The sequence below is a fragment of the Lagopus leucura genome, unplaced genomic scaffold, assembly GCF_019238085.1.
Source record: "Lagopus leucura isolate 7727_CA_CO unplaced genomic scaffold, USGS_WTPT01 Super-Scaffold_54, whole genome shotgun sequence".
Taxonomy (NCBI): Eukaryota; Metazoa; Chordata; class Aves; order Galliformes; family Phasianidae; genus Lagopus; species Lagopus leucura.
Window position 1 is genome coordinate 63,726 of NW_024962251.1, and position 72,089 is coordinate 135,814.

The window sequence follows — 72,089 nt, forward strand, 5'->3', positions numbered from 1 at the left end:
GGAAGTTTATACAGATGCCTATCAGTGTGATGCTCCTCCATGACGAGGCTGAAGATAAAGGAGGCTTTATGATAATGGTATGGTAAGCAGTACAAAGGCTGGGTTCAAAATTAAAATGTAACTTTGTTGAAGGAGCCTTATTTTGTAAGGTATGGTCATAATTCAAAAAAAGTTGCTAAATGAAGACTCATGGAAGTTTAACACCAAATAAATACAGCTCTTTGCTTAGGAAGATCTCCAAATTACCCTAAAGTAGGAAATTTCAACAGCATTTCAGTATATTTAGCTTCCCAGGCAGTATAACTACCATTCCCACTTCGCACTGAGGTAACAAAAATAAAAGATGTGCCTTGCCTTCAAGGCATTTTCCTTTCAAGTTGTGCTTTTGTGGATTCCTTGTAAAATGATAAGGATACTCTCTCACAGGGGCAGAGTCTGTGTAACACATGCTGCTGGATGGAAACTCAGCAAAGGCTCTTACAGAAATATCTGCACGAAGGCCTCCAGGCTGTCTTATAAGGGTATTTTAACCCTGGCACTGCTAGCTCACTGCTGTTCTAACCTGAGAGTAGCCTCCTGGTCCCAACACCCACACTCTGGTTATCACTGCTGTAAGAGTTCACAAGGAAGCCACCTTCACACACACACATACACAACCACAACTGACAAAACACAAGACTCTGCATACTGCTCCTTTCTCCTGCGTGGGCATTTGAACAGCCAGGTTTAGCAAATGCTCTTTCTTTGCCACAAACCTTTCCCCTCCCATGCTTTTGGAATTCTCAAAAATTGGAGGCTGAAGACTGCTCTTACACAGATTTTCTCTTCCTTGAAAAAATTCCTGCTTATTAAGACACGCCTTTTAATTCCTTGGGATCACACTCATTCTTCAGTTACCTACAATTACCACTTTTTGTCCTCTGATGAACTTTTAAAGGCTGGTCTAGCACTGCAGTTACCAAAGAAGGCATTTCACCACTGCTTCAGAAACCAAGCAGTAGTGTGGGATTTTTGTTGCCTTTGGGGAGTGCAACGGGAGGATTTCATGCTCTGTGCTCTTTGATGCTGTTGCTGTGTTGACAGTTCTTCAGCCAGGACATGTGACAGGCTTGCAAAAAAACCCCCAAAACCAAAACACTAATGTTGAGATCTACAGCTCAGTAGAAAAAATAGTTTTCTTGCTTCACAAGGCAGCAGGTCCTTGACATTTAATAAATTCAGAAATGAATTAGACAAATAGAGACCAAGAAGACAAAAACTCAGCAACTATAGCTCATGCCCTGTATCAATACAGCACGCTCTCACCAATATCCCATGAAGACAGAATTTCAAATGAAGACATCTGAGCTAACAATCCATCGCATCCATGCAGCAGGCACTCAGGAGACTTGTAAAACTCATTTAGTAAGGCCACACAACTTTAGAAGTCCAGAATATTGAATAAAATAATTTTATTTGTACTTATTTTTTTTTTTTAACAAAGTTTATGGAATCTGAAAGTAGACAGTAAAAGGTAACTTTTAACTGAGATTTAATATGGGAGATTCTCTACCCAAAAATATGTAAGACATTAAAATCAAAAAGATCCCCAAGGTTTTGTGCTATACTGTATGATATGTAAACAGATTTTGAAAATATTTTGCTATTATATACTTTGACACAGTATGCACAAGTTTTAAAAAATAAAATAAAAATGAATTTCAATTGCCTCAAGGAATTTCTTAGACATAAAGCCATTTGAAGAGCCATTTACAGTCTGCAGTGACAAACTCCTATGTAATCAGAGTATCTCCTTTTTTCCCACAATGCAGAGTAACCTGCTGAAGGTAATCCCCTATCAAAGCAATGCCAGCAACACAGATCTGATTGCATGACTCCAGCACTTAAAAGAGCACATTGGTTATACATGGCTTTTAACCTTGGGCTACAATTATGCTACCAGAACTAAACTTGAGTCTAAATCAGTCGCGTAGCGATGTGCATGTTGTCTGAACACTGCTTAGAGTCCTTGTTTTCCACACCTGGTGAAGGTGGTGAAGGCGCTCAGAGGTTCTTGTGCTTACATTCAGGGCAGGATGAACTTTACAGATACCAGCTTCTCCAATTAGCGACAAGCCACAGATCCCAAAGTAGGCATGCAAAGCATCTGAAAGCAGGACAGAAAGTGAAATATGAAGTCAGGCGCCTTTTTGGTTGTAGCAGACAAGTGCTCCTGGAATCCAGCACCCTGAATAATCCAACCAGGAAAACATCTACGTGCTATGTTCGACGTGTGAGATTTGACATAAACAATTTCTGCTCAAAACCTCCAGCATGAACTCATGCTATACAATCTCTAAGACAGAGATGTTTTATGTTAGAGCAATTTTTGCCCACTACTTAATTTCTTCCTATTGCTCAAACCAAAAAACAAAAGAATTTGAAGAGCTAGAAATTATTTCCTTCAACAGAGCAAATGTTTTTTTCCCCAAACACAGCAGAGCTTTTTGACTGACTATGGAGTGGACTGTTGATTAAAAAAAAAAAAAAAATCAAAGGCAGCAAAAGCTGTCAAACAGCAAGACTCAGAAATATAAAACACAGAATATTTAAATATATGTACCTATACATATCTTGAATATATATACCATCATTTTACCTGTCTTCTCTTCATGAGCAAATACCCTTAAAACAGAAATTAATGAAGTGGCTTGATAACTGACCATGCAGTTGAATATGTTAGACAGGGAGAACTTGGCTTCAGGAGGTGCAGTATATTAACATCTGCAGACAGCTGCACTTGATGTGCACTAAAAACCATATACAAAGCTAACAGTTGTATATGGCTGTTTGGTGGGTTTAATCAAAAGTTCAAGGGATGTGCAAATCCATTACAACTTAATACTTGATAGTCCTACCAAAAACACCTTTAGGAAGTCTGCGTACTCATCTGTTTCACAGTATCACAGAATGGCCTGGGTTGGAAGGGACCTCAAAGATCACGAAGCTCCAACCTCCCTGCCACAAGCAGGGCCACCAACCTCCTCATTCAAACTAGACCAGGCTGTAACTTCTTATCATTTACAGAAAACAAATGACATGCACAAGAGTTGCTGCCCAACTGCCCAGGGTCATGCAACAGTATATGTATTAACAGAAAAGTTTATTAAATCTAGTCATGATTTACATCTAAGTCTGAAATAGTAAAAATAAAATCAAATGTTTTAGGTATGTGTTCTAGCACTTTGATCTGGGTAAGCAGCTAAACACCACACAGCTGCTTTCTCTCTTTTTCTCCTCCACCACCAGTGTGATAGTGGATGAAGTGAGAAAACTACTCAACTGAGATAAAGGTATCAACAGGCAAAGCAAAAGCAGCATGTGCCAGCAGAGCAAAACATGGTCTTCATTTGCTATTTCCCATTGCTAGGCAGATGCCCAGCCAGTCTCCTGAGAGCAGGGGTCATTACACATAAAGGTTATATGGAAGACAAATGGTGCAACTCACAGTTTCCCCTTCCTCTTTTATGTCTGAACATGACACTGTACTGCATGGCACACTATCCCAACACAGGCATGATCAGCCAAGTTCATCAGTAAACAAAGAACTTAATAAAACACTGTTAAGTGCTCAGTTCTGTTTTGAAGAATGAATGACAAAGCCAACACCCATGCCACCTCTACAAAACAGCAATAATACTATGCTACCACTGTGATATTCCAAAGGTTTATCAGACAGAAACCATTCCTACGTTTGACAAACGCAGAGATCATTATAAAGAAAACAGTGGTGTTTTGATTCACATTGCTTTTTTCTGACAACAGAGCTTTGGACAACAGCGATGCTGCACAACACAAATGCTTGTGTTAGTGAAGTCTGAAATCTTGGTTGTGGAAAACATACCAACATTGAAACAGACAGCTTGCTTTTCAGTTACTGGGCTGTAGGAAAATCAGTTGTGTACATGACATTGAAATTACGGATACATAGAAAGAAAGACATTTTGTAAAGTTGCATTTATACTCATTCTTCAGATTAGAGATGCACTAACATTCCTTTCCTTCTCCCAAAACATGCACACAGACTTCTGACACCATCTGCCTGATGAAGGAATCTCGCAGTAAACATGCTTCTTTTCTTCCCTTGGAAAAAATCCTAGAGCTTTTAAATTCAGTAGTACCAAACTGATTTTTATATCACTGATAAATAAGTAAATAACAAAAATTTCCTGAAGGTGCACAATTTTTTATAAGGCACACATTGTATAGGTTGTCATAGCTACAAAAAAACTGGAATGCCAGCAAAACTTGTGTACATTCAAAGAACAACCTGGTAACTTCTTAGTACCCTAGTTCAGCCCTCCTGTTCCCTTTCTGTTGGGCAGTCACGACATTCAAGTTCGAAAGCAGATTACTCTTGTGAGTAAAGGTAAGAGAAGCAAAAGCTTGTTGTATGGGAAACAGCAGGTGTTCAGGCAGGAATGTCACATTAATGAATGACAAACAGAATTATTTTCTCCAAGTGATTCTGACTGTTCTACATACTACAGAGCTTTAAAAATAGCTAGACCTCAGAAACCCAAGGTGGCATTCAAGGGAACAGAGGGCATCTATCCATCCATTTACCCCCTGTAAAGCAGGTTCCCTATGACAGGTCATACTTTGAGTAGATTATTTTATAGATTATTTTAAAATATAGCAGCTTCTGAATGAACTTCAAAAGGATTACCTTATCAAGGAAATAAGCAGTCTGAAATAGTTTGCTTAAACTATTCATGAATTTATCCACTGAATGTTATTTAATTGAACAGTTAAATACACACAGAAAAGCTTGTCCAGCTCTAAGCAGATAGTAACACTCCTTCAGAAACTAGAAAACCACCACCTGCTTTCCCTTTAAACCATGAAAATCTCATTATAATTCTTATTTTCTTTTTTTTTTTTTTTTTCAATATAGTTTTTGAAGTAGAATGGAGAAAAATCTTTCCTTACATCCCTCAGATGTCTGACTGCTGGAATGTACTTTCAGCTTTAAGTATGCTCATAATGATTTTGAAAAGGAATTTTACCTGGATGGCTATCTGGCCACTTGGCAAATCCACCAACGAGGCGATCTTGAGTTGAGAGGATGTAGTTTCTGTTTTTCTCAAAATTTGTGTATTGGAATAAGTTCAAGAGCTGAAAAGAAGTTAGACAGTAAGATACCAAATCTTAGTGTATTATTAACATTAAAATACAGTACTTATGTAAGAAGATACATAGGGCAATTTAGCATTAACTTGGTAAGACTGTTTGCAAGACAAAAGACCTTTACAGATCTATGCACATTTCTGTACGCATGCCAAAGATAAAACTCCTCCTTGCAAAGAAAAAATATCATGTTTAAGGATAAGGAACTGGAGATGCTTGTCAACAGCTAGTGGAACATGAGCCAGCAGTGTGCCTAAGTGGCCAAGAAGCCAAGAGCATCACAAAGCCATCACAGAATTGTTTGAGTTGGAAGGGACCTTTGAAGACCATCTAGTCCAACTCCCCTCCAATGAACAAGGACATCTACAGGAAGACCAGGTTGCTCCATACAACCTGACTGTCTTCAAGGATGGGGCATCCAGCACATCTCTATGCAACCTGTTCCAATCCTTCACTACCATTACTGTAAAATTCTTTTTTTCTTATATCCAATCTTTTATCTCCTTCATTTAGCTTGAAATCATTTCTCCTTGTCTTATGACAACAGATTCTGCTAAAGAGTTTGTCCCCTTCTTTCTTACAGCCCCCCCTTTAGATACTGAAAGGCCACTCTCATGTCACCTCAGGGCCTTCTCTTCCCTCTGCACAGTCCCAGCTCTCTCAGCCTGTCTTCAGAGGGGAGGTATTCCATCCCTTGGATCATTTTTATGACCCTTCTTCTGGACATGCTCTAATAGGTTCATGTCTCTACCACACTGAGGATTCCATATCTGGATGCAGAGCACACAGCCAGGATCACCTCATTTGTCCTGCTGGCCATACAGCCCAGGATACAGCTGGCTTTCTGGGCTGCGAGGGCACATCGCTGACTCATGTCCAGCTTCCCATCCACAGTATCCCCAGGTCCTTTTTGGCAGGTCTGTACTCTATCCTTTAGTCTCCCACCTTGTATTGATAGTAGGAATTGCATAAAACCAGGTGCAAGACGTTGAATTTGGCTTTATTAAGCCTCATATGTTCTCCTGGGCTCACTGCTTAACCCTATCTAGCTGTCTCTCTGGATGGCATCCTTTCCTTCATGGGGATGAACAGGCACTAGCACCTTTCTTCCAGTTACCATGGGCTTCTCCTGACTACTGTGACTTTTCAAATATCATTAAGAGTGGCTTGATGACTGTATCAGCCAATTCTCTCAGGATTCTGAGATGCATCTTGCTGGGATACCCAAACTCTTCAATGTTCAGGTTCCTCAGGTGGTCATGAACCTGACTTTTGCTTTCAATGGGAGGGACGTTGCTCCCCAGTGCTCCCCTTCCAACCTATGTGCTCAAGGGGTATATGAAGAGTAGCTGCCAAAAAAGCTGTTGAATTCATTAGCCTTCTCCTTGTCTATTGTTGCCAGCCTGCCTATCGCTCACTGCTGGTGAAATGCCTTCTTGGACTTTTCTTTTCTGCTTGCCTACAGAAACCTCTCATTTCCGTTCTGTTCTTCATTGCACTCCTTGTTAAGTCCAGTTCTAGCTGGGCCTTGGCCTTCCTGACCCCATCCCTACAGTCTAGCAGAAAGAAGGAGTATTGGAACAAGCTGCTCAGGGAAAGAGTGGCATTACCATTCCTTGAGGTGCCATGTAGATGTAGCATTTATGGACATATTTTAGTGGGCATGGAGGTTTTGGGTTGATATTTGGACTTCATGATCTCAGAATCATTAAGGTTGGAAAAGACTTCTATGAAATGAAAACAATTTCATAATGGTCCTTTATTTGTTTTGTACACTACCTTCAATGTTGCTCCCACCCAAAAGGAATAGCAAGTGTCTACAGGTTTGTTGGGTCGTCCATGGTAGCCATTTTGTTGTCTCATTACACACCACCTTCCTATTCTACTTAGTTCTTTTTCTGAAAAAACTTCCTCCAGTTTACCCATCAAGCACAGCGATGCAATACCACAAAATGTAGACCCACCTGTGAAGAAACAGATGTTGCAATGTTTAGATGTACAGATTTTCACAGAAGCCTGTATAATCTCAAGCAGAATGAAGTAGTGTTTAGTAGAACTTGTAGAGCTACAATCAGTAGTAAAAATTAAATCAATGGATTCTAAAAGTATGAAAGTCTAAAAGAGCATGAAAGTCTAAAACCTAACAAATAAATGCACTTTACTTCATCATACATACCGAATGAAAAAGAAACACCAGAGGAAAAAAATACTGCTCACATAAGCCTGAATCAATTTTCTTAAAGCCAGAGGGACTCTCAGTGCTGTGCAATTTGGATTACACAGCAGTTCAAGAACAAATAAATGGTAATGCAATAGAAAACATTTTTTTAATATTAAACTTACAGAAGAAAAGCTACTGGGAAGTTAGCAATCAGACTGAAGCAGAGACGTCAAAAGCAGTGTCAGAATACAATCCCTAAGAGAAGAAAAACAGAACTGCCTGATGAAGAGCAGAAAGCCCCATATATATATTGAAAAAAGAAAAAAGAAATTGGAAAAAGAAAAGCACTGTTAGTATACTATTAGTACAGCTGGTAGCAACCAATGCAAGTTATGTTTCTAAGTAAGAAATTAGAAAAGAAACTCATGTTGTTTGTGTATCACTGTCCTCTGAGTCTGTTATCTGTAATGACAAAATTACAGCCTGGGAAGTAACACACACAAACTGCTGATGTAAGATTTGGGGGCCAATGTTGCTCACACTGCTTTGGTGTCAGAAAATCCCATTCACTCTACAGTTCCTTTCATTCTGATGCTGAAACACCATAACTGAAGCAATGCTATCACTAAATTCTACTGTAATTCAGTTCAACAACTAGGGGAATAACTTCAGTTTTTCAACTTTATCCTCTCTGATTGAAGAACACAGTTTGAATACTACAAAAGTTCAGTTCCAAGGATAAATCTAGAAAACACTGGATAGACTTAATGTCACATAAAAATAAAAAGCTTCTTTATCAGGAAGAGATAACTATTTCACCACACACACAGCTACTTTACTTAGAAACATCTTGGAAATTCCTATCTTCACAGCTACTATCTGTGTACAAAACTTAAATGTCACTTCAAGATTTGGAACCACAGTCTGTCAAAGGAAATGTTTCTGGGTCTTACTAATAGCTGCTGAAATTGGAGATTATCAGGTGCAATGCATAAAATCTCTTGCTGATAAATCCACAGAGTCACAACAGTACACGCAGAAAAGGTTTGCTCTGTCAGCAAGACAGAGAACACAGGCAACATCTTTCAAGGTTCTTCAAGCGAAAAATAACGGAGCTGATATAGGAAGAGTCCATCTGCTCTGATACTAAGCAGAAATTAAGGGAAGAAGGACAGTATTCTGAGGCATGTTTTTATTTGCGCCTCTTCATCCCACTTCTTCAAAAGCAGAAAAGAAATAAAGGCATGACATAACCTGAATTTCTTACAGCATTTCTCAATTATAGTTTTAAAAAGAGGTGCAGAACATTCTGACATTCTTACCATGAGATTCGAGTCCTGCTCCTTGTGCCAGGCCATTATCGTAAGACTGAAGAAAAAATTGTAATGAACCAGTTACTTTAGAGACAAATTACTTTTAAGGACATTGCAATTTCTCAGTTTAACAGCAAAATCATCATCAGACTACAACTATCATTTAAAATTAGCTAAATTCTGAGCCTACGCCTCAAAACGCTCTCAGCACAAGACAGTTAACAAATGTTTCAGTTCAGTGAAGACAGATTTAAGACTGTAATTGAGCTCATTTTAGTTACAATATATGGTAAAGGTCTGAAATGAACAAACATTTCTTTGTCAAAAGAGGTAGAGCATGTCATTAAATAAAAAACAAACAAGCAAATATCTTTTTGTCTTTATATAAAGGGAGAATTGAGAGGTATTTCCAATCAAAATGGAATGCATAAATGAAATCTTGTCTTTAACTGAAAAGCTTTTAAAGCCTTTTTATTTAAGAAGTGTTCATACAATATTTAATAACCAATAAACTGTCACTGGACAAATACCAAACTTTTTAGAGGAAACACAAATTATGGAACATTTTATGTTTAACTTTCAAAGTTAAATTAGAGTGCTCCTACTGGCCAACTAATGATTGGTTCATGTTCTCATTAAACAGATAGCCTTTTTTTCTTTCTTTTTTGCCAAGTTCCAACTATAAATTTCTCATGCTTTCTTCACAATGTTTAGCAGAGGCTACGAGATACAGAGCATCTTGACAGAGCACTGCTGACTCCTATAGTCATAGCTGAAGAACATTTAGCACTCTTTAGGTTTAACCTAAAATTATTTTACAGATCTGTTGTCAAAGATCCCTTTGGGAAGGAAAGAAGAAACAGAAGTAGATGCAGAAGCTGCACACATTTAAACACAGTTCTTAGTTTTTGAGTAGCTGTTGTCAGTTTAATGAGCTAGAAAGACTAAAACATAACAGACAACCTCTAACTGCAACCTCACCTTGCAGAGTATGAACTAGTCAATTTTAAATAATAACCACCAACATCTGAATGTTAAAATACAGCATAAAGTTACTTCAAACTCTTTGCAGTGCCTGTTGCAATGGCAATCCAAATATGCTTTCTTACCCCAGTGGCTCACTACTTGCTGAACAAAGGCAACCTCAACAGCAAAACTGTACTGCTAAAGCTAACTAATACTACAAACAGTGACTGTAAGAGGAGGCCATTTGCTTAATGCATACCAAAGTAAATAGCTCTGGAGAAAAAAAACAAGACAGTGGCTGTAGGTTACTGTAGCATGAAACCTGCATAATAAAATATATATATTTTTATATATATATATGAAGCATATATATATAATAATAAAAATACTGCTCTCAGAAAGTGCATAAGCCCGGTTAAGAACAGTTCTTACTCCACACTCTAAACTTTCACTCTAACAGCTACACAAATAGCTATTAAATCATAATTAAATTATATCTACAGATTTATACACATGCATTTTCAGATGACACTATTATGTAAGAAAAGAAAGACCAAATGTTACACATAAAAATTCTTTCAATATCTCTACCAAATTTGAGGTAAAACAAGAAACTTTAAGAACTGGAGCATTTTAAGAGTCCATTTTTGCTGAAGTCATTCAAAATTTCAGCATATGAATATCCATTCTTTTTGAACTGGTGATAAATCTGACTTTTGAATATTAAAGCCAAAACTGAAGCAAACTAATAGAGATTATGTGAATAAAGCCTGACAATTCCAATGACAATAGATTTTTCTTTTTCTCTCCTCTGTTATCAGAACTGCATTAACGTGGAAGATCTTAAACAAGACTGGGCCCAGTACTGACCCCTGGAGAACTCCACTAGCTACAGGTCTCCAACCAGACTGCGCTGTTGATCACAACCCTCTGAAATTGCTGTGACCTTCAGCTGTACTGGACTGCATCTCAGAGTTTTGACACTGTACCACTAAAGAGAATAAGATAGCGAAAAAAATAATCTAAGGAATTAAAAAACTTTGTATGAAGATTACCTTGTCTGAACAGCCATGTTATTCTTCATCCAAATAAGCATATGTGTGAATTGGAAAAAGTCTGTGAACTATGCTGGCTCCATCTATTTGCCAGTGATGACATATGGCAGTAAAACAAAACCACACATCTAGCAGCTTATTGAAACAGAGCTAGTAACTTTCAAATTCTGTACGAAAGAACACTTCTGAGAATACTCACCATGCTTCTTCTAATATAGTCTATAGCTTTTTTCATATCCATGCCTGACCAGTTATCAAGCATGTAGCAGATGCAGGAAGCACAGTACACAAACCTCATATCATTCTCACTTCCTTCTAGCACTGCACAGAAACTGTAAAGAAAGATTTTTCTTATTAGTGCTGTGTAGGTTTTTATATCAGAGATTACAGAAAGCATTTTGGAATTGAATAGTTTTTCCTTTCAAACAGTTCTTCCATTCAAACACTTCAAACAAATATTACCTACACCTGCTTACAGCATACAAACAACTACAATAAAAAAATACACCTGATTTTCTTTCCAGAAGATGAATTTTTAGCTAAGCTGAACAAAAGGAAGAGAACATTTAGAACATTAACATTCAGAGGCTTGCACAACTCTACTTCTAGCAGTGACACTGCTCTTTATTTAATCAGAGACGTCAACACTTAACATTCTTCCACTTATTACACACATACTGATGCGTAAGTTTCTATCCTAACACTTACTGTCCTTGGCAGAATTCTTTACGTTCCTTGAAATCTTCATAGCCTACATGACTTTTCTGACCTTAATTTCAGCATCAGATATCCTTGCATGTGCAAATGTAACTCCATCACCATTTCTAGCAGAAGTACTTAGAGCTACACGCAATACCCCTTTCAATTTCTTGTGGCTACGTTCCATCTCTGAGAAAAGTTTTGTTTCATGTAACGCTGCCCTGCGCAATTTACTGCATAATCTCTGCTTCCTGAGATTCTTATAAAGAAGACAGGTGCTGTGATTTGCTACCTGCCAAGACTCTGTTTTGCTCAAAGAACCAGATATTTTAACCAGTATTTCAGATATTTTAAAAGTTAAACCGCAGCAAGAAGCCAGCACAACAAATCTATATTTTAATAAGTCCACTGTCTGATCTATTAAAATAATAATAAAGGTACTTCCGACCCTGGAGACAGTCTTTCAAGGACCACTAGGACACTCCTCCTTTGGCCCCAGGATTCAATTCTGTAGTCTATCATCCTGTTGCATACAGAAACTTCCAATATATTAGGATATACATTTTCCTCTACTAACAGCTCAAATCGGGATAAATGCTGTTGCTTTTTGGATATGGCAAAGATTTGGGGAACTAGGACACTTCTGAAGATGTGCAAGTGTTGTGGCATAACTTCATCCTGTACTTTGGTAACAAAGGCACTGAAGGTTATCCAAATACTTCAAATCACTTTCAGCAAAGGCCCATTCTTTTCTTAATAAAATAAACTAAACCTGGCCCTAGAATACTTACAATGGACTAACGTCCAGAAAATTTTTTTCCTTCATTCAGCTTATTTGATATTTCTATCTGGGCAACATAACCAGCGCCTTTGCACATCCTTTCTCTTTGGTACTTTAAAAGTGTTTTTCATAGATATCAAAGTGTGCATGACGCTAGAAGTTGACGCCTACCCAACACTTCTACGCCAGAAATAGCAAAGAACTCTTGATTCTTCTGGGGTCAAGTTGGCCTTCTTTAGCAAGGAGAATGAAAAATGGCATCAAATGTAAGAGTTATCAGTCTGCACATTAAAACTATATGTGTTACAAATACGTAGGAGTTAATTGCATGCAGCTTATTACTGTAGTCAGGCAAGATTACAAGCAATTGCTTCAGGACACTAGTGTGCTAGGAGCACCTCATCCATTACTCTGTCTTTTGGACATACTTCAACAGCAACAGTGATCCAATATCTGTAACAGGAATGTTCAGAGCAATGGAACAGGCACCTCCAGGTGTTTGAAGAAACTGCTGGCCAAGACAGACCAAAATAAATGTGTATACATATAAAGCTATATAGCTATATCTGTAAATAAACGAGAGCTGCTCTGGAAGTAGTGGTTTCATTGTGAAGTAAAACAGTTCCATGGCAAACAACATTTCCACAATTCCGCACTTCTTAAGTATTCTTTCAAAAAAAGATATTGAGTAAAATTTCTCAACAGGAACAGACGTCTCCAAGAAGTTTTCATCTACTTTAGTCTGCATTTACACCTGCTACTGTTTAAAATAAAAAAGGAACCAGATGTAGATTAAGCAGTATATCTGCTCTATTAAAAAAATGCATGTAAAAAGGATGTATCTCAAATTAAAATTTAGTAATATTATACTCACATTTATAATTAAAGTTTAGGCTAATTCATCCTGTATATTGTTATACTGAATCTCTCAAAACTGAATCAAGTTTACTGCTTCAGAAAGCAGAGCAAACATCATCTTAACACTGCTCCATGTTATTGCAAAAAAAAAAAAAAACCCAACCAGAGAATATGAATACTGAAAACCTCACCTACATGAAAGATACAGCACAAAATACCCTATTCCTAAGATCAATTAACTTTTCAATAATAAATATGCATGGTTGTAAGCAAGCCTCACAACACTAAGAATGAAAAGCAAAGACACAAAATATTGTTTGGTCTTGTACCCTATAGGTGTTCTTACTGACCTCCACCAAAATGCCTACTAACGGAGAGAAAATACTGTAATTTTGCAAGAATTATGTTTTTCATGCCTCACTCTACACCAAGGTTTTATATTCACCTTACAAAGAATTATAAGATATGTCTTTTACCTTCCATCCTCTAGCTGGAGAGCTCTCAGTCCTGCCAGTAAGGCATCTTTATTTACTCGGCTTAAATCATCTCCAAGAATAAGCAGACACGACAGACCTGTGTAAGTCATTGCTATGTGCCCACTATCATAAGGATGAGATACATCTGAGCCCTAGAAGAAAAAAAAAAAAAAAGCAAGAAATAAAAGACTGAAACATTGCCACATCTTTTGTCAGATATCCAACTGAAAAGGAAAAAAAAAGGAAAAAGAGGTAAACAGTTAATTTCTCTTCACTGATTAGGCTTAAACTGAAGACATTCCATTCAACTCTTCTGAGTTAAATCAAGTACTTCACAGTTCTGCCACCTTTATCAGTAGGTCAGTATGAAAGTTCAGAAAAGATCTTCTGTGAAGCCTGATATCTATGCAACAGTTAAGCATATAAACTAGATGAAAGTTTATCTTGGGACATCACTGGACATTAGCTTCCTTGCAGTAGGGTAAGCTGACTATTAAAGAGCCTGGAGATCCTCCCCACAGGTTTTAGAATCTAATCTACAAGAAGAAAGCAGTGCAGGGCATTATTATCAGTCTCTGTCATCTGAAGCAATAAAAGATTACCATGTCACTTATTTTCATTTCTACTTTAAAACAATAATCAGAGCTTAAACAAAGTATTTAAAGAGCAAATAAAATCAACTGAGAAGCTTAAATGAAAGTTAAACAACGACAGCATAAATCATAAAACGAGGGACAGAAGACAATAACACACCTGGGTTTTTATTTTTGCCTGCGATGTAAGCAATCCAGGATTGCACCACTGGATGACAACACAAACCACAAATAACAAGATGGTTTGGGGTACTTAGGCTTGTTCATTCTGCAATATTTTTTTTTGTTTGTTTTTAAACACGATAAAAGCTATTTCTATACTGAGCAGCCACAACAAGCAAATTTTCAAATTACAATTTGTCTCAACAGAGCCCATTTCTGCCCCTGAGGTACCAGTGCTCCCATCACTCTCTAATGACGCTCACATCCACAGTCACAACTGATGTTTGCAGGGACTTCAGTATGTATCTGATCCAAGCACTGCTCAAGCAAGGACACCTAAAACAGAGTGTTCAGGAACATGTCTAGCTGGCTTTTGGAGATCTCCAAGGAAGAGGCTGCACAGCCTCTCTGAGCAAACTGTGCCAGGGCTCTGTCACTGCACAGCACTGAAGTGCTTCCTGCTGGTCAGAAAGAACCTCCTCTTTCAGTTTGTCACCACTGCCTCTTATTGTGGCACCGGACACCACTGAAAAGAATCTGGCTCTGCCCTCTTTTGTACCCAGGAGGAGCAAGTTGGCCAGCCATACCAATACAGGCATTCTAACAGTACCCAAAATCTTCTTTTCAAAATATCTTCCCCATAAGATGCGCATTGTTAGGGGCCCAATACTTGTGATGCATTAGCTTATTCCAACTACAATAAGTCCTGCTGCAAAAATCCAGATGTACAGGATAATACAAACTTGCTTTGACACAAAACAAGTTTTCAGTTTAAAGCAGCTGATAAATTTACTTCTAAGCAAAGGAGGTGTCTAATCGAAAAACCCACACCTGGACCAGTTCTGAAAAATCCCAATAATTGCATCTAATATTACAGTAAATTTGAATTAAAAAACAGATGACTCAGAATCATGAACAGAATTACTAAAAGGCATACTGGCAAAAGCCAAGATAGAGTTTCATATGTATAATCATGGTAGGATCTTAGGAGCTCTTGATAGTCTAACAGGTGACTGTTCTCAATATATGTTGTATATCTGTAAAATATACAACAAATATAGATATTCACCAGAAAATGAATGCAACCTGTTCCTTAATCACAATTACTCAATTTTTAAATGTATTGAAATTCACTTTATCTTCTAGAATCCATGTAATTGTTTCAAGTTCACTGTGATACTACTCATCACATTTGGTTTTGTACCTATACATACCAATGCATGCTTTACACACTAATGAGACAGACACAACTGAGTAAGAATAAAAGATGCCTTTGATAGGACATCAATCAGAAGAACTGGAAATTATAAGAGGAGAAAGAAGTAAAACCAAACAAACAAACAACTCCCTTCTTTCCAATAAAACTGTATTTTTTTTTTCCAGTTAAAGAGGAAGTTGAGAATTCATAGGAGTTGAAGGAACCAGACCTGAGACAACTTGCTATCACAAAGTAGGACTGCAGTGGCTCCTCTAAAGAAAGGCTACAGTGTGTCTCAAAGGTTTTATGAGATGACTGCTAGTAACTCTAAAATTTCCATGGATGGGAGGAAGTGCTACTCTACTGTCTTTGCTATGAAGAATAAAGTCAGCCAGACCTTTTGTAAAAGCCTGGCCTATGTTTAAGAAAGATGCTGTAGTCAAAGCAATTGATATTTAATGGGTTCCTTGAGATTTGATGAGAAGTTCTTCTTAAGATCTACAAATGAAACTAGAAATGGAACTATTTCGGCTTTGTAGACATTATAAGTCAATGCAATAGGAGCAGCAGCAGCTAAGCAAGCTACCATTCTCAACACAATAGGAACACTGCTGTCACCACTGGAAACTGTGAGCTTCATAGGCCAAGGACAAAGACAAACAAAATGAAATTGTTTTAAGAATCATAACAGTTACTGCTCAAAAAACAGCACCAGCAAAAACACAAGTAGCCCACTAAGGCTATAGCTACATTACAGAACAATGCAGATCAGTACAGCCAATGTTGCTATCCCAGCGCCCACATCACATATGCTGCAGAATTGAGGCCAGCTGTAGTATGGCTCCTTGGAGTACAAAGTGCATTTGGGATGTGTTTGCAAGTCAACTTTCATTCTAAGGAGCTCAGTTAGCGTGTATTACTCCTGTGGAGCAAGCACACTGAAGCGTAGTTATGAAGTTCTCTGCTGATCTGAATTAAAATGTCGTGTAGACACACTGTGAGAAGACAACCACAGGAATACAACCTAGTTATCCACGCAACTCAGGTTTTGTGATAACTGCAGTTTTCAGGTCACACTGGAAACATTAACTTGGTTCTTGTGCAGAGAAAAACAGTCCTACTCTATGTGATTTAACATCATGGTCTCCACAATATGAGGTCTCCCTTAAAATTAACACTTAAAGATGCAAAGTGATGCAAAGCTTTCAAAGATTCAGGTCTTGTTCACTGCCATGATAAAATTCCACAGCACATTAGCCAGAACAGCTATAAGCTTAACTCATGGCAACCAGCAGTATTTAAGACTCACTTTCTGCTTTGAAAACACAGGCAAGATCTTTCTGAAAAGCTAAGAAGTGCTACAAAACATTCCTACAGAGGCAGTCTGACTTTGAGATTTTTTTCTCTCTTGGCATTGGTGTTACAAATATGGATCATTTCGGCCTAGGGAAAACGCAAGCCTGTGTCAAGAAGGCAAAACAGATCTTTTTCGTTTTTCTCCAAGTGAAAGCATATGCTATTTACCTCAATGTTATAAATAGCTCCAGGTACTGGCTTTCAATCTAGCTCCTAAAACACATTTTAACAGTTTGAAAATATCTAGACCCATCTGAAACTGTAAGGAGATTGATAGCCCCAATTTTCAAAAGTTTGTGTAATTTCAGTAACTTCAAAACTGAGAGAACACAGAACCCAGAGCCACCTCAGAAAAAAAAAAATCTAATTTAAATGGTTCATGTTTAAGAATGTCTTTCTTAAAAGTGGCTTTCTGAATTAAGATTTTCAAGGATTTTTAAGACTGTGCTGTGACTTGGTCAAGTTTTTATTTTATTTTTTCTTACCAATGCAAAGAGTTGCAGAGAGACCACCATCAAACACTAAAAGAATAACAGCTGAAAACAGAAAGTAAAAAACAAACAAACAACAACAACCAAAAGAGCTACCCTGAAAACATCAAGCAAAGTTGAGAGAATCCAATGTATGCCTTGATTCTTCCGTATTATCTTGTAAGGTTCATAGTTTCAAGAGAGATTTGGCTACCTCCATCATGGCAGCTTCCCAGAGCTCAAAAATGAAACCACTATAGGGGTATGCAATAAATAAACAACTGCCAATGCAAGTCCAAAATGCTTACCAGCATTTAAAATAATGAATAAAGAAAAATGACAAGGCCTTAAACAGTACTGAAAGTCACTCAACTTGTTTAATCTCTAAGTCATTTCAGAACATTTTCAGCCAATAGTACTGAAAATCCTTCAAACCTTTGTATGCCTACACGTCAACCAAATGTGCTTCCTTTAATGTAGAAGCAATAACAAGGTATTATGAATAGAAATCCCAATGCTTTAATAAAAAAGCACAATTATCTGGAAATACTTTTCTGGAGATAATGAATGGACAAACTTGTAAATGATTTCCACAGGTTACATGATTCCATTCCTTTGTTCCTTCTGTGGACTGGTTGACACATTATGAGGTAAGGATGGCCTGCAATACATTTCCTGAAAGGATAATATTTAAGTCTGAGACATGCACGTTCTATCACGTTCTATTACTGAGCATTAAATTAAAATACTAAAAAAATACCAGCCACATAATGGGCTAACGATAATGTCATTTGCCATTTCTGTGTTTTTGTCTTAAGAAAGCTATACAAGATGTCAGAATTATATGCAGAACTCACCCATTCAGCTTTATTCAGCAAGCAATAGGGAGGACTTGAAAAAGGTTACAAAATACATGTTCAAGAACTACATTGCATGACGCTGACTCAAACCTTTGGCAAAATGTGACTGAGCATTTTTATGACCTCGGTCTGGTCTGCATAAAGTTACGTCTTTATTCAGTTTGCTATGCCACTATACCACAGTAAAAGCACAACATAAAACAATATGATGGACAAAATGTCTATCATACAGATAGACAAATTAATAAAGTGATAGGCTTACAACTGGCTGGCAGATCAGGCACAGAGGGGCTATGGCGGGGGTAAATGTGCTATCAGGCTGGCAGCTAGTCACCACTGTAGTTCCACAGGTCTAGTGCCAATTCTTTTAAGTATTTTCACCAGTGACTTGGGATACAGGACTTGAACATCTACTAAATCAGTTTATGGATGACGCTAAACTGGGAGGAGCTGTTGATTCTCTGAGGGCCTTGCAGAGGACTTGCAGAGATCTGCAAGAGAGATTTGCCTTGCAGACAAACTAGAGAGCTGGGCAATCACCAGCCATGCGCAGTTTAACAAGAGCTAGTGTGGACTCTGCACCTGGGACAGGACAACTTGGCTATATGTAGACTGGAAAGCAGCCTTGCAGAAAGGAATCTGGGTGTTCTGGTTGACAGCAAGCTGAGTCTGAGACAGAAGTGTGTCCTGGGAGCCAAAATATCCAACTATACCCTGGGGTGCATCAGGCCTTGCACTGCCAGTGGGCAAGAGAAAAGACTGTTCCATTCCGCTCTCTGCTGATGCAGTGGCCTCATGTTGAGCACTACATGCAGATTTGGGCACCACAGTATAAAAAGATAAAACTATTTATCTATTTAACTATATATAAGAGTGTTTGTAGAAGGCTATCAGGATGGAGAAGAGTCTAAAGGGGAAGATGTATGAGGAGGGGCTGAAGTCCTTTGATTTGTTCAGCACAGAGCAGAGGAGCTGAGGGGAGGTTTCGTGGTGGCTGCGGCTTTCACAGGGAGTGAAGGGGCAGTGCTGAGCTCTGCTCTCCACTGGCAGCAACAAGGCCCAAGGAAATGGCATGGAGCTGCCTCAGGGGAGGTTCATGATGGGTTTGAGAAAAAGGTTCTTCACTGGAGATTGGTCTGGCACTGAAACAGTGTCCTTAAGGTAATGGCCATGGCCCCAAGCTGATGGAGTTCAAGAAGCATCCAGACAATACTCTAAGATATAGGGTTTGAGCTGTGGGTGAAGGCAGCAGCAGTAGCAGTAGTAGCAGCAGCAGTAGTAGCAGCAGTGATCCTTCTGAGGATCAATACCCTGACTTGGGATATTCTGTGACTGTGTGGATTTATTTAGCTGAATGATTAACTGGTTCTGTTCTGACTAAATCAGTCATTTTTAAATATACAAATATACTGACATGACTGTCTACTATTTTCTCTTTAAACTTCAATTATCAGTAGAAATCCTACAATATTTAGGCTGTAAGCAGTTTTGCTTCCTTCCCTTCAACTGATCGCTACTGAGATTAATTCCAATTAAAACAGAGGATTAATTCATTTTACTATAGAGCTCACTGCAGACACCATCTGTAGTATAAAAACAAATAAATATCAAAGCAAATCAAGGGTCAGAAGACCTTGCCTATCGCATGCTGCTGTATTACCTGGTGTTGAGATGTAAAAACTCTCTTCATAATTTTTTTTCCTTGTTAGAAAGCATAACTTACAAAAATCGCTGCTATATGTATCTGATGGACTTACAATGCAAAATAAGAGTTATAAGCAACTGGTGGGCCAGAATAGATGAATGACTGATTTAGTCCTACGGGCTACTCAGAAACATAAAGTTATGCTGCTAACAGTGAGTAAAAATGAGGTCAGAACACACCTCACACTTAAGTCAATTCAAGCATTTTTACACAACAATAGCCATATGAATGCATCTGCCTTTGCTCTCAATTTCATGCTGCAGGATAAATTCAGCGGGATTTTAAATGTGGCTATTTTAAATAGCAGTACAACAAAATATTTATAATTTAGTGCTCTTTCAGGCTTTTCTTTAGAGAAGTTTGATTCTTCATCCTCAAGCACACTAAAAAAACAGCCCATTTCTTTCAAGCCCTTCCTGCACAATGGCACATACATCCTCTTCCAGCCAGATCAGATCTGTTGTATTACTGTTAGCAGCCTCTGCTTGCCTCTTCTCTTCCTCACAGCAAAGGCACTTTCGTTTCATATACAAATTTCAGTGCACTTGAAGCATTTAAGCACTTGAATTTCACTTCCATGGGCAGCAAAGGATCCTTCCCTTGTCACTGACAAGCTGTCATGAGCAGAGGCTTCCTAAAGTTTGAGTGGATCCCAGGGGCAATTAAATATCCATGCATAATGATAGGAAAAAAACTGAAGAACAGCACATCCCGCACCATTTAATGTTGACTTTTTCTGCCCTTCTCTTCCTGATAGCTAATATTTAGAGAAGTTTTCCAATGCATTACAGGTCAGAAAAGCAGAAAATGCAAAAAAGCATTCTCTGCTCTTCTGACCAAACCACAACTTCTACTTTAGTTTCTCCACTGCCTCTGAAATAAAAGCACCACCATTTCAGAAGTGCTGCATGATTCTTAATAGCGCTGCAAACGTTTCAATGTGTTAACAGCAGTTAAACCCCTACTTTCAAGATATTGCACAATTCTTCAGATATTGTTATAAAAAAGACACCAGATAACTTACAGCCCAATTGATAAAGCACCTCTCCAAACACAAATAACTGACCTTGGAGGGATTGAACGGCATCCCTAAATATGAAGAGCCTCTGAATCCACAGCGATTCAAGTTTGATTCTGGAAAAGACAAAAAATAAAGATTCAACCAGTTTGCTTTGCTGAAACATTCACTGTTAACCATAATTCTCTATTCAAAATCAAGATCTGTTAGTGCAACATCATTCACAGTACTATCAGAATTTGCACGTGTGCTACGTATGTTCCCAACTTCAGTCTATTATCATTCTGATTAGTACAAACAATAACAAACATGAAACAACATACCAACCAAACATAAAAAAAAACCAAAAGTTAAATCAATTCTTCTGGCATAACAAAACAACAGATTTTTCTTTTTCTTTCCCCACTTGGTGGAGACAGCTGTTCACATTAGCAGAGAAGTTTCCACCAGCCTCCCACAAGTCAAAGAAAAACAAAAAGATTACTTCCCTGTATGAGAGCCCCAAGTTAATAGAATATTTTCTTCTCTGATTTCCTGACTGCCAATACCCTCTGTTCCCACATAGAATTGTTTTATGATACTTAGCAGCATGTACAAGAACAAATAGACTATCTGCTGTTTCAAGCTACCACTGACTTTACTGTTTGAGAGATAAAGTTAAATCAAGGTGAACAGCAATTTTTAAATTTGAGCCATTCCTCCCCCTCATTCAAAACACAGGTGAAGAATATTTTCACTACCAAACACCACTACTAGTGATTCTGTTATGACGTTTTAAACATGTCAGAATACCTAGGCATGTATTATAGAAGTGCATTAGGCATGCAGAAGTGCATGAGAAGTACTTTTTAGAGCCGATCATTATACAGCTTCTGCAGCAAATACTCTTATTTCTTTACTCCTCAGAATCTGAAAGTAAAGTCTAGTAACTACTGTAGTTCCACAGTGCTCAGGTGTTCTTAAGTTATCTCTCCATGGTTGCTTTTTTTTCCTTCAGTCTTAGATCCAAAAACCTTCATTGAGATTAGGGAAATTTGCACTCTGCTACAATGGCTGCTCCAAAAGTAATACCTTCTATTTCTGTTGGCCCACAGCTTCAGAAGTGGATATTGGTGGTTGAACTTTCCCACCAATACTGTTACAGTCTGTTGCTGTGACAGGCAGCAGTGCAGGAATGGCGTTACCAAATGCCATCTGACATGGAAGCACATATAAAGGTATCTAAACAAGCTCCTTCTTGGGAAAAAGCGTCATGCACTGACTCTCACAGGCACTTGCTGAATGTTTGTGGAGACCAAACAGTGTTTGTCAGATGGTAAAGTAGTGAGTGGTGCACTTCAGCAGCGCGGATGGCAACAGTGGGTCAACTCTGCTGGCGCACATTTTTATAAGTGTGGCATGCAGGCTCTTGTCCATCAATGGTGAAAATGCATAGCTAATGGTGGTAACTATGTTGAAAAGTAGTGTTTAGTAGTTGAGATTTTGCTCTATCACTCAGTGTTCTTTTCATCTGTTGTATTTTCCATGGAAATAAACAGGAAGCATTACTTTCAGAGTGACCTACATAACTGGACAACAACAGACATAATGCGGTCTACCAATTACGTGCAGTTTATCACACACAGAGGAACAATCAGTTCCCCCGTCCTCTGCCACCCCAATGTCAATGCAGCCCAAGATACTGTTGGCCTTCTGGGCTACAAGCACACACTGCTGGCTCACGCCCAGCTTTCCACCCACCAGAAACCAAAGCCCTGCTCTGCAGGGCTGTTCTCAATGAGTTCTTTTCCCAGTCTGTACACAGATATGGAATTGACTCAACCCTAGTACAACAACTTGCACTTGGCCTTACTGAATTTCCTTAGGTTCCCATGGACTCACTTTTCAAGCCTACCCAGCTCCTTCTGTATGCTCTTCCCTCCTTCTATTGTATCAGGTTGGTGTCATCAGCAAACTTGCTGACGGTGCCCTCAATCTGTTCCATGTTGCAAAAGATTCTGAAGCACACAATAAATAGTAATCTGAAGGAGCAATTTAAGGTCCCAAAGCCTGGTTCTCAAAAATCATCGCAGTTCGGAAAATAATACAACATGAAAAACTCTGGAAGGGGACAACTAGAATTCCTATTTCTTAACTAAGAGACTTCCTAGGCAAGAGTGGAAGAAATTGTTATTCACATGTCCCCTTTTCAGTAAAATATAACCCAGGTCAAATATGCTTAAGTAAACTATAAAATATACTTTCAATTAGCACAAATACGGAAAACCTTAATCCAGAAGGCAGTTTTTACCCTGCTGACATGTAACTAGTCTGGGCTGCTGCAAAGAAAGTGGTACTACAATTAGGACAGCTTTGCAGTCAAATAGAACTCAGATTCTAATTGCTAGGTGAAAGAACTCAGCCTGGAAAAGCTGATCCTTATCATGAATGATATTACATCATGAACATAGAATGGCAATATGAAATCCAGGCACAGTTGCTGTTGGTGAGTTACCTTGACTGGCTTTTTACATGACAGTCAGAGACAGTTACAAGGCATAATCAAAAATGAACTACTTGAAGGAAATCAGAAGCCATTATTCCATTTAGCTGTTCAGCTTCTCTGCAGTGTTTTAAAACTTATATTACACCACCAAACTGCTAACAACTGGAAACCACTAGGGGTAATACTCAAATGCTGTCAGTGATCTAAAATTCTGTTTCAACAGTTGCTTTTGGTTTCCAATCCCAGGCTTTACACACTGGCTCCTAGAAACACAGTGGTTTGACTTTTCAGCACCCTCTCTACTATGTAATCTCAAAAGTGAAATTTTATCTCCTCTTCCAAAAAAAAAATTAATAAAAAAAAATAATTGTCATGAATGTGGTCACAACAGATTATTCTCAGAGCTTCAAGACTACAAATGAATGCTTAATTTACAGTTGCAATTCTTGAACTAAAATACAGTGCTGAGCTAATAAAAGGAACTGTTAAACAGAAAGTGAAAACAGATAATTTTTAACCAGATAACTGCCATACTGACCTCATGTGTCAAGTTTTTTAGCTTCCTCTTGCACACACAAGTTCTGAACCAAGTGGGAATCAAAGGAAAATTATGGAAAAAAACAGTCTTTCAGTTTAAGCACAACATCTCACTTTCTGCAAAGCTGGTTTTACAACTTTAGTAAAAGCTATCTGCATTTCTGATCTTATGAAATAGATTAGAGTTTGACTAGCATTACTTTCTTGAGCTGCAAATAGCCAGTCAGTAACAGAATTATAAAAAAAAACATACTCTAATTAATAAAAATGAATCATAATTTATGTGCCTTGTAAAAAATTGCTGGATCCATCAGTTCAGGCCCCAGCCATCAGGTGAAGTACTGAGTCTAACTTCTATTAAGAATTGGTACCACCTGATGTTCACTTTCAGAGTTAAGCATACTTCAATACTTCCAGAAAAAGCCAAAGATAAACAGCTTAATAAACTTTACATCAGTCAATGCACATGTTACAAGCTAAGCAAAAAAAAAAAAAACACATGGAAGAAGGCTTCATATGTGACAACACAAATAAATTTAATCATTTCTCAAACCAAAAGACTCCACATTTACATAAGGAGCTGAGATTTTACCTTGAGGAAAACCACATCATTTAAGTATTTCCAGGCCAGAAAGTCCTTATGACATCAGAACTCCAAGTGATAACCAGGAGTGACTTATTCTAAGAGCTAGGAGCTTTCTTTTTACAGAAAGGACACTTTTGTTATTTATCTTCTATGATCAGCCTCAGATGGAAAGAATGGCACATTTTACTGTTAGTTCTTCCCATTCACATTACCCATCTTAGAAACCTTTAAAATCTTAAAATGCAAACCAAGAAATTACAGCTTCAGATAGTCAAAGACAGTCAGCATACCCAGCTAAAGCAGGTTACAACTTCTCATGTTGAGAGGAAGTTCAAAATTTGAAATTCTGCCCAGATCCTGCTTTAGGAGAAAGAAAATAAGCTCTGACAGAACAAAAATCTGATGAATCCTTTGGAAATTTCACTAGAACTTCCAAGAAGTATGTCTTAGTCCAAATACATAATTTCTGATAAGGCTTGTAAGAGACCTTTCCCCATCCACCTTGAAAAGGAAAACAAGAAAGAGAAAAAAGCATTTTCAAGATTTCAACTTCTCTCTAAAAGAAAACAGTGGAGTCTTAATGAGAATGCATTGAACACACAAACGAAACAAACACCATGGATTAGCCATGCACCTAAGCAGAACATTTGCTACATGTGCAGGAAAAGTAAAATCACCAGAATCTACAGAGACAACATATCTACATATATTTTGATAGTTACAGAAGACAGCAATAAGTTCAAGCAATCATCTAGTGACAGTAGATTTCTGTGTGAGGATCAGTTACAATGTGTTCTCTCTTCTCCTAACTGGTACTGGGACAGTTTCTAAAACACATGAGCTGAAATCAGTTACAGTACTTGAAGGTCATCACTTGGATGCATCTCTTGTTTCACAAGAGCCCCAGGAACCGTTTCTCAAGTAAAGCCACGGAAGAACATAGCTTACCCAGACAGATCTTTAGCTTTCTGTAGTACATTTCAGTTAGGTTCACAAGGAATACATTTGCTTTCTTAGTCAGCAAGATCAAGATCTTATCATTTTGCATTAATGAGCTTTACCCTCATGTAAAGATTTTAAAAGCTAAGAACTGAAGCTTTCCTTAGCCATCAGGCAAATCACATACCAGTAAATAAAAACACACTAAAAAATATCACAGTACGTGGTGAGATTTTAACTAAGTCTTCTTATAAACCAAATTCTGAATTTTCTACCAAGTTCTGTAATATTCCTAAATATCCACTCAGCCACTCACTTACGTACTCATTTTGCACAAGAGGACAGGCAGACTGAGGCAGAGACAATTAATAAGGTGAAGAAAAAGCTGTGTGTATTAACGAAAGCACAGAAGGAATTTATTCACTATTTCCCACTAGCAGGCAGATATTTTGCCAATAATCTTAAAGATTCCTGGAGTTTGTAACTCCATAAATGACATGATTAAACAATGTTATAATTAAAACGTTTAAAAATCAGCAGATTTTTTTTTTTTTTTTTTGATACTTGGAAAGATTCTGATGCAGCAAGCTAGCTGTCATTAACTGGAGATGGACAAAAACTTTTAAAGGAAGCTCTGGTGCTGCAGCCTACTGAAGTTTAGCTTTCCCCCCCCGCCCCCCCCAAAGAGGCCAAAAGAAGGAATCAGGGTTCTATTGCTGGAAGGATGCCCAATAACAAATACTAAAACCAATACATGTTATTGAAGGCACATGTTACAAGAATGTTCCCATTCTGAACATTTGGTCATCCAGTATCCATTTTGTTGTTGTTAATGTTACTTACATTTTATGTAATGTATTTATCCATCAGGTAACACAGAAATGGAATAATGTGGAAACTTTAGCGGTGAAGTGACCGCACAGAGCACTGTAATCAGCAAAAGCAAGATAGCCTGATATTAGATTTCTCATAAACTGATGGATAGAGGACTGGAGGGAAGTTTGGTCTTTTGCAGAAAAAAAAGAGACTTATTTAAAAGCACAGAATGCTGCACCAGTGGCATCTTCCCCAAAGCTACTGCCCTGTAATATTATATTTTGTTAAATGCTAAGCAAAAGAAAAAAAAGACATCTTTCCTGGATTGTTAGACTCTGTGTTTGTCTCTGGGAGTTATACTGACCTACTGACATTCCTAGAAGATTTCTGACTATGGGAGTACCCCAGATACTGGCTAGGTAGAAAAAAAAAAAAAACACCTCAAACTCTATCAAAGACGAATTAAAAAGAATTAATCTCTTTTCCTGAAGCTTCACTGTTCTGTTAGAATAGAGTCCTGAAGACTGGGACACAACAGAAAGTGTTCAACTCCTACAAATAAGGTATGTTCACCTTGGGAAAAAAAATTACAGCACCACGGGACAGGAGCCTTCTCTTGTGGGAACAATTTTCTGTAATTTGTCTCAGAGTATAACAGAAGAAAAGAATCTGTTAATGTCCAAAGTGGATCTCGTAGTTTCTAAGTTGCCACAACAAGAAAGAGAATCTCTTTATGACTGTAAATATCTGTAAGCAACCTTGACTTCCACATGCTCACTTCATAAAAGTCCTTTTCTTTCACAGAAGAGCACCTGGAATTATCTCTGCTCTAAGACCAGCCTGGAGCGATCCCCAGTTTAGTGCTGAACATGCAGTACCTGTCATCATAAAATAGCAGTGTCTCACTCGCAGCTCCCTCCATTCCATCTCCTCCGCTGCTATTAGCCGCTCACCTGCACCACCACTGAAAAATGCCAGAAATACCCTCTCTCTCAAATTCTTTCAAGTCACCTGTAGAGGACCACTTCCCGTGAGCTCCCTCCCCAGCTTGGAGCTGTTGTGCACCTTCCAGTTTGGGAACATCTGGGACATACCAGCAGCATTACTACCCAAAACGTGAGGTAAATTAAAATCACAATGCTAGAGAACAGATTTTTCATTTCAAAACTGGAACTGTATTTATCCTTTCTGCTTCTTAATCTCCCTTTTTTCCAACAGTTGTTCCAAATAACCATACCTGTGCTCACTGCTTCTGGCATGGCTACAACTGGGGCAAGTCAATATAACCACTTCTAGATCCATACAGCTTATTCAGAATGCATTTCTTTAAGGAAAAGGTGAAACATTTCTCTGAGATGCTTAACGGTGCAGCTTCATTATTATTATTTTATACTGTCTTACCTTGAAATTCATTTCATAGCTTCACTTTAAATACATACAGAAGTTAAAACTAAGCACTTCTACTTTTACTTCATAAGAGGATGTTATTTGTTTCTAAGAATTGCTAGATAATGCTATTTGAAATTATGAAGGTCAAGTTGAGGTTTTTTGTTGCTTTTTTTCTTTTAAAGTCATACCACTATTTATGCAGGTGAAAAGCAAAAGTGAAATTATTATCAATAAATAAAAACTAAAAACTCACTCACTGTCTTCTGTGGGAAGGACCTGAAGGGAATAAATCCATTCTATTATATCATCTTTGTTCACCACATCTAAGGAATCCAACATATCCAGACCAGAGAGCGCGAAAAATGCAATTGTCAACCTAAAAGAAAAAGATAAGGCTTACACTTCCCACCATAAATATAATGGGGAGATTAACAAATGGTAGCAGAAATAGAATTATCTACAATTCTCAGCCTCTGAGAGTGGTGCAACACATACAGCCTAACTCAGCATGAAATTTATCTGCTGAACAAAATAATGCTCTTTGTATTGTAACAGTTTCATTGTCTCAGCAAGACTTTTCATGTAAGCTACCCCTCTTGCTATAAGGATACAACATAATGATGACGATTCAGACGTTAACCGAAAAAGGTCGTTAACAATCGACAGACAGTTCTCTTCAATGAACTATCCTACAAGTATGCAGTAAATAGAAGATAAGCTGGAAAGGATATAAGTTGCCTCTTAACATCTTCCAAACCCAACTTCAGATGCTCAGAAGCTAGCTATTAAACAGCAACAGTTGTTTTGTAACCAATCACTACATAAATAGGTGCACAGAATAATTACCTTCTGTAGGTATTTAGTTCTTGCCTTTTGGTACAAAAGAGCTTAGATGACTGATAAAATTCAGCATCTAAAATTGAGAAAGTTAAATGCAAATATCCAATACAGCAGTGAACTCCATAGTAGCTAGCATGCTGCAGTTCCTTCTTGCCCAAAACTCATTTCCATAGATGTGTGCTGCCATAGATCTTAATAATGCTACATTTTCAAGCATCACCTTACTGGGGGTTTCAGTTTCAGTGACTTTGCACCATCCCTCAAAATGGCTGCATGAGTGGCTCTGACTGAGCACCATGGGAGCAGCTCTGGGGAATGGAACTGAGATAGCTTATATCTTAAGACAGAGAAAATATTAATGTAATAGTACCTTGAACATTCTATCTCGGATTAAAATTAGCTGGATACCTATTTTGTCATTCACAGTATCATCTGCATCTTCTAGAAATTCTTGCTCTTCTTTTACCAGATGCAATGATGGACTGTGAAGCAGCTGCTAAACAGGCAAAAAATATTGCTCAGCATGATCACGAAAACAGACAAGTTAACGCCAGCTTTCTTTAGGAGACTGAGTGATAATTTGCAGTTACCTCCCAGGCTGCTGATCCACCTTGGCCACTAGAAGTTGGCATCTCTGAGGACAGATGTGGACAGAAGTCTCTAAAGCTATTCAACCTGTGCCTGTGGTTCTGCATCAGAACCACAGAGCAAGGCAAAAAAAATAATACATGGTGAACTGAGTCAGCCCAAGACACAGCTCAAAAAGAACCCTTATAATTAAAACAGTATATAATTAAAGCAGGCAACGATGATGCTGTAGACATTCCTTTCAACACCGTGGCACAACCTCAATGACTGATTTTCCTGCTTGTGGACTCACCTGCTGCTACAGTCACACTGTCATTCAGAAGTATTTTTTTAAGCAAATTAGTTCTCCTTCAGAACTGGCATCACTTAGAAATACATTTCACAAGCCTTAGACAGAAATTATCTGAAAAACAGTGACTGGTTAGCTAATGCTACATCATTCTACACTATATTTTAGTTTGACTCTGAGCTTACCTATTGCCTTTCATACCAGCCTTACACAAAAAGGCTTTATTTAACCTGACATTTGCTTGCTACTAAGCACTAACATCTCCCATTCAAAAAAATTCCCTCATGCACCTCCAAGTCTTAGTAAAAAATATCAAACACAGAACAGCATACAGATCCATTACTGAACAATACTACTGCAAGTATCCTTTTCAGAAAGAAAGTATAAGCCTGCTTTGCAATCCCTGGGTTCTAAAACATGTCTCTTTCCTAGTGTAACTACTAATAATGTTTTTGATTACACAAAGCATAAAAACTGTGGTCTTTGCACACCAAGATACTTCAGTCTGGAACAGAATTATTACTCCAGTCATCTGATTGCTACCAAATCTTTCAAAGTGCAAGATTAAAACTTTAAGAATTATATAAACTTTTGCCATTAATCAGATCTGTGTAAGCCAAATTCTGATTCTGGACAACAACCTGTTACTTCAATCAAAGCCACTATTTAAACAACAACTCTAAAGATAAATGTTTGGGCATAGTACTTTTTTTTCTTTTCTTTTCTTTTTTTTTTTTTTAAGAGAACCCTATATATGATATTTTCTGATTTTCACAGATGTTAAGTTCAATAATTTTTTACTACAAACACTTAATGGCCTTTTCACTCTATGTTGCCTAACTGAGGTAAGCTAAGCTACTTCTAGAGAAGCGCAAACATGTCAGCTCCAAGGCTAAGCAACTGCTTTAAATACAGGCTCAAGTACAGAAGGGCTCTAGATGCAGAAGATATGACATTAAGCCCAATTTGGACTAAAAAAATGAATACATTGGATAAATGAATGTAAAAAGTTAAGTCTGACATTATCGAGGTGGACTGTGTTAACAGTACCAGTATTGCTAAGGAGTGGTCTATACAGTGCGCCAGAATCCACACAACATGGGCAAGAACATCCTGCACCACTGAGCACAGAATGCTCCCCATACAACCATCTGGATACCATACCTTACTCTGTGTGCTGTCCCACCTCACAGAGAATTAACAGACACATGCTCCAGAGCTAAGAGACAACTGCTAGCACACCTCACCTGACATGCAGTGTGAAGTCTAAAAGCCTTATATACGCCAGTTTATGCAGTGCAGTGAACCAAAGCCAATCTCACAATGCTTTTCACAATCTTTACTTTAGCTGTATTTCACAAACTCACTTGCCATGGAACCACACAAATGCAGAAATGAAAGAGATAAAAACAGAAAAGTAACACTCTTCTTCCAGCTGCAGCACTAGTTCAGCAAGTCTACTGAAGTCAGTGACACTGCACCTGTCAAAAAGGTGTATCTGTGACCCTCAAGGTCAAATCTGGGATGACACATTCATGGTTCAAACTCACCTAAAGTTCCATCACAGATGCACACATTTCTCCAGAATATTAATATAAGTTAGCATCTAAGAACTGAAAAATTTCTGGCTGAGATTATGAGTTAAAAAAAAAACAAAAAAAAAAGAACAAGATGAGATTATTGTGATTTCTGTTCTCATTAAAGAGAACTCACTCACTTGACTGTGACCTCACAACTTGACTGTGCTCATCAGTCGAAAATGATGGTGCTCTGAAAGAGTTTCAAACTGACAACCCCAATTTTCAAAAAACAGGGTTTTTTCAGAACCGTAGGCTTTCTATATACAATACACTGACACCAGGTATTTAGTGGCTACACACTGAAATTCAGTCAAACTGTTAATTCCTACAGAGTTCTCATAATCATTATTTGTTACAACTGGGGAAGATGTAATGTAATCTAGAGCCTGTTTCAACTATATGGCAAACAGCATCATCTTGGCAGAGTAAATTGTGGAACAGAAATGCTTAGGCTGGCAAGGACGTCTGGAGATCACTTGTCTCACCTTCTGCTGAAAGCAGGGGCTTACATTAGATTACCCAGGGCCTCAATGGGCCAAGTCCTTAAGAGAGATCCCACCAGTTTCCCCAAGCAACTTATTCATAATTAACTACTCTAAGTGGGCAGAATGTTTTTCTTACATCCACGGCTTGGGGTAGAAGGGACTGTAAAGATTCAGTTTCAACATGCCTGTCTGATTCAGGCAACTTACCATTCAGCTTGGCCCTAAATGACACCAGGGATGGGACATCCACAATTTCCCTGGACAACCTGTGTGTCACCACACTCTCAGTGAAGTACTTCCTCCTAACATCTAAGATAATGTACCCACTTTTAATTTAAAACCATTCCCCTTTCTCCTGTCACTACCAGACTGTGTAAAAAGTCAGCTTCCATCTTTTATCTAAGCTCCATTTAAATACTGAAAGGCGTGAAGTCTCCCAAGAGCGTTCTCCTCTGCAGGCAGGATTCTCCCTGAAGCAGCTTAGTCTCATAGCCCCTTGTCAAGTCGCCGTGCTCCCTTTTGAAGGCTGCACCTCCACCTTTCTCTGAAACTATTTTCTAGACAATGGAAGGCAGTGATCCTTCTTGAGCTCCCTCTTTTCTAGCCTGAAATTTCATATCTTCAGCATTTCTATGCATGCTAATGTGGTTAATGGTAGCCCTTCATGCTATGATTCCAACAGACATTACACAATGGCTTTCACGCCTAGATAGAGCTTTAAAAAAAAAATCACTCAGGCTTCTTGCTGCTATTTAAATTAAATGACAAAGTACACAGAAACATAAGCTGACACTCAACATATTAGAGCATTGCTTCTCTGAGATCAAAATTCATAATGCTCTTCTTGAATATAAAGTTCCATGTTATTATGCACAACAGCCCACAGTAGTTCTCTTACAGTTGAAAAAGAAGCATGTTTGTGTGAAGTGCACTCTGAATTGAAGGAAGGCTTGATTTTACAGGAAGGCTTGGCCAAAGTCCTTTGACTCCTCACAGAACGACTTCTAGAGATTATGAAGTGTGAAGCGTTTGATTTCGTTGGTCAAATAAGACGCCAGATCCTTTACATATAAAGTTGTTTGTTTTTTTTTTTTCACAAGTTCTGACTGTGAAATTATTTATCTCCCTCTGCCTCAGAAATAACATACTACTTTATGCAAAGAGCTCAATTTGAAACGAACGCATTCAGAGGCCGTGAACGGGTGAATGCTTGGCACTGACATATTTCATTTCTGTTTGAACGCTTTACTCTAGCGAGTGAACACTTAAACGACTTTTGTCACGCTAACGAGCCTCCGCGCTGACAAAAGCCTGGAGTGATTTATCCTTAAATCCGCTTTCAGGGCGGATGAGAAGAACGAGGCACATGCCTGGAAACAGATTACAAAGGATCAACAAGTCTTCCCTCACGGACGCCGGGGCGCTCAGCCCAGCACCGGCCGAACCTGTCCGCTTCGCGGGCTCAGCGTGCCGCACAAGCCTTCCTCACCTCACCTCACCCCACCCCACCGCGCCCACCGCGCCCGCCCCGCCGCCCCGCCGCCCCTCGCAGGGTGCGGAGCCGCAGCCGGCTCCTCCAGCCCCGCACCTCGCGGGGATCGCCGCCCGGCCGCGGAGGCGGGCAGCCCCGTCCGTGCCCCCGCGCGCAAGCAGGACTACCTGCTGGTCTCCAGAGACGAGTACCGCTCGGGCAGCACCTGCAGGCAGCGCTGGAAGAAGCGCACGTGCCGCTCCTTCAGGAACTCCAGCCTCTCCGCCTCCGCCCAGCTCGGCGCCGCCATCTTGCCGACACGCACTGCCGGCGCGCTGCGGCTGCGTCACGCGCGGCCCCGGAGTGACGTCACGGCGGGGGTGGGAGAGGAGCTGACAGGAGACGGCTGCGATTCCGGCTGGCGGCTCACAGCAAGCGGTGCTGAAGGGTAAAGCCTCCTGCTTCTTGTTTTTAAACACGGAACGGGTGTGTCTGCAGGGTTAATGTTTTCTGGTAAGAGCCGTCGCTTACCATTTCAGATTTTTTTCCTTCGTCAACCCGTTAGAAAGGCTAAAAATTGCTTTTTAGAGCAAAAAAGAGTAAGTTGTTCAAGTGACCAAGTTGACATGTGCCTCAGGTTAAAACAAAGAAAGATGGTGTGTCACCTTCTCTCTTAATTTGGCCAATCTCCTTTTTTTCCTTGCTTCTCTACTCCTTTACCTTGCTTTTACACAGTTTGTAGCTTAAGTTTTCGCAGATACTGAAACAGACAGAAGAGGATAAGCTAATTCCCTTATACATATTTTGAGTGAAAATAAATGGTACCAAAACATGTACGTATGCAGCAATTTGTCAGCTTTTGCCTTGACCTTCTTTTGCCCTGGTGCAGAATAAATTCACATTAAACAGTACTGAAAAATCACAAAGGCTGTCTGTCAATGAAATTTAGTGTGAATATGGACAGCAATACCAGTTCTCAAATAACAAATTCACACTGAGACAGGACATAACTAGATATTACAGCTACTGAAAGCAGCAGGATCGACAGACATTTACTTTTATGACTATATCTGTATGTAACAATTGGGTCTCTCACTCTCCATGGAAAAAAAAAAGTCGACATCAACTCAGCCATTTTTTCCCAAAGAGACTGAATTAAACAAAATCATCTCTCTATTTAGAAACACAGACTTCAATAATCCTACAGCCAGAACTCAAATATTGAGGAAAAGAATATCTTTGTCCAGAACAAATTTTTTACACTGGGTGTTGACAGACATTGTTACTCCTACCAAATTAAAAACAGATTTAAGTGAGTAGAACTAGAGTGTCAGGGATTTAAAAAAAAATCAAAAGTATGAAAATATTTAGCAGATTGAATCATACAAGGAAATTGGTAAATTTAACATAATTGTATGCGTGAATGGAGAGCTAATTACGAATTCACTCTTGAAATTCAGTAATTTCTTCTGCAGCAGTTCTCCTCCTTTTCAGCTTTCTCTCTTTTTTCCTTCTCAAGCTTCTCTTTGTTCTGCAAAGTATTCCTTTCCACCAGTAACTTCATGTGGCATTGGTGCTGGCATTCTTTTAGTTTCTTTTTCTCTTGCTCTTGCTCTAGTTTTACTTGTGATGCTTGTTCCATCGCAGATGTTATTGCTTTCTGTTTTTTCCATGCTGAAATTGCTGCCTGTTGTCGTCTTCTTTCTTCTGCTTTTTGCATCTGATCTTCATACTGAAGCCTTTGAACAATTTCTGATTTTTCTTTCTTCTTCAGTTTTTCTTCTTTTTCTCTCTGCTGCTTTTCTTTCCATTTCTTAATTAACTGCAGTAGAACAGCAGGAAATAAAAAAGATCTTCATTAAAAAAAAGTCTTACACATTACTGTTGATTGGGTCTGATAAAAATATGTGCTACAAGAATACAAACTGAAGATAGCATAACAAATCTATTTAAGGTAAAAAGACAAAAGAGCAGAACCTATTTCTGCCTTCTTACATTCATTTATTTTTTTTTTTTATTTTAGGCACCACACAGGGAGGCTCAAGACTGGCCAGCTGAAATAAGTTATGGAATTCATATTATCTTGGGATAATTATGACTACTGTTGTCTTTTTCCTCAATGCAAATTTATGTTTTTGTTTTGTTTTTTTTTTCTTTCTTCAGAATAGCAATTCTACTTTCTTCTTTTTAATGTATGTCTGTATATTTTTTGTTTTTCAAATAAATATAGTTCTTGAAGGAATTGTAGTTTTCTGCATCAGAATTTGACTGGTGTACTACTTACATAACGGGACAGACATTCTAAAGGACATGTAACAAGAACTGCAGCTTCAAATGGCATAGCTTACTGCTCTTGGCATCTAACATGCTGGACAATTTCCATTTAAGTATTTATAATACACTCTTGCAATACTCAGTCCATATCAGTATGCTGTCAGGTCTACATTTGTTTGTAATTCTTTAAGACAAAGATTTTGTTAAGTTGAGGATGCTAAAGAAGATTTCAGTTGCTTATCACCAACTGCAACAGAAATCCACTGAGCACTACCCCTAGACAAGCAAATACAAAAATAACAAGTGCATGTATTTTAAAAATATGTATATTTTCCTTAAAGCTACAAAGCCCCCAGAATAGTCATTTTACCTCTTTTTTTTTGTCTTGTAAAATGAGAAATTCTCGATACCATATGCCATGTTGTTCAACATCTTCTTTTGTTCTTCCACAGAGATACTCGAGGGCTTCATCCACGTAGGACAGCTTCCCTTTGTGTTTAGTCCATACTTTAAGAAAATTCTGATGATCACCATCATCCCAACCTCCTTGCCTCCCCCCTGTTTGCTGCAGAAATCTTTCAAACTCTACAACTTCTGCAGGTAGATGATTTCCCAGTGTTTTATTAACTGAGATCCTAGCTGACGGTAACTTCAAAACTTCTTCTGTTGTTGAGCTGCTCGTTGCCCACAGTTCCACTTTTTTCTCAAAGATGCTGAGCTCATTAACTGCAGTTTTTTCATCCTTCAAAAGCTGTTCATATCTAAGAAGAGAAAGAACACTGGAGTGTAAGAATCCAACAGTCAATGCTCACCGAAAATGAACTTTGGAACTGCTCAATGCCACAAAAAAATTATTCTTGAAAGATTAAGAACTGACATGGTAACACAGACGAGAACGTAGTTGTAACGATTCCAAATGAAGCACAATAGAATTTGAATTAAGTTACCCTTTTAGTGGAAGCATACGCATATGGGAGGCAAACAATTCACTCAATCCTCTCCTGACACCACAGGAAAGAAAGGAGAAAAAAAAGTTCACTTAAAAAAAACCAAACAATCTAAAACAATCTAATCTGTTCTGCAGCTTTTCTCTGAATAGCCTTTTTATAAGCAAATGGTTGTTATGTTAAACCATGCAACAACTATATTAACAGCCTCTTTGGAATGTTAATGTGTTAATTGTTTGAGTTTTGATTGACATACTACAGCAAAAGAGAATAGTTTGTTTGATTGATACAAAGCTTTCATTGTGTGTCAGGAAAGCATTTTTGTAACTGAAGCAGACATAAACGTACATTTGTCTCTGTTCATCTTTAAAAGTATTGATTGCAATTTCAATTTCTTCCAACATTTCCTTGAGCTCGTCAACAACTAAAAAGGAAAATAAGAACATATCACCTGAGAAGTTTAAAACATTTTAATAATAATTCTCCATTATCCATAATTGTAGAGAATATAAAGGGTTCTGAAATGTCATTATTTCAGAGTACAAAAAAAGCCACAATTCCACTTGTTTTACAAGACCCTCATTTATTCAAAAGGCATGATTTCACAGTGACTTAGTCAAATAAATACAAATCCTGATATAAATGTTTACTTCAGTTGAACAAAAATCTTATTCTAGGTAATCTTTGATTCAGAAAATGAGACAGCCTTATCCTAAAGTAAAGAGTTTCCACTTTTGTCTTTTGTAACAATGCAGTTAGTGACTTTGAAAGCACATTCTAATCTTTTTTCCCACACCAGACTGTACCAAGTATATTTAACCTACAGCTCACTGCTTTATTCAAAGCTGGGCTTACAAAGTGACTTCAGAAAGTAAGACTTGTATTCTGTACTGTCAGCATGCTGTAAACCTCATCTGCAGAGGGTGGGTAAGCCTGCTGTTTAGAGAAGACCTCTTGTGCAATGGTAGACAAATGTTTTGGAATGTGTGCGTTTTAAACCTGCAGAACAACCCTACAGATGCAATGAATACAGTTTAACTTGGACCTACCTGACACCATTATATCATCTGTAACTTTTAGTTCCACGTACATCTTGATCTGGCATCTTTGCTAATGATTTAAGGAAGATGCATTTTTTTTTTTTATAGTATAGACACTCAATAAATGAAATGACATGCATTTCATCTAGCATCCTCAGCTGCTACAAGAGCTTCAGCTTGAGTTCAATTACACTGCAGCAGATTTAAAAAAGAATTTTTCTTTTAGTGCTTGTTTCCCAAGAGGTTCAAATCAAACTGAACAAGTTGCCTCAGCATTTCATGCAGAATATTTCTGCTTGCGCTTCAAGCTAGATGGTCTGTGGATGGCTTGAAATTAGTTCCATGAAGATACTCTGTGACCTTCTATCAGATGATAAACTGCATTACAAAACTACTGTACATAAAAAAAAGCATATAGAAAATACTTGACTTCCAGCATTCTGAAAAAACAAACCCATGTAACTTCTGGGACAACATGTATTTCTCAGTTTCTGCTGAGAACTGCAAGAGGTTTTACCATTTCTGACATTTCTCCTTCCTTATCTCTCCCTTCCCAGATTCCTGGAAGAGCAAACAAACCACAGAAGCATCCGAAGACTGTAAGAGAATCATAAGCAATATTCAAAGGAACCTGTCTATGAAGGAAAATGTTTTAAAATCTGTTTGCATAACTTACATTCTGATGTATGTTTCACATCTTCCAGTTGTTGCTGAAGTCTCTTCACTTTATTACGTATTTTTGTTAGCTGCTGCAGGATTTTAGTTTCTGTTAAACAAAATAAAGTGCTGGTAGTCCTAATGGTTTCTTTGTCTAATAAATTCCATGCAAGATTAAAAGCAACAAAGCATCCAAAATAAACCAGTAATTTCATTCAAGCAGTAAGTTCTGTTTAATCACATGAAACTGCTGTTCATACCACCCATTTTAACATAACTGCAACTACATGTAGCTGAGTGCGTGTACTATACATCTCCTCATCAGGTTTTAAAATTAGTAGCTTCTTTCTAACGGTGTCAACAGTGTAGTCACATACAGATTAATGCAGTTTTCTCTAATGTTTTTATCATGTAACTGGATTAGGAGAACAATACTGCCTGTAAAGAAAGCAACTCCACCTCCGTTATGAGTCAGACTCTCTCCTATACCTCAGAACAAACTTGGAATCATAATGAAGAAAACAACTTACATAAATCTAGTTAGAAATCATATGGTATTTGCTGTGTTAACTGAAGTAGAATTAGTGTTTGCAGGAACTTCAAGCATGCATGTGCTTATTTACTTTGTTACCATTTAGGAGTTTATGAGTTTGTAGGCACTATTAATTAGCATGAAGCTCTGGGCCATTTTAAGGTACTACAGAGTCCTCTATCCTAAAAGGATTGGTTTATAGGAAGAAATAAGTAATAGAGTCCAAAATCTAATGAAACATAGCTAATACGTGATCCTACTAATTCACAGTAAAACTACAGAACAAGTAGAAACACATAGGTTGTGTTGAAAGACCTTAATGAAGTAGCACAGTAAATGAGAAGCCTGGGAGATATATATATGCACCCAGAAGATCCTACCCTAACACTTTCACATCTCACATCTAGTACCTTAAAACTCTTTTTTATATTTTTATCTTGCAACACTATATATACCCATACTTTCATACTTCTCCTTATACCTGAAACATTTTCTGATCTTTTTAGCTTAGTCATTCCTTGGAAATATTCACATTTCTTAAGGATTGTAAGATATAAAAAATAGGACAAGATCTGTCAGTTAAGATATCCATATTGAAATACATACAGATTTGTGAGGAAAGTGTATTTCCAATTGTTTCCTTGAAATCTTCCCCTTATTCAACTTACATAGTTTTGATATTCTGTATCAAAAGACATAGCTTGATTTGATTACTTTCAAAAAATTTAGGTACTTCATCCAGGTTGTCACTTTCTGTCTTTCACCATTTAATTAGTATGGCAAGTGGAAAAGATGATACAGAACACACTATGTTTATCATCTCACAGAACTATTTGCACGATGAATATTATTATCCAAGAAAGAGAAAAATGCAGCCACAGAACTGAAGAGTTCAAAAGCCAGTTTGTAGGCAGGGTAAGAAAACCTTCTTTTATGTATCTTAGCAAGATTATAATAGATTTTGCAGAAATCTGTTATAATCCTACAGAGTGATTGAGATAAGACTGAGGAATGATTGACATAGGAAATCTAAATTAAGCATACAAAACTGCTTCTAAGTTTCTAAAACAGTAAGATTTCACCTAAATTTTTGTGAGTGGTATCTGCTGCATTTAAGTCTAAAAGAAAACAATAATAGAGAAGGCTCAAGATGTTTATGCTACTGAATTTTGAAAGTGAATCAAGAAATTGTTCTTTACAACCATCAGTAAAATAGTTCAATCATCAGTAAGACACTTCAATCAGAATCTACCTCTCAACCACACTAATCTTTCTAACACTGCTAATTAAAAAATTAAGCAAACAGCTGTAAAAGTCAGCAAGCAAACAGAAGAAAAAAACATATGAAAACAACACCCCCAAAAAGGTATCTTACTTTCAGTTTTCCTATCGACAGACATTTTACACTCCAGTTCTTCCAGAATGCTGTATTCTGCTCTGGAATCACTCTTCCTATTGTAAAAACATCCATTTTTGTCCTTCTGTATATTTGCAAGCCTGAAAAAATAATATTGCCACATTAAGCAAGCAACACTTTGTAAAGCAGCAAGATTTTCCAACATTAGTATATAGGTGATACTGGTCAGCAGAAGCATCTCATATTTTGTACAATTTACTGGTTTTACTCCTACTACCGTTCTCAAGGGAAACTCTTCCAGTTATAAGCCCATGCAACGAAGTAACCCAAGAATGTGGACAAGCAAGTTAAAGAGGAAATTATCTAATGGACAAGTAGTGCTTCACACAGTAAAACAGTGAGAAGCTTTATCTGCATGATGAATGCTTACTAGGGAGCCTTATGAGAAGAAAGCACTGATGGGACACAGGCTGTATTACTGCACTTGCACACATAGATGGAGCCCCAGCAAAGACAAAACAAGTGTATTCCCTCAGGGTTATTTACACTGGCAGTGGTACTACTGCAACTGAATATTCAAATTCAAGTTCATTAAAATTGGAATAACTCAAAATATTAAAGCTGCTACCGTTTGTCACATACAGATTCAGTCCTGTATATTTGTTTCCTTACCAGGGTAAGAAACTTTCAAATACAACTCAAACTATGTTCTGCTTTTTTCTACTACAACTAGGCACTTTGCTAAAATTTGACCCAGAGAAGCACAGATGCAAAACCACCACAGAAACTGAAGTCCATAGCATATCTGTGTAATTTGGTGCTACCATTAAGAGATCAGAGCAGTACCCACTGATGCCATGCTGAACAGAGATGCAGCAGTTAGCAGTGTCAAGCAGAACTACTGACAACCCAAAAAACCCTGTCTCTCAGAATGAGATTGTTTCTACAGTAGGCTATAGATGCTGTGTAGTTGAATCCTCTACACAGCACAGAGATGCCTTCATAGTTTAAATGCTTTGCTGCCCACTGGAGTTCACGGACCAGACGAGAGTGATAAAATCTACCACAGTGTACAGGAAGCCTTAAGAGCACAACTACAGAAGGACTGAAGTGTGCCATAGTTAATGGCATCCAAAGCTGCTTGAGAATCCCTACATAACTCAGCAGTCAACTTCTGAGCCATTATCCAGACTCCAGGATAATTAGAGGAGCTGATCTAATCAGATGGCAATGTGTCTCCATGAGACCACATAGCTCATTCAAGATTTCTAACTAGAAACTTCTGCCACCTGGAGTTGGCTGGCTAAGCCAGATACAGCCCTTATTCAAGACATAGGGAAGCACATTTAAATTACTACTGTGCTTGAGCTGTCCTGAATTCCCATTTTCAAAAGCACCAATATTCTAGAAGTGCTCTCAATTTTGTATGAGGAAGCTCCTTTAATGCTGCTACTATTTCTGCTTTGTTGAGATGTTTTAAAGGCTTTAATTCCCTAGGAAGGCTAGCACAGCTAAGTAGGAAAACTAAGAACTCAATAATGCTGCAAGCACACCCAAGTAGAAAAACAGGGAACCAAGTAATGCCACAGGCACTTCCATTTTTGTGAATCAACTGAGCATTAGCAAACTGAAGGAGACAACTGATCAAAGTCCAGGTGGTAATTAAAACAAGGGGCAACTTCAGAGCTCAGAAGCTTATCCTAAATTACTATAACCATCATAATAATCTACCTGGGATTCTGCAAATGAAATTGTAGCCTCAATACTTAATTACCATGAATTATTACCTTTAAGCATAATTTATATTATAGAGTCACAGAATTACAGAGATTGGAAGGAACCTCTGGATATTATAGAGTTCAACACCCCCACAAAAGCAGGTTCCCTACACTAGGTTGCACAGGAAAGTGTACAGGTCTCAAATCCAGAGGAGATTGCACCACCTCTTTGGGCAGCCTATTCCAGTGCCCTGTTACTCTCAGGATAAATAAGCTCCTCGTGTTTGTATGGAACTTCCTATGTTCCCAGCCCATCATCCCTTTTTCACAGAGTCCACTCCCAACAACCTGGCTCTCATATTTAAGATATTTGTAAAGAGTGGTGAGATTCCCTCTCAACCTTCTCTTCTCCACACCCAAGAGCCCCAGGTCTCAGGCTTTCCTCATTCTGGAGATATTACCTTCAGAACAGCATGAAATTACACTCAAGTTTGGTTTTTTGTTTGCTTGGGTTTTTTTTTTGTTTTTTTTTTTTTTTTTTTTTTTTTTTGTTTTTTTGCTTACTGAGTTCTTAAATTTTCTGCTATTCTTACAAATTCTGCTTCCTTAGCTTGTTCAGCTTTCATCTTGCAGTTCTGAATTTGTCGAGCAGCACCTGCAGCACTGAAAAAACTGTCATTCTGTAAAATAAGACAAAACATTTGTTTTTAAATACTGGTTGTTTTCAAGCAGACGATGCTGAGATCATGAACAACACGACTTCAGTGTTACACTGCTGTACTTCAAAGAACTTGTCATGCCGGTACAAAAGTGATGGGATAGCAAACCTAGGTGTGAATATAAAAAGGCATCCTTCAGCTGAGAAATGGAACGAACAGCAACTCACTTTAGCAGAGAGAGCTGATCTCACTGACCCTGCAGCCTTGCCTTCATGGCTGCTTTTACCCGAAGATTCAGAGGTAACTCAGCACTTGGTGGTAAGCACACAACCAGCGTTAGGCAGACCGTGCCGTCTCGTCCAAGGAAAGCACGCCGGCCTGACTTCTGAAAGCCTCTTAATATTCCTCGCATACTGTTAACTCTTAATTCACAGCAACTTCGCAGCTCTCCCGCCACGCCCCGGCCCTTCCCGCCTCTCTGGACGAGCCGCCCGCGCCCTCGCTGCGCGCTCTGCTCTCCGTGAGCAGCCGGCGAGGCGGGCTTTGCGGTCGGGCCTTTACCTGCTGCTGCTGCCCCAAGGCCGCCGCGCAAACCGTAGCCAACGCAGCCATGTTGGCCGCCGGCAGCCGCCGCCGTCCCGCCCCGCGCCGGGCGTGGCCGTGGGTCCGTCCGACGGGCGCTGTTGAGCGAGGGCTGCTCGCCGCCCTGTGGGACTGCGGTGTAACGCTGCGGAGCGTTTAGTGCTTCAGACGGGGCGCTGACATTGTAGGGAGTGGCATTCGCTCTGGTGCTCTGAAGGGAAAACCTGATCTGGGGAAAGAGGTCCTGAATTCCTGGGCTGGGGATAGTGTGCAGGGCCTTCAGCAGCGTGGCACGGGCGGGAGGTGACTGCCCTGGGCCTGGTTCTGGCAAGAAATAGAGATTTATGTTATTCAGTACAGTCAAGCTATCATCACAGAATTACAGAATGGCCTGGATTGGAAAGGACCGCAGCGGTCATCGAGTTTAACCCCCCTGCTATGTGCAGGATCACCAACCACCAGACCAGGCTGCCCAGAGCCACATCCAGCCTGGCCTTGAATGTGTATCAAAATCTCATTTTTCACTCACACGTATTCACAAAACTTCCAAGGAGTTGCCATTCAGGTTTTCTATTTTTATGCTGTTGCATATGGAAACAACTACACTATACATTTCACTTGTGAGAGAGAAGCAGAAATATATTTACTCATTTAGTACAGATGTAATGCAGTGATCTAATGTGTCAACAGGATTTGAGATGGCTAGAGACGCTGGATTATTTACCGCATGGAGGGCAGGGTTAAACAGAACACACATAGGGATCCTGGGTTCAGCTGAGGCAGTGTAAAAAGCACATAGATGTTTTCATTATTAGTGAGTGATAGATGCCACAGTGGAGAAGAGCTGCTGCCAGGATGGCACAGCAGCAGAGGATGGGACAGAGCCAGGACAGCCAGCCTGAATCAGGCATGAGGTTATTCAATACCATGTGACATCGTGTGCAAGGCTGTAAAGCTGTGGGGAGTTGGCTAAGGGCATGCTGCTCTTGAGAGTATGCCGGGTGTCAGTCAGCAAGTGGTGAATAATTGTGGATATAGTACACATGTGCATAGTTCCCATTTCATTTCTGTTTCTGTTTTCCTTTTCTGTCTTATTAAATAGCTCTTATCTCAACCAATGAGTTCTGTTTTATTTTCAGTTCTCTCCCTGGTCCATCTGAGAGTGAGTGAGGAAATGGTTGTTATGTGCACAGTTGCCTGCTGGATTAAACCACTCCTTTCAGCACCCAATATGAGGCTTGAAGGGTTGACATAACAGCACATCTGACCAGTTGGTGTGTGGCTGCTCCCATCTCACCCAGGGCTGTGAGTGCAAAGGAAGGGCATTGCACAGCCAGAGCGCTGGGACTGCAGCATAGTCAGAGGAGATGCAGCTAGGATGGTCTCTGCAGCTTTCTCACACCCAAAAAACCAAGGGCCAGCTTCTCATCACCTTCAAGTGAAAGCAGGATAGCAGGAGAAACAAGCCAGAAACAGGCTGGAAAGTTGGACAGCGGAAACTAGTGAGGCTGGATAAGAGCAAGTGCAGAGAGCTACATCTGCGGGGGAATAATTGCACACATCAGTAAAGGTTAGGGGCTGACTTGCTGACTTGCTGGGCAGGAACTCTGCAGAGAAGGACTTAGGTATCCTGATGGATAACAGATTGGCCATGAGCCAGCAGTGTGCCCTTGTGGCCAGGAAGACCAAGGGTACCCTGGGATTGCATTCAAAGAGTGTGGCTAGCAGGGCAAGGAAGTTTATCTTCCACCCCTATTCTGCCCTGGGGAGGCACATCTTGAATACCGTGTCCAGCTGTGGGCTCCTCAGTACAAGAAAGACAGGGAACTATTGGAGAGAATCTAGTGAAAGGCTACAAGGATGATCAATGCCACAGGCATCTCCCTCATGAGATTTGAGACTGCAGCCAAGAGAAGAGGAGCAGGAGGTGATCGTAACAATGCTTATAAATATCAGAAGGTTTGAAGTCAAGTGGATGGGGCTAGGTTCTTTTTAGTGGTGCCCAGCAACAGGACAAGGGATAACAGACACAAACTGGAACACAGTACAAAAAAGTTCCATAGAAACATGAGAAAGAACTCAACTACCAATTGAGCTGGCATTGCTTAGTCAAAGCTCTTACATACTGTAGAAGGAGACAGAGCCCCTGCTGTACTGAAAAACATGCTGGATAAGACACCAGTGTTATGAGTGCCTTGGGCAAAGGCAAGACTATCAGAGGAATAGCTTTTGAACCTTGGTGAGTGATGCAGGAGAATGGTGAAGTCTGATGTGTACCTTAAGGAGTTCTGATGTTGGTGAGAAGAGCCAATAATTTGAGTTATATAATACTGCATGTAATCACTGCTATGGTTGCTATATGCCTTATAAACAGTAGTACTGTAAGAGTCACCCATATTAATGAATTTTGACCTTTTTTTTTTCAAACCAGAACTGGCTCCAGCATGCAACAATCCAGCATCATGCATTATCTCTCCTGCCCTGAAGGGCTGTTGTGATAGATGGAGCACAAGTCAGGCTAAATGAATTCCATGGACATTTTACAGGGTTAGCCCAAAGACTATGGAAATGATATCTGTGTAATAAATCAGGATGTCTGGGAAAGCGTGGGACCTGAGCACGATATAAATTATATGGAAAAAGGGTTGGATATTGTCCTGGTTTCAGCTGAGTCATTATTAACAGCACACCAGTGTTTGGTTACTGCTGAATGATGGGTTCTGCGCTGGGCTCAGCTCCTCAGTGGGGAAGAGTTGCTGTTTTAATGGCACTGTGGGAGGGAGAGTCAGGGCAGATGGCCTTGATTTGGCAGGGGACAATTCTATACCACATGGCATCATACTGAAGGCCATAACTCTGTGGGAAGTTAGATGGGGACTGGATGCTGCTCATGGTCTGGCTGGACACTGGTTGGTGGTGGTAAGACATTGTGTTGCTAGTGAGGTATGAGCTGGCAAACAGTTGCCGTGTTAGCTGAGTGTTGGTCAATGGGTTGTGAGTAATTGCACTGAGAATATATATATTCGTATAGTTATAATCACATATTTCTTTCCATTTTCTATTTTTTTTTTACTTAGAATTTTTTTTAACTTATGAATTCTATTTTGTCTCCAGTTGTCCTCCTTGTCCCTCTGAACAAATGGCTATATGGTGTTCTGCTGTCTGCCAGGTTAAACCACAATAACAGGAGCTCCTCCCATTGAGTCAAGAGGTTCAGAGAGGACCTTAAACTCCTTGAACCACAGAGGTAAGGAATCTAGATGTGGCTAGATCCACTGTTAGTTCCAAGTCTGTGGTCAGTGGTTTATGTCTAAGGGATCCTATGTGCACAAGCAATTAAGTTGTAATCTTAGTGAAGGTAAGAAAGCTTACCATCAATCTGAGGTATAATCTCAGTGAAACTATTGAAGCTTAGTACAGTTAGTCACTTACTAAAGATCTGCATTGGCAGCATGTCTTGACGCCAAAGCATAAGGGATCTCTGTGCAGTCAAAACCACAGGATGCATCCCTTCTCAAGGGAAGATCCTGCTGTGCAGCCTGCTGCCCTGCAGAAGAGCTTAAGGGGCTTTTGTGCTGCTCATTATTTACAGAGTAAGATGATTGACTCATGATCATATGTTTTTTCTTTAAGCACGTACTCAACTGGCATTCAGTGTCTGAACCAGATGTCTGTTACCAGTTCTTTCAGTCCTCCAGTTAGTCATTAACTGCTGTATTGAGAGTGTTTCCTGCACTCTTGCTGAAGCTGTACATGCTCAATGCTTTCAAAGAACTTTTGGCTGGCCTACTTGCATCAGAGAAGTCAGCTCTGGGCATGGCAGTGGTTGGGTTTGGGGAATCCAAAGCAAACTGTGCACTGTCTCTATTTCTTCCAAACTGTGGCTGTGCCCAGGTCAACCAGATGGTGAATTCTTGTGGAGAGGTCATAAGAAGGGTGAGGAACTACTTAGGATAGGGAGCTGGTTAATGCACAAATCTAGTAAAAATGAATAGAAAATAAAGCTAGCTAATCCTCATCATAAATACATAGGAGCTAAACAATACTGAAAACTGTATTTTCTATCAAATGATGCATTATGTCCAACCTACAAAAATTCTCACGAAATTACAATCTGCTGTGGTTAATCTGTACAGTGTAGAGTTTCTGACACTGCTGACACTGTTGTAAGATTGAACTGGGAGTATGGAGAGGGATACCAGTGTTGTATTGTAGTTTCTCTCAGTGTACTCAGAGTTGTAGCACTTTGCGTCTCAGAATAGGCCACATGCTGAAATTTCTTCACGGTCTCTCTTTGAAAAGAGAGATTGAAAATCTGATTGGAAACCACATAAGTATTTCAGAATTTATACCTATATAGTAACATGTTTACTGAAAATGTTTGCAGGGCTATGACAGTTGAGGATAGCAGTGACAGTCCTCAGTCTTGCGTAAAGAAAAGTCTGCAGGAAGAACCTGTGTTGTGACACTATTGTAAGCACAAGGCATCTGAACTGAGATTAGGATTTCAGATAATTGGGTTCATTACCACTTATTTCCTCTGTGAGCTTGTCAGGCATGCTTGTTCTGAGAAGAGAAGGTGCTAACAGCATTTGCCTTCTTGACAGGAGAGGGTTGAAAAAGTAACCACTTAAAAAGATAGAGGTATTCTGGCTTGGATTTGATCTGAGAAAGGCTGCAATCTGCTCTACCGGTCCCCACTTCACCTGCAGTTATCTCTGGCTATGGTGACAGCTGTGATATCTCTGGCTACAAAAGCTCTTTGATGTCATGAGATCTGAGAGCATCTGAGGGGACTTTTGACTTTGCTATCTCAAGCTCCAAGAGCAGCCATTAGGTGTGGTGAGGCAGGACATGGATATACACAGAAGAAGTAAAACCAGTAAGATCTATGGAAACTGTCTACATATAGAACCAACCCCCCATTCTTCTTTCCCTCCCCCCCGCGCCCCCCCAAAAAAAAAAAAAAACACCAAAAAAACAGCAAGCAAACAAACAAAAAAACCTTCCAAATAATTGCAAAAAAAAAGCACTCTGTCATCTTGGAAGATGCAATGCCAGCAATCGGAGTATTTGTCACAGCCACATTGCTTTATGGAAGAGGCTTCATCTCTCACAGTATTCATTTGATTTCTTCCACTTTACTGGAATCCTTCAAGTCAAATGAAGAAAAATGAAGCATTATATTCTCATCCATGAGATCCTGAAAGGAATGGCCTGCCCTACCAGGAGGCATCCACATCCTCCCAGTGGAGATGAACTCCGGGAATAAAAGACTTTCCAGAATAAGTGTTTCTTTCCAGGTAAACTCAAGAACACTAAGAACAATTGTAAAATATCAAGTAAAAAGGACAGACTTTTCTAGAGAAACAAACTGGAAGTAATTGAAAAAAGGAGTATATTAGTGATCAGAAGAGACTGAAGTCTGTTAGTACAAATATCTACACGTAAAAGAATTCCTAAAATTGTCTGGGTATCCTGAGGTATGAAAGCACACACTTCCTGGTTACTGTATGAGCTTTCCTCGTATTTTGATTTCTGAGAACAGTGTTTCCATTCAAGCCTAATCTGATAGTGTAGCCTCCAACTCATGTCAGAAATAACCCAAGAATAAACTAATGATAGAATATGAAAGAGGATGTAAATGTTTTTTTTAAAAAAAGAGAGAAAATGTTCTGTTGCAGATACATTGAACATACATACCTGTGTGCTTATTCTGAGATACTGTAATAATGAAGCCTGGGATAGTGAAGACATGTCATTCTTTTGTAATTCTTTCATTGTTTGTCTCCCTCACCTGTTATAAAAGGCAGAAAAAAATATTTCCCACAACTCAGTGTGAAAGAAAATAAACAAAAATTGATAGCAGGTATGCTAGTAAGATACAAACTTTTCTTAATCTGTTTCTTATGCCTCAAAGTTTTCTTAAAATCATTCAGAATATGAAGGTGATACATAGCTGAAAGTTCAACTACATCTTCCATCTTAGATCTGGGAAGGAGAGGATAGAAACGTGCCAAATTACAAACAGCTTTAGGCTTTACCAGACCTCAGTACAGCAGTAGATAGGGTGCTCTCCTGGTAAGCATTTTTGTATTCGGTCAACAACCTTAGCAGCTGCTTGCATTTGAAACTGGCACACTGCATAGGTCGCAGTACTGATAGCATCAGTCACTGGGGCTTCAAGACCTTACTCAGCAGCTGTCTATGACGATTCTTTCGCATAGTGGGCTTTTAATTTATCAGCTTCTGTGTCACTTTTCTGTAACTGCTTACTATTGCAGCCATGCATTGCAGTGTCATGCATTTTCTTACATTCTCCCTTTCACTGGCCTTTTCATCTGCTTCCCACTTTGGGCTGTCTGGAACTTTTATTCCATCTGTCCCATTTAAGGCCATTCATCCACTAACTCAAGTCATTTTCAGCTGCATTCCAAAAACTTCAAATAACTTAAAAGCAGATAACTGAGAATGTGATAACGTCATAATCAAGGTTCTCTGGGGAAGTTTCCTGAATGCATAAGGAAAATGGCTGGCTAGCAGAGCTGAGCTGTGCAAGGAGCGAACAAAATGAACAAAAGCAGAAAGGTTTTTCATCAATAGAGAGAATAACTCAGTCAGTCATGATGTAGCAACAACAAAGTTACTTCATCTTGCTTAGGTTTTGGGCAGGTTTTCGGGCCTTTAACACTGCCTCCAGGTTTTAAGACTACTTGTGATTAGGTATCAATCACAAATGCTGCAGAAGCAACATTTGCAAGTAGTGTGAGAAGAGAGATTTCATTTACAGTATTGTCTTCAGTTTTACTTTTCCTGAATTTTAAAACAATACCTAGACCCAGAAGAGCTTCAGTGGGAAAACTTTACAAGCAGAAGCAGGTAAGACATAGGAGAAGGAAATAACTGTTGGAAATACCCAGATAATTTATCAGGACGGTATCTCTGGTAAAGCAGATTTTATTGCAGTGGCAGGCCTCCTGCAAGCAGGAGGGCATCCAGAAAACAGTGTTATGTCTTCTATGCCCTATTACTGGACACTTAGCGCTTTCTCCCCTGTTTCCTCATTGGCTGAGTACTTTAGGTTCACAGTCTTCTCGACACTTTACTAAACATACGGATACTGGCCAAACATCAGTTGTCGCTAGCTAAGCATATATCGCTAATTAGTTAACTTCTCACACTTGCTCATTCAACACTTGTTTCTGGACATCTGTTCGTCCTTGCATAGAGATAAGCTTGGAAGGAGGATAGAGGGGAGTATCTTGATGTCTGCCTGTTGCATCCCAACCTACCCACAGGGCGAGGCCATTCAGCCTTGTGTAGAGGCCCTGGCTTCTTTGATGTTTGTTAAGTCTGTTTTTCTTTTGCTGAGGGTCCCTTATCCAAGCAGAATAGCCCTACAATATGCTTTCTAGTCCATAATACTATACCTGAACTGTTTGGAACATTCAAAAACTATTGCAGTTTTGCAAGCAAGAATTAATCACATAATTCAGCAACTATATTTCTAAAATATGTTACTAACATATATGGTATTTCTACTTTATCACATCAGCTATTTCTGGGGGCAAGTTACAAAATACAAATACATTATGCTCTACTTCAGATAAATTCCTCCTTTTCCATATCTAATGCAGAAACAACATTCAATTCCTACACTACCTTTTATGTACTGAGGGCCTAATCTCATAGCCTGCTTCATTAGCATTCCCACAAAGCTTTTCCTGAAGCTGGACCTTTTGGCCTCCATGACATCAGACTTGCTGATTCCCAGCACCTCAGGGGAAGCTGAGGCTGTGATGGGAACCTTAAAAACACTTTGTTTGTGTAGATGGTCTGCAGACTTCGGTTTGAAGAAACTGAATACTACTTGTGTAGCTGGTCAGTACAGAGCATAGAGTGCCATGGGTGGTTGGTTTTTTCTCTTGATTACTACTATTAAATAACTGCCTTAGAAGGACGAACCTAGATAGTATCAATTTTCTATGTGCAGTAGGTAGAAAGTAGAAAAGATTTGAAATAAGCCATAAAGTGAAACTGAATCCAAGGAACATTAGTAGTACTCCTCTGTTGGAAACCTTTGTTCTGAGGCAAATGTGCTAATATGATCAGAATATACTGTATCAGCAAGTATCCCAGGTTCAAACTGGATTTAGTAATTAGATGGCATTCTAATATATTTTTCTGTGTGTTTATGTGTCTTTTGTTTCTTTATTTGCTTTTCTTAGATATCAGAGTCTTGTCCCTTTCAAAGTAGGAAATGCAAAGCTCTTTTGAAAAGTCCCTGCATGTTGGAGAGCAGCAAAATTTTCAGTGAAAAGAATGGGCTATCAAGATGTATGAAATGTAGTCTTTTACATGTAAGTGCTGAATGTTTGACATGCATAATGTGATATCAAATATGCAAGGCATTGAAGGAAGTTATAGTGGAAAAGCTTATGGTGGAGATGCCACATGCAGATGTGAGGCTCCAACAGGGATTCAGAAGGTGCCTACCACCAGCACAGCCACTGATTTGCTAGGAACCATGAGGCAAGGCTCAAAGGCATCAACTTTCCCTGCCCTGCAAACAGACATTCCTATGCACAGTGCTGTGAGGGCTTGGTTGGTAGCACTGTGTCATTGCTGAGCACTATGGGAGAAACAGCATTGAGAATTTCTTACCAGCATTCTGTTAACAATTCACTTTGCTATATGTGAAATTAAATAAGTAGACACATCTGAGTTTGTACTTGAGCTGCTGTTAACCACACCTGCAGAGAATGTGATTTAGAAAAAAACCCAAACAGATGTAGAATCTCAAAATAATATCCTATCCTTACTAGTTAACAAAGACTGCAGGCCTGAAGGTCACAGCAGTCCTTAGATAGATAATTAGCAGAAACATGCTTGGCTGAGAAACAAACAAACATTGTGGAGCAAAACAGAGAAAGTGAGGTATTCTTTGCTTCACAACCTCTTGTACCAGGCTGAGCCATAGTTCAGGCAGCTAATAAGGAAATGAAGAAAGCCATAAAATATGCTTTTATTCCCATAGTGAAATATGCACATAAAGGTAGCTCTGTTGATACCTGTGACAGGAAATCCCTGCCATATGTACTTTTGGAAAATGAGAGGCATGAGGAAGGAGAGGAACCTGTTAGAGAACTCTCTGGCATGTTGGGGGAAAAATATGCAGAGTAGTAAGCTGTATAGTTTCAGAATAGTAAAACCAGGTATATTTGTTAGGAGGGGAGTTTACAGGGACATTTCTTTAGGAAGCAGCCCAGGATTATTAGATGTTTTTAGCTATGTTTGAGTAAGCACCAAAATCTAAAGGCCAAGGCCAGATTACAAGTGGTTTAAATGTGGTGAGAGTAATATGCTTACAAAGCCAGACAGCTGCCAAACAGATTTATGACAGTGAAGAGTGGATGTTTTTCTTTGTTTGTTTGTTGCAGCATCCACTTCTCACATATTAACAGGGCATTTCCAAACACAATTCATATCAGTAATCCTCAGAGCTGAGGGCATATCAAAAATTGCTTAAAGCCACTTTTTCCCCTGCTACTCTCCTTGCTTCTCAGCTTTTCAATTCAGTATTCACTGGTAGAGAACCCACAACAAGCCATAGGATGTTAGGGCTTTGCTCGTGGCAAAAGGCATGTGTCTGTAAGGCAATGGACATAACTGTATGTGTTCTATAAACAAATAAATGGTAAAAATAAACACATAACAGATTGGCACCCTTTACAGATGTTTAGATGACTCTGTGATAGAGGGGTGTTGAACCACAGAGTGTATAGAAATCTATTTGGTATCTTGTTCTCAGTTGGCAAAGAGTAAGTCTGGAAAACATCCCTCAAGCTCACCATTTTTCTTGGAAACAATTTTATTGCGCAACCACACCATTAAATATGCCATCAAATGCCCTGAAGAGCTTCCTGGGCAATTTTCTCCATTCCCAAGCTAAGTTGTTCCCCTTACCCTTTCCTCCACCCCCAGTGTCATTGTATTGTTTTATCGGAGAATTCCAGCAGGACTGATACGCTCTCCCTTCTCCATCATTTCCCTTCTGATGTCTGTGAAGAGCTCTTTCTGTTAATTCTATATTTTTTTAGGAAGAGAAGATATGGATTCTGACCATTCTGCAAATCAGAGCAATGATAAGATTTATTAGGGTGTGCTGCCCTTCTGAGACTCTTTAGTAACCTGACTGTAATCTGAAGCGTTGATGATAATTAAGGTTTATGATAGAGCATAGAACTAGAATTTTCTAATACTTCTGGGGTTTGTTTTTTTTAGGTTAGATCTTCTCTATAAACTTTTTTTTTTTTTTTTTTTTTTAATATTTACTTTTTTGCTTGGAGTTGTTTTTCTGTGACAGTGATACAATGAGTGCTGAAATGAGTGACCGCTTCTTAGGATCCAGAGATAGCTCATATGACCAATGTGATTAGATATATGGCCTCCCTGACAATGCTATTGTAAGATAATTCTTTTCATATTCTTTTCAATTATTTTCCCCCTCATGAAGAACTCTACTGCAGAGGGATGCATGGCTTCTCCATGATGCTTATATTGCTTGGGTATATACAGAGTGGGAGAGGAACTCCCATTGTTTTATGCTTGTGACTGATTGGCTGAATTTATGTTGGAGGCAACAGATCTTGCTATGCAAAAAGGTCACCTTGTTTCCTCTCAAAGCCTGCTAAAATGACTCCAAAGCAGTTTCCCAGCTGCCAAAGAGCTGTGAGCTCACAAAACATGTCTATTCATAAAATGTGTATGGGAATCCCTGCACCTGGGAAAAGCTGAGATTGATAGGAATGATACATTCAATGAGTTACCCCCTTGGGGGGCTTGGTTTACCTACAGCTCAGCATCTTTTGTTTTCCATTTTGCCCTCAGTCTCTGTTTGGCTGCAGTGAATGCGATGTGTCAAAACAATTGATTACTTTTTATGTTACAAATGCTTTTATCGTATTTGCTCTAGTGCAGGTCCCTGCAAAAGTAAAGGGGCAGGCACAGTGGTGGGAATTTGAAAGGAAATGCTCAGGCTTTCAAATCTGTTTCTAAGCATCATCCCAGAAATTAGTCTCAGGAAGATCCAAATGAGAAGAGAGCAAAATGTATTTTAATCCTTTAATTTTATACAGCTTTTACAAAGCTTTGCTTTTACTGGATAAGATTCTACTTAGGTAAATGAGAAGCAGGTGCTAATGATGCCCCACCACTGCTGCTGGGCCGTTGGTGTGAAAGCAGAGATGCTTCATGGCAATGGAGATGGCTGTTCAGATTGAGCCTGTTCCTGTCATCATGTATCAGCTGTGTCATGTCACATGCAGTTTTTCTCAAAGGTAAATTCAAGTCCAAGTGCCAAAACCCGTAACCAAGTGCATGCATAAATAATAAATGGTTCAGTAGGTTCCCCCATAAAACAAATGTTTGTAGGCTCAGATTCCAATATATTAAGTAGCATGTTATAGAGTCCCCATCCCAGGGATGACAACTAGCCTTAAGATATATCCTTGCGGGAGCCTACTGATGCTTATAGCTGGGTCGCTTTGAAAGTTATGCCTCCTCAAAGGCATTAGAAAGTACAAAGAACACAATAATACTATTTGATGGAGCAAATTCTCAGCTACAAAACAGTATTTTTCAACATAGTTGCTATAATTGGCCGTTTTCACAAGTGATGAACAGGAGCCACAAGGGCACAAGTTGGTTGATGAACACCACACTCATAAGATCTGCCTCGCTGTTCAGAAGGCAGCATGTATTTCATGTTGCTGTCACCATTGCTGAAACACACCACCCGCTGTGCTCACATCCGCTGTTTGGTCTCCATAAATGTCCAACAAACATCAATAGATGTCACTTGGTGTCATTTTTTCCATACGGAGGTATTCAGTTACACACCTCTGCGTTAATACACACTTCCATTTCAGATGGTATCTTGTCAGACTTCCCTCCTGCTGCTGTCTGTCGCACTGCAACAGAATGTAATGGAATATTGGTGGGAATGTTCCACCTCTACTGTCTTACCATCACCATACACCACTGACACTGTGGGCCTACATAATAAAACAGGAAGTATTACTTTCAGAGCAGCCCTTGTATATGTTCTCATGGCAATCCCTCCTGAAAATAAGCTTAGCTATTATACCTTATCTAACAGCTTTGTCTTATCTCCCTATATTGTGCAATATCAAGTTGTTTTCTTGTATTGCTACATCTAGCATGCAAGAGTAACTGCAGGAAAGTCATGGCCTCTTTCCTTTCTTTTCATGCACTTAACCTGCCACTAGATTTTGCAAGTCCAGTCAGAACTAACAGTTTCACTTGAAAATCTATTTCTAAACAGGAACTATTTCAGTTATATTTTTGTATTTCAGGAATATGAATTAGAAGTTCAGATATGCATTTCGTCATCTTACAAACATAGATACACCTTTCCTGAGGAAGGCAGGCTTTCTATAAGCAATGCTCTCTGTAAAGATTCCAAAGGAGCAAGGTAAAAAAAAAAAGAGGCCATCTGCTTGGGTCACAGTCAATTAGAATCTGCACGCATATATCCCATATGTTGAGAACTATCTGGCAGTATGTGAGATGAGGCACTTGCTGGCAGGGCAAATGTAGGACCATCTCTCTCCCATATCCAGGATGCAGACCTGCCCAGAGCTACCTACATGCTGGTTGAAACCCACACTTCCTGGGCCAGTTAGCTCCCGAAGAGTCTGGGTCTTGGAAAATGACAGTCTCCATTTCACAGCAGTTCTTGAACCTCCCCTGCAGCCAGTGTGGTTCAGGCTGCAGCTGTCCTGTCTGTGCTCTACAACCAGTCCTGCCACGCTGCTGGTCTAGTAGGAGGCACAAGCACTCTGCATGCAGATCCCCAACACTGTTCTGGCTTGAGTAGATCTCACACACAACTTACACGGTGACATGGCACCTGGGTGCCAAGCCATGAATGTTCTGAGTACTCAAGTGTACTTCCCACACTGGATTGAAAAAGTAGACATGAAGCACCAAAAATGTATGGAATTTTAAATTGGCCTTTTGTGGCTTGTGTTTGCACCAAACTCTCAGTATTTACTTGCAGGTTTAAAAATGCCCTTCCTCAGAATACCTATGCTTGCAGCATGGAAGTAGCATCTTTAACTAAAAATCCACATGCATTTTATAGCCAGTGCATTTCAGCACACAAATCTGTGCTGTGGAGGGTACAGCCAACACAGTCTTTTTTGCCCCAAATGCAGTCGTTTTCTGCTTATATACGCAATAATTTTTATTTCCTTACATCTGTGTCTGTTGAAAAGTTGATTTATAGCAGTTAGTATGGTATTTTCATTTGAAATGACTGAGTAAAAGCCAGTTGTCTACAATCCAGGGACATATCAATATTACAGATTTTATGCATTGCTTGCAGAACTGCTCTAGAACACTGTGTACTCCAAAAATATTAATGACATAGCCATATTCCAGGTACTCTAAATAAACCAGACCACAGATACTCCTAGTGCACACTGAATGAAGCAGCTTAACAGTTTAATTGCTGTTGTATTCATAACTGCCTATATTATCAGCAGACTAGAGCATAACGTTACTTATAAAATTAAAGATGCAGTGCACTAAATGTCTTTCAGAAATTTTTGTTACAGATAAGTATTAACATACTTAATTTTTCTTCCATTATATCTAAACAAAACCAAAGCTGAGCAACAATGTTGAAATAAGTAGAATAACCTTTGCTTTCTGGCTTTTATTTGTTTTTACTTTTGCAGTTTAAAAATACGCTACAATAAATCTAAAAAAGCACTAATACATTTTATGGCTTAAACTAGTCAAAGACAGAAGTTATTGTCCCAGCAAGACAATAGTATTTATGTCATGTCGAGCACTGTATGGGAGATGAGTTTTGCCCTCTCCCTGTGTGGCAGATCCCTTAGTAGTAATGAGTGACCTTCTGAGGGGGAAAACAAAGAGGGAAATAGGGAAGGGAAAGACTGGAGTGACAGAACAATCAGAGCTCACACGAAAATGCCCACCATACACCAGAGAACCTGCCAGAAAACTCCTGAAAACTCACAAACCCAGAAATCTGTCCCTGCAATGTGGAAACTTCTGCCTGGCACAATGAATGCCTAGAGACGTGGCTGCTCCAACACAGGGTCCAAAATAGCTGCTGAAGCTGAGAAATGGACTGCAAACATGCTGTTTTGTGCCAGAAATGTGCACTTGCCAGGTATCTCCTGACATGCCTATGCAGCTGATCAGATATTAGCAGAAAAAGGCTCCCCTGTTGTCTTCTCCATCCTGTACCTTCAGCCGTGAATGGTGTTTGTTAATTTAGCTCATTGATTTCTTTAACATGTAAAGCATTTAGCTTTGGTCTTGTAGAATAGCAAACATTTATACTATGCAGTTTCCCAAGAGGGACAAAGTGCAGGTACTGGTCGAGTGAAGGCACGTTTCAGTCTTCAGAACTTAGATCAAACATGAAATAACCTAAATATTGATATAGGCTGGTTTAGCAATAGGGATAAATGCGTATTAGTTTAATGACCAATATATTAGTTCAGCAAAAGGAATTGATGTATGCTAGTTCAGTGAAACCTTCCAGTTAACTTTGCTTGGAATGCAAAGGCTTAGCAGTATTGTTTTCTCCAAGCAAATCACTGACGCCACAACAGAGCACTGCTTATATACATAGTATGCATTGGGAGTTTTGTATCCACCAGCAGCAAGGGCTCTTTTCAGGTTTCATATAAATTGTTTGAGTCATAGTGTACCAAGACAAAAAGTTGCTCATTATGGCATAACAATCAATGGAAATTTGCCAGAGAGGGAAAAATAGCTGGAAGTCATCTGATTATCTCTGTGAAGTAACTCAAGACAAAATGGGGATGAAGTAAGGGGCTGTACAACCACCAAAGGGCTGCATCATGCATGCTTAAAGCACATTAGCATATATAAATGAGTTCTTGGAAAAAGAATGACTATTTAAGCTGTTTTGGGGAAATGTATTGCTTACCTATGTCTGAACTGTCAATATGTAGAACCTGAAATCTGCGAGTGAATGCTTGCCTAGCCAAGTCACCTGGTGCATATTGTAAATTAAAAGAATGCTTGCTTTCTAACACGACATTGGAGTTAGAGTTTTCTTCCTGGACTTTCTGATGACTATTAGGACTGAAATCAGCACAAGCATCTGACCAAGGCCTCTGAAGAAACACAAGGGAAAGCCTGGGAGATATTCAGGCAGCTATCATTGACTTCAAGGATGGCACCTATGTCCTGCAGCACTGTCTGGAGTCCTGTATGTGATGAAAGGCAGCCTTACAGACTCCATTCCATATATTGTAATATCTGTAGTAAATCCATTTAGTCTGAAGAGGGTTGAATTGAGCTTGTAGATAAAGTATGCTGGTCCTTTACCAATGGGTTGGTTAATCTGCAAAAGTTCTCCGTGCTCTGAGACTTCAAAAAGAGCAGAGTTTCCCAGAATAGGCCCTCAGAAGAATCTTTCTCTTGCCAGTGCTTCTGTGGAAAATAATTGAAAAATAAAAAAAAAGATATCATGTTGATATCCAGTCCAAATGGCAAATAATTTTTTGTTCTTACTTTCCATAGGGCTTAAGGAACTGCCTAAAAGGTGACTTGTTGCACCACCACAGCAGTAAAAATGTCTGCTGCATTTCGAATTATTGTAATGCAGACAACAAGAATTCATATTCCTCTTGTTCCTGTGCAACTTCAGTAATTTCCAAAAGAGCACTGAAAGCCTGAATTTGTCTCTAAGATTTTCAAGTAGTTAGAACAAAAAGAAAAGAGAGGGCAATTATCCTGCCTTGTTTCTCTGACTAGGAAAAGAATTTAAATGAAGAAACAAATCAATTTCTAAAGAGCAAAGGCAAGGAAAATGGATTTCTGTATCAAGGGAAATGTCTACATGGAGGTTCTGTTTACTGTCACAGGGAATAACTCTAGCCATATATAAGCTCAGAGCCTGAATGTCAGCAGAGAAAAATTTGGAGGCCAAACCTAGATTTACTTAGTAAAAAAAAATTTACTCAGGACAAATACCTTAGCATGGATTATTTTATTTCCTCAGAATTGAGTGCAGTTCATGGCACATGTATAATGATTTACACTTGCTTCGGAAGGTACAAATTTGCTGAGTATCTTTCTCTAGCTTGACCAAAGAGTGAACATCAGAGTTTTAACTTTTGGTTATGTAGGACACTTCTTAATTCTCACAGCATGAGTTTCCTGGGCACATAGCATACTTAGTCCAATTTAGTCAACACCTTCTTTTAGCTAGTGTGATCTTTCTGAAATCCACAGCTGGTCTGGTGATCTCTAGCAAACGCTAGCACTAAGTCATTGGGTACCAACAGCAGTGCAGATCCAGTAGGATGTATCTGACAAGTACAGATCTGCCAGAAATCCTACTTACTAAAGCCTGAGGTGTCACATTAACTAATTTTCCTCTGGTCATTTACAGCTAAGTCTATTCCAGTGCTGCCTTAAATGTTAAGGAAATGTGTGAATGTATCAGGAGATCCTGGTCCAACTCTCTGGATTCAGCAATGCTCTTGTCATGGCTTTACTGCAACAGCTTCAGTCACAAGTCATGTCTGAAAGGTCTTTGAGAAACATTCCTTTGACAAATAATAATAAGCTCTGCATATTCACTGCAGACTTCTCCTTAAACAGTTTTGAAATCAGTACCAAGTAAAAATACGTGTGATTTTGAATCTCCTATGAAAATAAATTCAAGAGAGCTTGCCCAAATTATGTGTATGAGATCTAGACTTGCTTATTCAAAGACTAATCCTGAGCAAAAGCCAGTAGTTATGAAGCAGTTCAAAGACAGTTGCAAGTGCCAAAGCATACTGTTATGGCAATGACCTTCCTGAGTTTTCATTTGACTTCTCGTTAGAGAATTCCATTGCTTCTCAGATACCCTATTGTTTAGATAAAAGAAGACAATATGAAAATAAATGAAGTATTCCTCCCTATACCTAGACCTAAATGCAAACCAACATACTTGGTTCCATCCTTCTATTCCTTGTGGCAAGACACTTAAAAATGAATATGAGTACACTTGTCAGTAAATCTGCAAGTGCTAAGAGTATCACTGCACTGGGACTTAAGTCTTACAACATTTCTAAGGGCTGAATGTTGGCATCTCTAGCAAGGTATTTTCATGGTATGCCTTTCAAATTACATACAGCCAAGCCTATAATGCTACAGACACAATTTCACCTGTTACAGCTGCCTATGCAGCTGCAGACTGGGGGGAAAAGTCTCTTTGGTAAAGCAGACTTATGGCCTTTAAAAGATCTACAAATTATGATTCCGTCATACCTTCGATCAGTATTCCAATGTAAACTCTCTAATACTCTGTAAAAACTCATAAAAGTCTGTAATAGTTTTATGTCCTTCCGGTACCATGATTCCCAAACCTGCACACAGTGCTCAAGGTGAGGCCATGCCAGCACAGAGCAGAGCAGGACAATCCTTGCCCTCGCTCACTGGCAGTGCCAGCCGTGGTGCACCCCAGGGCACAGTTGGCCGTTTTGGCTGCCAGGGTGCACTGCTGACTCACATTCAGTTTGTTTTAACCAGAACTCCCAGATCCCTGTCTGTGGGGCTGCTCTCCAGCCTCTTGTCCTCCAATCTGTACGTGCAGCCAGAATTTAACGTCATCTTTGTACGAGTGGGAATTGATGACTTGTGAAGATTGTTCTGGAACTTATTCATGAGAGTCTGGAGAATATATCACAGTAGCAGTTCCAGAAAGGGCAAAAGGAGGTATCCTGAATAAATATACTAACTGGTAAACAGCCTGGCATGGGGGCTTTACTTGTCTCTGCATGCATATATCTCACTGCCTGCCTCTGAAACAACCTTATTTATGTAAAAAACTGCTTGTGAAAATGAAAATGTCATTGTTCCAAAGGACACATGCCAAGTCATCAAAAATGTATTCAGCTTGTGTCTGGCATAAAACCAAGGCCTCAGTGCTTTGCCCGAAGTGTCTCTGTCTCATAGGTACTACCAGTATGACAGAAGGCAGTAGCAGAATATGATGTCAAAAAGCTTTTGCATGGTTTATATATAAGAAATACCATATATGCCAAGAAATATATATGCTAAAGCAAGAACTCTAACCACAGGCCTTTGTTCTTCTAAAGAGATGGGGGCCATCATCCTTGCAAAGACTTCTGTGAAAGAAATGGCAAAAATCAGCTATGCAAGTCTGGATATGAAGTTATTTCTAGAGCATTTTCCAGGACATTACTACTCCATGAACCATTCCCAGGCATGATGCCTTTTGGTAAAAACAGTCCTGTCCTAGCACCTGTGGCGGTCCTGCTACAATCTGGAGGCTGACCACCAAGGTCTCTCCTTCTCCATGAGCAAGAACATCATTGATAATCCAGCAAGGAAGATTGGTTAGAGTCTTTCTCTACAGCCTCTTGTTTCATGTTGGCTTTTGCTTCATTTAGGCAGGTTCTGACATTGTAAAGCTGCTGCAAATCTGGGTTGTGTTCCAGTGAGGATCTTCCAGCCTGAGGGAAATCCTTGTGTGTTTTAAGGGACATGGTCAAACTGCTGGTGAAGAGAAGCTGAGGCAGAATACCAATGAAAGCATTTAACACTAAGCACCAGCAATCACTGATGTGAAAAAGATGGCAAGATATAACTTACCAACTTTTAAATGAAACCTTGTGTCACCTGTAATGATATTTCATCTTTAGTATTCAGTAACCAGGGCAGAGCTTCAGCATCCTTGGCTCCAGCATCTTCCCTTCTCTCTGAAGGAAACTGGAAATGCAAAGAGATGAAGAGAGATCTTGGTGAGCTTGAACTTGCAGCTGGAAAAGGGAATACATTGCATGTATCTGTAAGAGAGAATACATGCATATATATATATATATTTGCCAAGATTTGATCATAAATAATGACAGTTTGCTAGATTCTGCTTAAAACTCTCTTTGCAGTATCTGGCAAAGTTCAAAGATCTAATCAATAATGTTACTTCAGAGACTGAGTGGAGTGGTTAAATGAGAATCATAGAATGATAGAATCACATAATCACCAAGGTTGGAGAAGACCCACAGAATCAGCCAGTCCAACCATCCACCAGTCACCAATAGCTCTCACTAAACCATGTCCCTCAACACAACGTCCAAATGTTCCTTGAACACGTCCAGGGTCGGTGACTCCACCACCTCCCTGGGCAGCCCATTCCAGTGCCTAAGGAACCTGAGGAGATATCCCTCAGGAACTATGTCTCCTCTTTTTGGAGACAGGAAAAGGAAAGGCCTCGTAGAGAGTGAGGCACATCCTGAAGAAATATCAGCTTGGCTCTCAGCAACGGTCAGAAAAGCAAAGGTAGAACTTAACTATTGATACAAAAATAGAGAACTAAACAGAGGATGTCATTTTGCTACTGTATGTGTATCTGTGATACATCTGCATGTTTAACAGTACATCTAGTTGGAACATCTCAAAAATATGTTAAAGAATTGAAAAGTTAGAAGTCTGATAAGGCTTTTGAAGCTAGAGTGCAACTTTTCAACAATAGAAATTCAAACAGCTTGCCTGGCAAGGAACAGATACAAGGAACTGTAAAATCTTGAGTGACTTCAGAGAAGTGACCATCATCATGGTCTCTTCTGACAAAAGCTTAGAGACATCAACCAAAATAAACCAAAAACAGAAGAAAATTGTGCTGGTGTGATCTTTAGTCCAAACTATCCATGTGCTATTATTCATTATATTTTGATCTGTCACTCAAATGGATGCCAAGAAGAAAGAAATCTGCAGTGACAGAACAGTGAAGGAAAGAGAATATTCCTATGCAATACATCTCTGCTTAGAAAATAAAGAGAAAGCACAAGTGAGAAATGTATGCAGCTTTGAACTTCCTGCTTTTCCTGTTCACCCATACCCGATCCCCTGTAGGAGTCTTCTGATTGATGTTTCACCTGGAGTGTTGTTCATGTGTAAGAATTTCAGAGGAATTCCTACAGAGGAACGCTGATTTGTAATGGAAGAGAAAATGTAAGTGTGGTTGAGCTGTGATTTGAAATCTCTGGTATCCAGGGAAACAGAGAGCACACACAGGCAACTCATCTTCTAAAAAGCTAAGCCCAATTTGCTCCTCCAAGGGACTTATTATCTTAGATAAGCCAAAGTAAGAATATGAAAAATGTCACAATGGAACCCATGCTTCAAAATGTAGATCCTGGTGTCAAGTACCTTATTTCTGAACGGGATTTTCATCTGCAGCTGTAATTTTGGCCAATTAAAATCTCAACAATGAATCACAGACTGATTCTTTGTCTCCAAAAAGCTGTATTATTTCTTAAGATGAGGTATTGATTGCAAACAGCTTGAGACTGGGCATATTTTTGTGAAAGTTTCTAGTTCAAGGCTGCCAGTAATAAGAAGCAAATTGTAATTGGGTTGGTAATTAGGTTGGTTGAGAAGTACAGAACTGAAAATACTTAAACGTCATCCAGCAAATTTAAAAGAACCACAGAAGGACAATTTTTCCTCACATTTTCACTGAAGTTTACCTGCTGTTAGAAATGAGAACTGCCAAAATGCTAGAAAGAATGTTTAAGTCAAGAGCTTTCCTTTGCAGCGGGATGCTTGTGTTATGTGTAAAAATGGGAAGAAACTTTTAGTCAAAAGATGCAGGCAACTTACCAATTTGTTTTCTTTTGTGTAGGCAAACAAGGCCTGGCAATGTTTTTGTTTGCTTGTTTGTTTCCTTGCTGGTTTTATAGATAAAGATAACATCATTATCTGGAGTTAACATTTCAGTAGGTATCTAAGAACAGGGAGATTCTTAGGAAAGGAGACAAAACGTGGCCCCGAAGCTGCAACTCACCATGGCTTATTTTTGTAGGAAAATAATAATAAATTTAACATCTTAATGCTAATCAATTTAAGAAATAGGTGTCCTCTTTGCTTTAAAGTACTATGCTTTAGTGTTTTCCCGTAGCATGCATTTGCATATGAAGTACTGCAGGTACACAAATTCAAGATCTGTGGGATGCTTGAAAGCACAGAATCATATAATCACAGAATAACTTGGGTTGGAAGAGACTTCAAAGGCGATTGAGTTCCATCCCCTTCTGTGGGAGGTTCTGAGCAAGGCTGTCACCCACCAGATCAAGTTGCCCAGGGCCGCTTGCAAGGATGGGGCTTCCACAGCTTCTCTGTGCAACCAGTTTCAGTGCCTCATCACTCTCTGAGTAAAGAATTCCCTCCAAACATCTGATCCCAGAATTACATAGTTGTAAGGACTGGATGGGACCTCTGGAAATGATCCAGTCAAACCACCCTTCTAAATCAGGTTCCCAAGAGTAGACTACACAGGAAAGCATCCAGGTGGGTCTTGAGTGTCTTCGGAAGAGGACTCTCCCCAGCCTTTTGGGGTTGCTTGTTATAATGCTCAATCACTACAAAGCAATGGAACTTCCTGGGTCCCTTTGTCCCCTGGTTTGTACCCATTGCCTCTTATCTTGTTGCTTGGCACAACTGAAAAGAGCCTGGTCCCATCCACTTGACTTGTAGATATTTATAAGCACTGATAAGATCACCTTTCATTCTTCTCTTTTCAAGGCTGAACAGTTCCAGGTCTGTGAAGCTGATAGAATAGGATTTTGTTCAAATGTAGAATAGGATTTTGTGCAAATGTTCTGAGCTGTGCAGTTACTCAATGATCTTCTCCACCAGAGCTTCACTACCATTAAGGGATGCTCAGTTAGAATGTGTAGTGAGGCAGATGTATTCTCACTCTAGGAGGACTGTATTTGCTTATGAGTGCATCATCCTTCATCTGTGCAATACATTTAAAGCAGCATTGGTTAGAGCTGCCAAAAATAAACCTGCCATATATTCCACAGTATGATGTTATCTATCACCAAGCTCGAGGGCCAGACAGATACAAATTCAAGTGCAAGACAAATAGTACGATTAGGGAAATCCTATAAGATTTTACTAAAATCTATTTTCTTACAAACTTTTGAATCACTCTGTGGAATTTGGACCATTCTCAGCAGCACAAGGCAGCAGAGGCAGTTCTGACATGACATACTGCTCCTTGGGACACAACTGTTGGCTTTACTGACATTGAAAATTTGCATTACTGAATCTGCCAGAGATGTTTCTGGACACAAGAAAAATATGTGTGGCCTTTGTTTGCCTGACAGCACACTGTGCTGAAAGCTCTAGTGTAGTGCAGCAAATGGGAAATGGTTTGTATAGGTTAGCCCCAGGTGGCTCATTTTTTCCTTATGCCAGGTGAAAATACATCCTATTACTTTGCATGGGAATGTGGGAAAGTTAAGGGTAACAATTGAACAGATATGCATTGATCCTCCAATACATACTTCAGATGTTCAAAAATGTCATCCTCTTTGGAAAAACAAGTAGCCAAAGATGCAGTGGCATCAAAGATGCAGTGCTGATCACCTTGCTGAACAGGGTGCATTTTGCTCAGGCAAATAAACTGTATTGGGGCCAGCATGACTTCTCATGGGAACAAACTTTCACCTCATACAAGAGAAGGCTGATGGATAAGGTTGAATGCAAGGTAACATTTGCTACCTCCTACTCTATAAAATATTTTTCATACATTAAAAAGAGTGGAAGATTAGAAGTAGTACTGAGCAGTCATGAAATATACAAAACAGATTTCTGCTCATTATACTAAATTGCAGTAATTCACTATCCTGAATGCCTTTGACAAAAAAACTGAAAAAAAATCCACAAATCTTATGGCTTAAAACCAAGTCAAACCTTCTTACAGCTTCTGATACCATTAAGGGGTGATTCAGCCAGCAGCAATGTTTGGTTGTTTTTTTGCAGGAGGAAGAGGGGGGTAACTTTAACCTGCAGTTACTAATGAATATCAAGAAGGAAGAAGAAAAAAAAAGCCCTTATTCATTTATCACTCTGCCACGGCATGTGAATAACTCTGCTGCATAAAACCAGCAGACTCCATGGGGAAGTGTTCATGTCCACTGTAGAAAGGAGCATAAATTGTTACTCTGAGTGATAAGTGGGTTTAAGTCATTAATAACGAGCACTGCACACCAAGGAAATAATTGCCTGTGTTAGCATGGGTTACGTTTTTCGTTTTTATACCATGAAGGATATGAAAATTACATTTTAGACAGAGCTTTAATGAGCATGAGGCAATCCTGAAGCACCCCCAGAATAAGAGGAGAACTAAAAGAAAGCGGGAGAAAAGGGAGGGAGTTGGTTATTTTCAGATTTCTGGCAATGTTCTCTTCTTCAGTCCACAATTATGCACAGTAGTACAATTTTGTCACCCACTGCTTTCTTATTCCCCAGTATGCACAGCATACCAATCACCTGCTATGGTGACAGCCATAATAAATTCACTGTCACTTACAAAAATAAGTTGGGAGAAGAAGACTGTCAGTAACAATCAGTGAAAAAGTCAAGGGAAATTGAAGTCTGGCATTTTTTTTGTGAAGTTTCTTTTGATTTTTTTTTCCTTGACATCACTTTCTAGACAATGAGGAATGCACTTATTTAAAATTATGCACATCTTTTAATCACACTTTTTTTTCTACTTGTTATCAGACATCTCAGCAACTCTGTTAACGATGTTGGCACTACCGAGCAGAGTAGGTTAAGGCAGAGAGAGAGATAGTCTGCTGTGTAAACTGTGTAAGTAGTCCTTCTGAAATCAAGGGAGCCATCTCAGTTCGCATCTGCAGTACCTTTGCTCCTTCTAGAATTGTCTCTCTACATCAACCATCTCAAAGCCCCTTCTGAATTCAGTTGATGAAAGCAGACCAGGTGTTTTCTGGCCTGTCCTGGCAGGTTTGAAAGCAGAGAAATGTGGGAGAGGCTGCTCCCGTGTTAATCACTCACTGCCATGGGCATCATGTTTGGAGTGCTGATGCTGGTGTCCATGCCAGCTAGTGATGTATCCTCATGCTGGAAGGCCCTGGAGCTGTGGGTCCCCAGGGGCTGATGCAGCTTAATGATTTCACATTTGTGTTTTGGCAGCAGGACCAAACCTTAAGCCAGGAGAGTTCAGCCCCTGCGGCACTGCATGAACACAGACAGAGAGATAAGCTGCAGAATACCTTCTCTTTCATACCCACTGCTCTGCAAAGATTACCCAGTCTTTTCTGACAAGTGATCCTCTTAGTTGCCAAACTCTGCCTCATGTGTTCGGTACTCAAAAATTAAAATCTTAAATAAAAGGGCTATTTTAGGAAGATAAAAGCTTTCTAGAGATGAGGAAAGCTATTTTTATGTATCTAATTAGTCACACTTGATAGTGGCAGTAGCATTACTTGGGTTATGCTGTTATTAACATTGTTAAAAAAAAAACAAACAGATATCAGTTGTGAGAGTCTTTTTTTTACCACTAGACCAGAATTCCACCAGACAACAGTGTAACACTTAATTATTTTTTTACAGGTTAATTTTACCTTTGTTATGTAAAGGCATAAGAGTCCCTTTATTAGAGAAGAGTGAATCCTGGGAAGTATTGAGGTGTGAGATGAGGACCTTCGCTACCACGAGAACAGTGACCATAGTGGATGGAGTTTTCTCAAATGTGTTTAATTTGCACAGCCAAGAATCATTGTTCAGCACTGACTGTCAAATAAAAACAGCACATGCAACAAGCTGTTGTTTCAAGATATTTCCTCTGATCCTCCAACCTTGACAACCCACCTTCAAAATGCCAGATCGTATTGGTCATACCACAGTGCACGTGTGCCAGACAATCTGAGAAGCTTTCTACAAACCTACTAAAAGTGTGTTTCAGTCTTCATCATGTTTAGTTTAACAATTAGCCTTTTGTTCAGAAAAAAAAAAAAAAAAAAAATCTCTTTTCTTGGAAACAGTATTTGTACAATATTTATTAAACAGATATTCCTGCATTTGACCAAATATTTGATTTGTATTTTTATCTTCCTGTTGTTTTTATTTTAAAAGAACCTGAGAATCTTCCGAAAGTTTAGAGATTTCTAAATGTTGGAGAAAGTTACAGGAGAAGTAACATATTCAGCAGCAATACCGTGGAATTGGAAGCAAACTTAAATGGAAGAATATTTACAGAGAAATTGTGTAATACTCACCAAAGACATACTAGGTAAAAAATAACCTGTCTCTTCATGTGCATACATTTTATCACAGCTGGAACTTTCCATTAACTCCAGCTGTGCTGTCTTAATGTCCTCATCCGCCTACATTAGATGAGTGTGGTTAGCATCACTCTACAGATCTTATAGAGTGGGAGATGACAGCTCCTTCCTTTTTGTTTTATTCTTGACTATTTGGAACCTTTTAAAATGTTTTATTCCATGTGTGATCTGAAGACATATTTGAGAAAATATCTACTGGGTATTGGATGGGAACTGTTAGATCATGGCCCGAATCAGTGATGGTGCACCTGGTAAAGTGGCATAACCAGCCCTGTGTGCACACGTTCAAGCAATTCATCTACCTTACCTGGGTCCATTTCTCCATAACCTCTTTTAAGAACTGGCTGCCAAGAGGGAAACTTCTCTACTTGGCGACTGCTTCCTTCTCGGAGTTTTACAGCAAGCCCTTATCTTCAAAACAGGGTAAGCTTACTCCTTTGTTATCACTGGCTTGAGACTAATGCCTTTATTAGGTCATCTGGAAACTGGTCAGAGGCAACTAGCATAGCCTCTATGCTGTTCCAATACCATATATGGAAGAAAGATAACATAATAGCCTATTTACCTTGACTTTATTCGCAGCATCAGTTAAAGATTGAGAGTAGCAGAGATTTCTGAAGGTTATTGGGTTCTTTTTGTGTTTGACTTTGGTCCACATCCTGTTCATCTATGTGGTATGTTTGGTATGTTTGGTATGTGATATGTCCTGATATGTTTGCCTAAAGTTCAGTTCATTGGGGTAGACTGTTCTTGAGAGTGAAAGCGTTGGACCCCTCTTTTCCTCAGGGCCTTATCCCATGGGACACTTCCATGGAAATCCCTGAAGAACACAAAATATGCTTTCCTTTAAGTCCTGATTTTCCATCCCAGAATCTTGACTGCATCTTATGGTCTCCCCACAGCCAAAGCTGCTTTAAATCTTCACATGCCCAGGGATCCCACTTTGCTACTGAATCCAGAAGAGCACTACACTTGCTGCTCAGTCACTTGAGTCAGGATGTTATCATTGATGCTCCTAAGGAACCACTTGGATGGCTGGAGCGGACATTGGGTTGGCTAAATCTCCTGTGAGGATCAGGATTTTTGAATATGAGGCTGTTCCTGGATTCTTCTATAGGCCTCCAGTTGTCTTTCCTGGTCAGGTGGCCTATGGCATCCCCCATTACAATGTCGTCTATAATCGTCTGCTCTTTAGTCCTTGCTCCTAAATTCTCTCTTGGCTCTGCATTTCCAGGCAGAGCTCCAAGCACTCCAGCTGCTTGCTTCCATAACATTAAACATCCCCTCCTCATTTTCCCCTTCTGTCCTTCCTGAGCAGCCAGATCCTTTCATTGCACTCTCCAGTCATAGTACATGTCCCGCAGTGTTTCCATGATCCCACTGAGGTCACAACCTTGAAGCTGCACACTTATCCCTTAATTCATCATGTTTAATCTTCATACTGTATTATTTAGTACACGCACTTCTTAGGGGCATCATACTATGCTGGTTTTTCAGAAATGGTCATGGATTTTTTTGTTTGTTTGTTTTATCATTAAAATAATGACGCCTTGTAAACACTTCTTTGCAAATACAACTCCGGTTAAGCCTTGTTTTGATGATTTTGTGATCCCTTCTTGTCACTTTTCTCCAGGTCTTCTGCTTGTTGACCTTCACTGCCTCACCAGAATGCTGGTGACTCCCTCCCCCATCATTCTTTGTTAAAAGCCCTCCTTACCAGTTGGCCATCCCCCTGGCAAAGATGTCTTTGCCTAATTTCATGAGGAGGATTCCATCTTCCCCAAGCAGATGTTGACATCAGACAAGTTCTCTTGTTCACAGAAACCAAATCATAGAATTATAGAATAGCCTGGGTTGAAAAGGACCACGATGATCATCTAGCTTCAACCCCCTGCTATGTGCAGGGTCACCAACCAGCAGACCAGGCTGCCACATCCAGCCTGGCCCTGAATGCCTCCAAGGATGTGGCATCCACAACCGCCTTGGGCAACCTGTTCCAGTGTGCACCATTCTCTGAGTGAAAAACTTCCTCCTAGTATCTAACCTAAACCTCCCTATTCTCCCTTGTCCTATCAATATCCACCCTTGTAAACAGTCATTCCCACTCCTGTTTATACGCTCCCTTCAAGAATTGAGAGGCCACAATGAGGTCTCCCAGAGCCTTCTTTTCTCCAAGCTGAACAATCCCAGTTCCCTCAGCCTTTCCTCACAGGAGAGGTGCTCCAGCCCTCTGATCATCTCACTGCCCTCCTCTGGACCCATTCCAAGAGCTCCACATCTTTCCTGTACTGGGGGCCCCAGGCCTGGATGCAGCACTGCAGATGGGGCCTCACAAGAGCCGAGTAGAGGGGGACAATCACCTCCCTCTCCCTGCTGGCCACCTCTATTTTAATGCAGACCAGAACATAGTTGGCCTTCCAGGCTGCAGGCTGACACTAGCTCTGCAAGCAGTTGTTAGCAGGTGGTAATAGACCCCCTGCCCTTTACTACCTCCTTCAGGGCTTGGTAGCCACTTTCAATACTATTCATGTTGCCCTTGGCAGAATCACTTCCAACCCAAGCCATTCTATTGTATTTAGAGGGTTGGAGAAGCCTCAGCACTCTTTCTACTACAACCCAAACCTGTTTGGGACCCAGCAAGGAGCAGACTTCTGCAGACAGTAGGTCAGGATGGCAGGTGTCTGTCCCTGGAAGGAGGGAGTAGCACACTGCTATCACTTGCTTCTTTCTGCTGCACTCCCAATGGTCTGCTGGCTGTGATGCTTGGCTTGAGAGCAAACCTGGCTCCTCTTCAACACATTTGATAGCTGTCAGCCTCTGGCTGGAACACGAACCTTCTTTCCAAAAGTCATCAGTGTCCATTATTCACATTTCCCAGGTGCTACATTTACCATTTGAGAGATGCTGTCTGCATCTCCACTGAAGCTGGAATGTAAGGTTTTTGAAGCTGTTGCATGTCTGAGAAGATCCTACTCTCTTTCAGTAAGTGAGATATATTTGCATTTTTATTTTCTTAATATGCATGAGATGTTCTTGTCTTCTGCTATGATTTCTTTATTATGAAGAGAGTTACAAGGCAATTACCTTGGATTCCTACATGGAAGGAGAGCTTGAAAAAGCAGAAATTCCTTATTCAATATCATGTGCCATCAACCTGACCAAAACACATTAGAAGTATGTTATAATAAAGTTGTCTTTCTCTAGGTAGCATACAATTTAAGAGGAAAATTTATTTATATAAAGGGAAAAGGTCACATCACCATGAGGGCCACAAAGATGGTCAAAAGGTTGAAGTGCCACTTCTATGAAGAGCTGATCTCCTATGAAGAAAGGTTGAGGGCATTGGGCTTGTTTAGTCTGGAGGAGGCTCTGGGGAGACCTCATTGTGGCCTTGCAGTACTTGAAAGGAGCTTATACGCAAGAAGGGGAGCAACTTTTTCCGCAGTCTGATAAGTAACGTGTCAAAGGGGAATGGCTTCAAACTAAGAGAGGTGAAATTTAGGTTAGATGTTAAGAAATTCTTTACTCTGGGTGTGGTGAGGCCCTAGAACAGGTTGCTCAGAGAAGCTGCCTCCACCCCTGGAGGCCAGGTTGGATGGTGCCCTGGGCAGCCTCATCTGATGGCTGGCAACCCTTCCTGTGGCAGGGAGGTTGGGACTTGATGATCTTTAATTTAACCTTCCAACCTGAGTCATTCAGTGCCTCGTTCAGGCACTGTCTGTTCAGAAATACTTTATGATCCTATGTTCAGTGAGCAATATAGCTGGGCAGTTCAGATAGCCCTGCAGAACATCCCAGCCCACAGTGGAAAAGAACTCAACCCCTCTTAAAGCACACAGAGTCTTTATTCTCTCAGGCTGTGCCCAGATGTATACTGAGATTCTGTATGTTATGTGGCTGCAGCTGCAAAAGGTTCCAGCGTGGCCTCACTCCTGTGTAGTACAGGGGAGAATGACACCTGTGCATGTGGTATCTCCAGCTTTATTCCGAGTTAATTGTGAGTGATGTCTGAATGACCTGATGTATTACGTTCCAATACTAGCCCACAAAAAGTGGACATGGAAAATTTGAACAATTCTGATCCACTAGAAGGAAAAAGAGACCTTGTGTTACTTCACCACAGCCTACGCAGCACCTTTACTTTTCCTCTTGGTTCTAGTCACAAAACTCACAGGAATATAATTTGCCATAGAATCATGATACCTCAGTGACAGCTTTACCTGGAATTCAAGCAGGGATAGATTACAAAATAAACGTTTATTAATATGAG

General features: G+C 39.6%; 2 protein-coding genes and 1 long non-coding RNA gene across 3 annotated transcripts; 1 reads left to right on the forward strand and 2 right to left on the reverse strand.

The window, feature by feature from the left end:
* Positions 1-1,465: 1,465 nt before the first annotated feature.
* Positions 1,466-33,167, reverse strand: PGGT1B (protein geranylgeranyltransferase type I subunit beta). Its single transcript, XM_042874272.1, is given in 10 exon segments — positions 1,466-2,012; positions 2,015-2,146; positions 5,049-5,157; positions 6,949-7,133; positions 8,653-8,698; positions 10,864-10,996; positions 13,479-13,630; positions 20,889-20,956; positions 27,850-27,968; positions 33,034-33,167. Coding segments are annotated over 10 exon segments (1,122 nt in total). The 5' UTR covers positions 33,156-33,167; the 3' UTR covers positions 1,466-1,956.
* A 56-nt stretch (positions 33,168-33,223) lies between these two features.
* Positions 33,224-37,897, forward strand: LOC122181698. The gene is made up of 4 exons (XR_006179548.1): positions 33,224-33,358; positions 34,869-34,908; positions 35,572-35,719; positions 37,664-37,897. It is a non-coding gene; the product is annotated as an uncharacterized LOC122181698 (long non-coding RNA).
* CCDC112 (coiled-coil domain containing 112) lies at positions 34,369-42,659 on the reverse strand. Its single transcript, XM_042874316.1, is given in 8 exon segments — positions 34,369-34,495; positions 34,497-34,667; positions 35,490-35,880; positions 36,415-36,490; positions 37,783-37,872; positions 39,671-39,792; positions 41,935-42,050; positions 42,591-42,659. Coding segments are annotated over 8 exon segments (1,047 nt in total). The 5' UTR covers positions 42,642-42,659; the 3' UTR covers positions 34,369-34,465.
* Positions 42,660-72,089: the final 29,430 nt, after the last annotated feature.